Source organism: Lentinula edodes (assembly GCF_021015755.1).
Source record: "Lentinula edodes strain Le(Bin) 0899 ss11 chromosome Unknown C8R40scaffold_2, whole genome shotgun sequence".
Lineage (NCBI taxonomy): Eukaryota > Fungi > Basidiomycota > Agaricomycetes > Agaricales > Omphalotaceae > Lentinula > Lentinula edodes.
In genome coordinates, this window is record NW_025764308.1 from 208,458 (window position 1) to 276,980 (window position 68,523).

A 68,523-nucleotide genomic window follows, 5' to 3' on the forward strand; every position below is an offset into this window, starting at 1 on the left:
CGGCAGGGGTAATGTGAGCGGTGTGTGCGGGAGCGTGTCCGGTGTTTCGGCCGGTCATGGTGGGATCATGCAGGTAGACATCCACCGATATGGCTCGTTTGATTGCCTCTTTCAAAGTCGGAGCGATTCCTTGGGCGATGTTTACGATGATAAGGTGTTGTCGGATCTCCGGAAGTAAGGCGGTGAAGAAGCGTTCCCGTAAATCAATATCAGACATTTCAGTCCGATCTCCGATATCCTTGAACTTCTGGGCAAATTCTGCAACTGTCTGCCCTTTACTTTGTCTGAGGTTCTTGATCTCGCTACGGGCTTCCATACCTGGGTCCATTGGTTCAAACCGCTGGCTAAATTCCTTCAAGAACGTATCCCAGTTCCCTCCGAAAGGGGGATTCTCTGCACTGAAGTGTAACAGATGGGGAGTTGCCCAATCTCCAGCACTTTCTGTGAAGAAGCCCAGGGCGGACTTGATAAGTTTAACTTGGCTCTTGGCGAGATCCGGTTGTTCTGACGCCCAATTTTGGAACTGAGCCATGAAGCGACGAGCTTCAGCACCATCTTTACCCTTGAAGACCTCGGGTTTGTTCATGCTTGACTTGGAGGATGAGCGTTCCTCCATGGCTGTAGCAAGGCTGGCTACTTGTCTGATGAGCTGAGCCATGAGATCCTCAGCAGAGGTATTTGGGGCAGGCGGAACAGGAGTCGACATGATGGGAGTAGGCAATCGGGGTTGGGGAATTGGCAGGAAGGTTATATTGCTCACAGTGAGTGGCTCTCGGATCGAGTTCGAAAGGGCGTTGGGGCAAGGTTGAGACTGGCAATCACGCCAAGTATCGTTGTTGTTGTGGGCGTGAGCTTGGTCTCTGGGGTCAAGTGCGTGCGGGAGTGTGGAGCAGTCTATACTGGCAGCAGGTGTTTCAGAATCGGGCGGGACTGGGGAAGACGTGGTGTCTACGGATCCTGCAAGGACAACCTTATCGGTAGGCTGTCAGTGCAGTAATGGATCTTGACCTAATGTCACGAAGCGGCAGAGGCGGAGTGACTAGCGGAGCAGGAAGCAGGGTGACTAAGCCAGGCAGTAAGGCGGAGCGACTAAGCGGGTGAGTGAGGCGGAGCGACTAAGCGGAGTGGAGGCGAACTGGTCCCAGATAATGACAGAGAGGTCAAGATAAGGGACCAGGCTGTGGAGGGTTGGCTATATATACATAATCCGGTCTGCGAGAAACAACGATGTAATACTGTACAGTTTAGGAACAAGGAAGGTGGCGGAAGCCAGTAGAAGGAGAAGATGGGTCAGGTGAATCAGTAATCGATGGGGGTTTGACAGTGATGGGATGATGTATCGTACAAGTAAAGGCGTCAAGATGGTGAGAAAAGGAAAATGATAGGGGCTGCGTACTTTATGACATGAATAGTCTAATTTACTTTGAGTGTTGCATGATGAAGGGTCGTTTTGTCAACCAAAAATTGTTTTGCAATGGCTTGAAGTGATAGGTGTTCATTTTCAGGCAGTTCTGACTGAGATTCATAGAGCACAAGAGCTGTGTTAAGTCTTTTCGTATGGTCTTTGTGTTTCAATTGGGCTGTAAGATCATTGGACTGTGATTTCCCGACCATTCTGACAAGTGCGCACGCGCACAGAAATCTTTGTTTTGGTGTGCAATGAGTGTGAGAGAGTTAAATCATTCCATACCGCAACATGCATTATTATTTCATGTCACGCAAAATTGTTTTGCACATTTTGACTGTATCTGTACCTGTATAGTGGAAATTATTATTGGAGGTGATAGAGGACAAGCTCAAGTATATGCTGCAGTATGGTTTTAAATTGTAATTTATCTGTTTGTATCTTTCGCTACTTTGTTAGAAGTTTTCGACCTCTGATGGGCCTTAAAATCCAATATATTTGATTCATATCTCTATAACCATTACTGGAAATACTTAGGGACTTTGGCCAAGCATACATCATATATGCTTTATTGTTTTGAGATACTTAAGATGAAAGGATATGTCCTGAGAAAAAAAAATACCGTAAGTGTATCAAGGACTCCAAGATCACTGTACTAAGTCATTCCTGTCCTTGGTCGTGGTTCCCGTTGCTCCTCGACACCTTTACTTGTACGATTACATCACTATCAAATCCCATTGATTACTGATCCACCTGACCCACCTTCTCCTTCTACTGACTTCCGCCACCTTCCTTGTTCCTAAACTGTACAGTATTACATTGTCATTTCTTGCAGATCGGATTATGTATAAATAGCCAAACCTCCACAGCCTGGTGCCTTATCTTGACCTCTCTGTTATTATCTTGGGACCAGGTATGTGTTACTTATTATTATCTATAACTACAATACTCAATATATCTCTGTCATTATCTTGGGACCAGTCCATCTCTGCTCTGCTCTGCTTAGTCACTCCACATTACCACTCCGCTCAGTCGCTCCGCATTACTGCTCTGCTGCTGCCGCTTTGTGTTAAGATCATGTACACCATGTAACCATGCCACAGGCCACAAGGTGTCTAAGGGCTGAGGTTCGAATGGGACAGTAGTGAAGTTATTAACAACACCGCCGTTACGCTGCTAGTCACCAGAGATCGAGAGTAGAGAAGGAGAAAGTCAGAAGCAGCCAAGTTGGAGCAGCGGTATCACCGGTGACAAGGAGCAAACCAAAGAACTTATAAGTCCTAAGGCTAGAGTAAGAAGTACTTCAAGGCGATGAGCCTGAAGACTAGAGAGTGACAAGAGTACAGGGGAAGTCTCAAGTCGAGGATGTTAAGAGGATAATCTAAGTTGATAATTAAACTGAGGAACTACAGTATCGTACAGGCAGTATTTATATCTATGGATCGGTGTATCAGTGCGGGGCACCAGACTAACTACTAGGGGCTATACATGTACTACCTGCAGGGTAAGGAATAAGACAATAGAGGAAAGGATAAAAAAATAAAGGAGAGGCTAAGTTGAAAGGGAATGTGTAGCGAGAAAGAACAATAAAGATGAGATTACAATAAATGGTAGATCTCGGGATGGCGAGCGGCGGAATGAGGCCCCAAGGCATGGACTTGACACTTTGTGACAGTGGCATACTGCATTGGGTGAGGTCCTGAGCCTGTAAGGTGGTAAGTATCCGGTGTCATGGATGCTTTGGTTTGAGTAGGTAGCATGTGGAGGATGAGAAGGAGAGTTTTCTCAGGAGAAAGGGTGGTCCCAGTATGTGAAAGGGTCAGGGCATGACAACTATTCACCCAAGTGAACAAATGGTTGTACAACTGTCCACCAGTACTGGATTGACAACTTTCAAAATTAAGGTATGCTCAACCATATGTTCAATATGAATTGTCTTACAATCCTTGTACTTAGAACTGGTTTCATGTAAGAGGCCCTTGCATCTTGATTTTGTCAGATAAATCAAAACTGGCATAGAATCAAAGATATAAACTACATTGGAATGAATTGAAAAACCAAGAATTGATGGAAGATGAGATATCTGTTGATCCCTGCTACAAGCAATTGTGTAATCATTTAGGCCAAAACATCAAACAGGACAGTGGTGCGTATCCTCGTCCATTCCTATTTACCACTGCAACATTGATTTGTAGACAAGACCAGGACTACCTTACCACTGCTTTTGACAATGTTTCCTGATATTTCTAACAATGATTACAATTATTCTCTTCCATTGAATATTTGTCCTATTCAATGACCTATAGGATTATAATTATTTGAATGCATATCAACTTTGCAAATGTCATATGTGGAAGACAATTCAAATTTCAATTTTAGCTGACTAGGTTTATGACATTCTATGTATAACGTTGTATAAAGATCACCTCAGATTGATGTCTGAATACTTCATATGATTGTTATATATACATCTGACAAGGGTTTTTAATTGAATAGTGAATATGCTTGTTATTTTTGAGCAAAAGAACAAGAGAGCAAAAAAAAGATAAAACCATCAGTTAGGCTACGAAGCAAGTACGACTCAATTGTGCCAAAACTTGACAAAGTGTCGAGCTGTTTGAAGAGGAATGTGTAAGTGATAAGCTGTGAAAAACTACATTGACTTTGTCCAATGACACTAGTATATTCGACGAGCTATTTGGCGCAACAGGCTGTTGCATTGTCAGAGCGTACTACAAAAGACAAAGCATTGGTGAACACAAGTGAGGTACACGTCAAGTTGAATGAATCTTACAATGTTTCTACGAGAGAAGATTAGATTTAGAAAGCTAGCTTGAACGACACAGAATTCACGAACTTTTAGTACATCTGACCTACTAAAAGTCTTCTTACATCCGTGGCAAATATTTGATTGAGGTTCGTCAGTATGGAGTGCTTGGTGACGTCTTAAAAGTGTACCGTTAATAGGATGCAGGAAGAAATAGTAGCCATGGATAACAAACTTGCAGTCATGCTTTCGAGCAAAAGTTTTATTGCAGCCTGTCCATTGACAAACAAATGGCCGCTCTTTCGTGTGTGATCGAAGATGACCTGTATAACAGCATTGATTAGAACCAGTGTCGAGCGAATCGAATATCAAAAAAAGTGGACTGGCCGTTTAAATTATCTCGACGCGTAAAGGTGGTGTCGCATCCTGGAACTGGGCAAAAAAACTTCGCTTCCTTCTTTCGCCTGCTCGCACTAGCCAATTTGACGGCAGATGTAGTGACTAGCTGCTTTTCGAGTGGCAAAATTCGCGGTAATCGAAGGACACCAGCTGAGTGACTTGTGTCTCCAGCGGGGCTGAAGTTTCTCTCGTGGTTGCAAGCGGTGTCAATGATGGTGTTATCGTGCGATTGCTGCATAAAATCTTGCCGTTGCTCCGTAGGCGGAAGATATGATTTCAAAATGCAGAGAGCAGGAAGAAATGCTGAAGGACGACCATCTCCGATTGTCTCAGTCACTGGACTGGTGGCCCGAATGAACAGTTGAGTAGAATTAGTAGAAGAATTATCGAGAACCATTCCTTAATGACGAAAGGTCGACGTAGACTTGAAATCAGCAGTGCACACTACGTTCTTATATTTTAGCAACCTGAATTTCAGTTGTCGGAGCAATTTCAGTTGTCGGAGCCCAATATAGGTATGCCGCCGCACTGGATCCACACCAATTATATACATGTACGAAGTTAGAATTATATTGCTGCAACTTCTTTTACCCGTTCGTTTTTGGGATATCGTGGGTTTGTTTGGTACACCTAACAGGAGGCGGTCTTCCTACTTGTTTTTTTCTTCCATCACTTTACAATCTTTTCCAATCCCTGTGACCTTTCGTCTTATTCGTTTGAAGGCGACGACGATGGCAACGCCGAAAGAGACGTGAGCAGTTATCTCCCATGTGTCTGACTAATACCAAAGCTCTTTTTCAAGCATTGTAGTAGCTTTGTTCAGTCTATCGATGGCTGGTTTTTTGTTAGGATGTTTGTATCGATTTCTAGAACGTCTACGGATTTTTTTTTTCATAAAGTGTAGCGTGTTTCTTCCAAGCATTGGCATACTTCGTTGGTCGGACTGATAGCGGGATCGTTCGCTGCCTGGTATGTACCATAATGACTATCAAGTCACTTTCAATTTGCTCAAAATTTTCCTAGGTCGTGCTGGTATTATTGCTGAATTTCGTTCATCAAACGCTTATCAGCTACAGTGGTATTGAAAACCATTGCGGATACTGATTCTGTTATTGACATTCTTCAAGTGTTTCACAATCTGGTACTCAACGGTTCGGTAATGTTACCATATACGACATGGTGCGTTCGTTGTATGAGTCGAAGAGAGTTGTAATTGATGCGATAGGTGATTCTTTCATTCTAGGAGTTCGGTGGTAGTTTCAATCATCAGATATTGTAGAGAATTTATTAACTTTGACGTTGTAAGATCGAAGTACTGGTCAACGTACGTCATCACAGTTCATCCCGGACGTAGATCTTACTAGGATGTACAGGGCTCGATAGCGTTTTGTGTTCAAAGGTACATGGATTTGTAGACTGCTTGATGCGGTCTCATGAATGTTGTCTTTGGATAGCTTTTGGACTTGGCGCATATGGCGACGTGAGTGATTCCTTTTATGGAACACGATCTCTCAATCGTTACGGAAACTGTACAGTCACCGATAGAAATTTCTTGTGCACAGCGACAGTGGTATATCTCAAAATCTGATTTTCCGTCATATTCAATCGAAGTAACGAAGTCTACAGACGTTGTTTGTCTTGGCAGAGTTTGGTGCGATCATTTACTTCCTATCATATATTGAGTATGCAATTGAACTTCTTTGCCAAAGTAGGCTGCAGTATCGGTAATTATCTCATATAGAAATCTGGTAGAAATACTCTGTCTCTTCCACGATGATTTACAATTGCATAGCATTTGTAGCAATTGCGTACGTATCTTCGGCGGTGAGATTTGTTTCGTGGTACTGATGCATTCACCAGATTGATACCATCCAGGCCGTTGTTTGAACTAAGAGCTTATCTCAAAGTACGAGTGTTTACAAATTCGGCGCAACGTACTGATCTTCTTGAACTATGATATATCGATAGACATTTGCGGTTGTGGTGAATGCCATATCAGCTACAACCAACGTCGCGATTGCGGTCGTATTTTCGCTCTATTTCCAGAAATTCAAGAATGGATTTCCGAGGTATGCAATTACGATTTTGTGTAAACTTCGATAGTAAAACATCTGAAGAATGGACACTATGCTCAACAAACTGGTCAGTATTATGCTGTTCAATTCAGACAGTATCGAAGTTAATTATGTGATGGCACGGTACCTGCAGATGTTACTTGCCATAAATACTGGATGTATCACCACGTTCGTACTCCTTGCGAACCAATCATACAACATCAGTATATTCATACGTTGCTCCCTGTTGCTCCCCAGTTTATGCTCAATATCTTCTCTTGTCTCTGTGGGTCAAATCTATATAATTTCCGATGTGAAAACTAACAGCGTTCCAGATTTTGGCCGCTCCAGATACCCTGATATATGTCGCGTTCTTTTTTTCTATCGGTCGTTGTATGTTGTGATTTATCTTGTGTACAGTTTAACATCCTATATTGCTTTCAGTGCATGCGATAACATTGCTCACGACTCTAAATGCTCGAGAAATGATTCGTCAATCGGATAACGATGCCGGTACGAAGCCTGGTCGGACGTCGCCACTTGTATTTCGACCGCAAGCTACTGGGAAATCGTCTATACGTGATGGTGTAAAGGTCGCGGTTCAAATTTTGGAACAACTCGAAGCTTACGATTCAATGTCAACAGAAACGATGTCGAAGCGTGTCCCTTACAAGGACGAAACATCAATTGAACATGGATCTGAATGGATTGGCTCACACAATGGGTGATGAAGGCGAAGCATATGAACTACAGAATCTACCTGCGGGGAAGTATCACTCGACCGTGCGTATGATCATTGTGCATTCGACTGATATCATTTGACTAACTTCAGGTAGTATATTAACTCTACTTCTGCTGTGGGTACATCTACCGTGCCGTCTCAGGCGCAGCTTCATGATGCATTTTGAGCAACAGGAGGACGAGGAAGGTAGAGAAGAAAGAGGAGTAGCGAGGATGTGAAAGATATAGGAAGACAGACACGGTAGACGAGGACGCGCGAGAGCACGAAGAACATCGTCGTACTTCATTACCATCTGATATCTCGATTTTTTTGGTGAACAGCACTCACAGATCAAGAACGAATTCCGACATTTTATTCGCTTGTAGGTATTTGTAATAGCAGGCGTCGTTATATCATATCGCTTCGATGTGCATGGATGCATCTTTCGCCATCATACATACACTTCTGTTGATCGACTTGAATTCCACTCAAAGATGGACAAATATTAGTTCGTCCGTTGAAGGCCTGGTCGATTTCCAAATCAAAAGCGTCGATATCTGAGAGTATTTGAGACGAGTAAACACCTACTGAAGCGCTACACGTGATGTACTAAAAAGGAAAAACCCCAGCTACGAACTAGACGGTACCTTCAACACTCATCTGGTGAAAATTTCCTCTAATGCATTTTGTGCGTTCAATACTGACTTTCCTGCCTCTCATATACAGAATCATTAACATTGCCGCTCTTCGTACACGTGCTTTGCAATCACCATTGGTGGTCGCAGGTCAACAGCATCGTATGCGCCTGCTAAGCCTGCGAACAGTGCAGGCAATGTCATGCTCGCCAATAGCGGGGCGCCTAATAACTCGGATGGATATGTCGAGCGGCTGGGTATGACTTTAGCCGGAGGTTCGTGTTTGATATCTGCCTTCTGACTTGTCTCTGACGATAATGTAGAAGGCAATTATGGAAAATGTTAACCCCGGACAGGTACTCGACGTCGACGCCGGTGTAATTGCGACAAACAGTAGGTGTAGTTTGTTTGTGGTTAGAACAGGTTGTGATATCGTCGACGATGCAGGTGCTGTGATCGATGAAGGACGTATTGTGATCTCAATGATGTGCGCCCGCCAAGGTCAAGTGAGTTTGGTCCCACCAAGTAACGAGTGGCATTTGTATTAACCTGAGTTGCAGCTTCTGCCACGAGCGCATTGATGGTGGATAGTACGTCTACGGAGTCGTTGGATAACAACTCGAAAATACCTGCAGCCACATCCGACTTCACTTTTGGCACAGAACCTCACAGCGCGGAAGGTATGTACGGGTAATCGGTTTTTGGCACGCCTTACGCTAATGCGATGTACGTGAGAGGTGACCGGAATTCCTGGCTTGAACGCCAACGGTAAACGCCCAGGGACGACTGCGAATGGTCCACCTGCCAAAGTAACGAAGAGGAAGAAGGAGTTCGGCTGCAACAGTTACGGTTCTTGCCCGTATAACATTACTTTCAACAAGTAACACACAGACCTCGTAGTAATTGGTAACTTATAAGTCGACGAATGTCTCGGATGTATGAATCATTACATGTGCTCATATGAGAACGAAGGCCCGCTACAACTTTGGAAAGAAAGACCTAAGTAAGGTGTGTCCCCCCAGGGCGGCAATTTATTTAACTTTAACTTTAATTTCAGGCTCATGTATTGGCGCTCAGGTTACGTTGATTCTTTCCTCCCCTCCGTACTTCCACGACGATCCATATGCTAAAAATGCGCAATCCCGCACCCCATTCGGTTGCCACTTGGGAAGAACTGAGCAAAGCGGAAAAAAAAAGATGTATGCGAAACTTTGTAATACCAGATGCCTTACGAAACTACCTTGTCCCGAATGCGAACACTACGCTGTTACAATTTGCTCGTTTTAAATTCCCCTCCCTCTCTAGCGATGAGCGGAACATCGAAGATCGCAGGTTCTTTTCTTCGGAGCAGCCGATCATGGTGGACATCCTCCACCGACAGAGACTACAAAGGTTCTCCATCCCTTCAGAGAAAACTGTTGCGAGGTTACGGTCGATTGCTCCCGACATGGTGGCGCAAGGAGCTAGGTCTATCCGCTACGCACATTTGCCTGGGGAGAGTACAAATTACCCAATGTGGGTTGTGGACCTCTGGAACCAATTTATTATTGTCAGAAAGCACCATGCCCCTTGGATTGGGCTCGAAGAGTGGCTTAACATCCAACAGCAGACTATCCACGACAAGACAGAAATTGAATCTTTTCTGGCAGCGATGGACAGTGTTCCATACTTACGAAAAGCGGACATGCGCCCAGTTCATGAGTTGTGGAGAGTTCTCGGGAATAATTGGACGTCCGGCACCGACATTGACGCAATGCTCCACGCAATGCAGTGGAAAATCGACGCTCTTGGAAACCTGAAAGATTTTCTTGTCCTTCCGGTCCATTTCACCCAGAAATTGGCCGAGCTGATTGTTGATGGTGGTCATCGATACCGCGATCCCGATGATAGAACATTTAGATGGTTGAGGAGAATTGGGGAGCAGGTATTTCGGGACGGGAGAGTGCTATTGACCGTTGTCCATCTCGGACCTTCGACTGGCGTACCGCACTGGGTCCCTGTGGTATTGGATGGAACGCAGAACCTCCTTCTTTATGGAGATTCTCTTGATGCGGAAGCGACGATCCCGACGGAAATTCATCGAGCTTACTTTGCTTGGGCTGCAATGTATTCGCAAGAACCTCTCATCACGGAAAGGTTCCAGATAGCACCGCAAATGGACTCCCACTCATGTGGTCCTTTGGCAATCAATGCGCTTTCGAACTTTGCCCTCGACCTTCCACTTGTCGATTCGAGCAGAGTAAGATTCGAAAGAATGGCTATCTTTCAAGAAATCCTTTTTCATTGCTCTTGTCAGGTATACACAATTATTGGCAATGATGTTCGCACTAATTAACAAAGGAATTAGGGTATACAATCTGAGTGTCCGAGTAATGGGGATAGTGAGGAATTCGGCTCTCACGCTACAGGTGAAAAACGAGTAAGCTGTGTTGAACTTTGTAAAAAACCATATTGCTCAACATACTTTTCAGAAGCAAGGAGAGGGGGCACCAAATTGTGTTTCAGATGTCGAGGTTTGTGCTGACTTTCGATATGCTGGGTTTGTGTGCTCATATATCTGTAGCACAACCTAATAGTTGATGAAGAGGAAGATTTGTATGGCAACGACGAGGAAGACGATGGCAATGACGAGGAAGACGATGGCAATGACGAGGAAGACGATTATGATGAAGATGAGGAAGAAGGGGTAATCGATGGGATCAACGGGGATGTCGCGGTGGAGGAGGTCATCCGATATGTGGACGAACTCGAAATTACAACTAAGTCATCCAACCCGCATGGAAATGACGAAGAACTGAAGGAGATTGGCGAAAATCTCAAAGACATCAAGAAAGAGATAAAGAAGGAGAGGATCATACAGGTCGCAGAAGCAGACGACTCAGATTTAGATTCGGACGATGGCCATGGGAACGATGGAGAGGACTCCGATGGCTACGACATCGATGATGGAGAACATTTAATTGACGAACTAAGTCCAAGCACGCGGAGTTCATATCGAAGGTGCTTACCTTTGTTCTCAAACTATGCATTCAGATCCTGGATGAGCATTTTCCTCGATACGACCATGCTTGCCTTTCTTTCATGAAACATATCTGATCAACAAATGACAGGAAAATGAAACGTTTCGAAAATTACCTCAGAATTAATAACCTGTACAAGAATCAGAAAAGCATTTTTGAGTTAGAAGAGGTGCCACAAGACACGGCGGTTTGGATAAGAACTTGGATCGGCAGCTCGTGCGTATTTCCAACATCTGACATATCAATACGCATTCCGAATGAAATATATACAGATGCGATCCATTCTACATCGCCAAATCCAGTGATCCTACCCGCAAACCACGAGCTTATGCTTCGGCTAGTCAGATGCGTGCCGCAGTGAACTATGGCTTTGCTCGAGACACCCGTCGAACACCCACGTGGTCCTATAACTCTTCGACAAAAAAATGGTGCGGGAATCCAGCTCAGTGTGTTCGATTGTCTCGATACTTGGGGGCTTCATATACGAAAGGTTCGCAATTTCAAATGTTGCTTCACATGTAATATTAATACCACTCAATTGGTGTTAGACCAGGGACGGTGAGTGCGCGACCAGCTCCAGAGCTGCAAATGCATCAATCATGAAGAGAATGCATGACTCGATGCTCTCTTGGCTCAAAGAGCACCAGAACGATCCGCCTCATATGAATCATCGTGATCCTAAGGATTGGGGGGGTCGCCTAAAAAGATTTTCGACTTGGTTGATCAGTCTTATAGCTTTCCGATGTCTTCTCCGTTCCTGTGATGTTGTAAACTTGACTGTTAACAACCTTACTACACTTCCTCTCTCCGGCAATGACACACACATCGGCATAAAGCCTTGGGCTTCAAAGACTCAGCAAGCGGGAGGTGAGTGCATGTCTTTTCCTTGGAATATCCACATCATCCTTTCCACTTAGATGTTGAACCCTTTGATTTCTATGCCGAGAAGAGGCACGATCTCATTGACTTTTGCATCGTCAGAGGTATCCGAGCTTGGCTGCGCATGTCTGGTATCCGAAACGGTTATCTTTTCCCGAGGATATACGGATATGACCAATTGCAAAGCTCGAGTAAACACTTGGTAAAGTTGAATTATTCCGTTACATACATGCTGATGATTTCTTAGTCGACGCGGAACTTTCTGAAGAATTTTCGGAAGTCGCTTGCCGACATTGGTGAACCTCCGATGTTATACACCGTCCATGCATTCCGAAGAGGAGGTACACAATTTCTACATGAGGATAAAGGTTTCAAGCTTTCAAAAATCCTTCGTTGGGGGAAATGGTCGACCAACCTCACATATGCTACAATCCTTAGGTATCTCATTGCAGACACTGACCTCATGAGAACACCAAGGAGTCAGATTATGCTGCCAGATAATGATGAATATGATACCTGCCGATATTGTAGGAGGTCTTGTACACACTGATTCCAATTTACCACTTTTAAGGTATATACATCTGTCTTCACTAGCGGACTCCTGCAGGGCACAATGAATTTTGCTTAATTTCAATTTTTTACCGTGTATTCAATAAACCTAGTCAGTAGCGTGAAAAATGAAATAGAATGAAATAAAATCCCACGCGGGGATCGATCCGTTTTCTCACCTAAGAAGATCCAAGAATCATGTGCTGCAAACGTGATACACTGGATTGAGAACATTACCACCATCATCTCTCGGGCGCTTAACGTTTTTTTTGGTCGCCCTCGACTAGATCTTAGACCACACTCTCCCATTTTCCTACGTTGAAGTCGTCTACCACACGGTACGAGCCTGGACACATCACCACGCCCTTGGCTGCACGACCAAACCTTCGGCTGTACGACCAAGGCTCAAGCCCTCGACTAGGCCCCTTTTCCTGCGCCCCCTTAACCCAAACATCTTCTTCGTCCCCACTCAACATAGCAAATTCTCCCACCTCCAGACAACATTTGCGACTACCCACTATCTCTTCACCACATATCTTGACCATGCACAATGACAGCTGGCCCGAGGACCCCCTAGCCCCCTTCTATCAGGTCGACTCTGTGGACATGGAAGACGCTGACGGGGTCAGCCTTGGCTCGCCCTCGAGCACACCGGAACCAGTCGCTGAGGAGTCCTATACTCACGATGACACCACGCCCAACCAAGGCGGCACCGAATACCTAGTCGATGTCAGTGTGGATGACTCCCCAGCTCTGGCCTCCCCCCCTGCTGCCCACCACCTCGAAACCAATGTCAGCCGCGAGCGACAGCTCAAATCTGCCATCCGGTCCCGTGCCACCTCTACTCCCTCGCCTGCAATCGTCCGTCGCAACGACTCCAATGGCGCGATCCACTTCCACAACGCCTTACGTTCTCCGGCCCTCCCGCTCCTAAACCCCTCTTCCTCCCGACCGTTCACCTCTCAATCCCGCGACAGCTTCGCAGAAGCAGGTGGCCTTGTGGTGTCAAAACCCAGCCCTTGCGGTCGGTTGTCCTCTAAGCACTCTCCCAACTTGCCGGTACGACCCGCAGGTCATGACGGTCGCTTCACCTCAGCTCAGAAAGGGAAGAAAAAGGTACCTGCAACTGTTCAGAAGGAGTCCTCCTTCCCAGATCTACTCTACCCTGCCAACTTCAACTTAGACAAACGTCCTCCCAAAGAAAAAGCAGGCGAACGAGACATCCGGATCGAACGAAACTTTATTCGCATTCACCAGCTCCTTACCGAAGACCAATCGGTGTCAAACCAGCTTCCAACGGCCCTGAACAAGCTCCAGTCGGACTTCACCAACTTCATCAACAGGTCCAATCTCAAACCTGAGGCTCTCCCCCAACCACCTCGTCGTCCCTCTCCCATCCCACAGCCTCTTGCCGAACCACCTCGCCTTCCCTCTCCCACTCCTATTCCACAGATCCTCTCCTCATCCCCTGATGTTCCTCTTCCTCTAACGTTCCGCGACCTTCTGTCTCGCATCACGGATGCCCCGTCTCATGGAGCTACTGCCCCTCTGAAACGCCCTCCTCTGGATCATGACATTGCCCTGCGTGCCTCAAAGCGTCCGCGAATAGTCACACCTCACCAACTAGGTCACTCTCCATCGGCTATCATGGTAGCCCCAGCTCGCTGGTCTCTTCCCACCTCCTCTTTTTCGATTATCGCTGCGATTAATCGTTGGCGTGCCTTCTTCGAAGCGCGGGGTGCTTCCCTCCCTGTTCCAGATTTTGCAGAACATCTTGAGCCAACAGACTGTGGCTCGTACGTGGTCCGTCTGTCTTTCACAGAGTCATCGCTCAACACCTTTATGCGATCCTGGAAGACCCACCAACCCAACATACCGGAGATCTTCGATGTCTCCATGACCCGAAGTTCAGTTTACTGACGTTTACTTCAGAAGAGGACACCATTAATTAGTTCGAGCGTACCTCTTCCCATCCCTTGCCCTCTGCTACCCACTTCCCACTCCTCCCCCCCTGTACTTTTACATACATCTTCTCATAAACTCTGTACTCCTAATGCTGCACCCCCTTTGAATATACATCACTGTTCTCTCAAAATCATGAGCTGGAACATAAATGGCCGCTATCTGCTTAATTTCCTTTCCTCCGATTTCCTCAACGTTCTACAATCTGCCGACATCATCCTTCTACAAGAAATGCGGCTTCAATCAGAATCATCCATGAAGACCCCTCCTGGCTTCATTTCCTTCGTCCGTAACCGCCGTCGACTGGATAATGACATAGAGAACCCCTGGGGTGGTGTCGCCACTCTTGTGCGTGATAATCTCGACTGCCTCCTACGCCAGGACCTCTCCAGCCCTGACTTACTAGTGGTCGAGGTCAACGGCTCCCTGATTCGTAATGTTTATATCCCTCCCGAGTCCTCTCGCACTAACTGGCAGGACTGGTCCGACATTAACCCCTGGGATGCCTTCGTCGAAAATACCCACCTCCTCATGCAGCTCGACATGCCCTCGGTTACCGGCGGTGACATCAATGCTCGTATTGGTAACCTATTACCTCACGCCGGCCATCCTGACCGCGTATCTTCCGACCTTACCGTATCAACACGAGGCAGACTCCTGCTTGATCTCTGCAACGACCACCTACTAACCATTCTCAATGGCTCCTCCTCTCTGCCTGGCTCACATTCCTCCCCAACATCCTTCCAACGTCGCCGTGATGCCCAGGGTCACTCGATTACCTTAAAAACTGTAATAGATTACTTTATAATCACTCCTTTTCTGTTTCCCTTCGTGACCGACTTAAATGTGAGCCCCGAAACTGACTGGTCGGACCACTCTCCTATCACGGTTACCATGATCGCTCCTGGCACACCCGCTCGCAGTACTTCTCTCAAACCTCCCTTTCGCAGATCCACTGTTCACACTCCGTTACTCACTGAGACTGACTTTTTTCAGGACAGTATTCTCCACTCCGAACCCCCTTCTCTCACCTCACAATTACTCACACTATATGGCCATGCATCATCAACATTGGTCCCACTGCCTCCCCTCAAAATCTACACTGACGGATCCTGTACAAATGTGGGCCAACCGAACGCCTCCGCTGGCTCTGGCGTATTCTTTGGCAATTCTTCGCATCCGCTCAATACTGCCGCACGTGTTACCGGAACCCAAACAAACAACCGTGGCGAACTTCTGGCAGTACTCATTGCCATCCAGAAGTCCCACTCGAAACGTCGCATTGAAATCTACTCCGACTCCGAATACACCATTCGCTCCATCGTATACCGCGCTCCAAAGGAAGCACAATCCAACTGGACCTGCGCTAACGGCGACATTCTGCGCGCTATCGCACTATGGATTGCCTCCAGGGAATCAACAATTGTGTTCCACCATGTCCGTGCTCACTCAAATAACGCACACAACGACGCCGCCGATACATTGGCGAAACTGGGGTCTACTCTCCCATTACCCCCACCTTCCTCTCCCCTACATTTCTTGTCCTCCCGTGCTCCACCCATCTTCACACCTGCTATGCTCTCCACCATCCCTAAGATCTCCACCTCCCTACCAGAACTACCCCCCCAACCTGCTTCTCACATACCCAGCCCTTCCCCTCATCTCCCATCCTCACATCGAGGGCGTTACCATAAACGCGCGCATCAGGACCTAATCCGCACCAGACTGTCGGCTGCTGCTTCCGCTGGTAGCTCAACTTTCTGGCGCTATTACAAGGATATCCGCCGTGCACACCCGCCCGTCTCCAGAGTCTCCCTACAACAGCTCACAGACACCTTCATCCCCCGTATGAACCCCCCTGACCCCCTACTTTCCTCCTTCGACCCTGCTCGCATTGTTGCGGAGGACGCTCGTGCCAACGCTATCCCATCGCCGTCACCACCTGCCTCTCATCCTGCCTTCAATGAACCTTTATCTCTTGATGACATCTCCACCGTTAAGGCTTACCTCAAACGAACCACCCACTCAAACTCCACTGGCGTCGACTTGGCCACTTATGACCTCCTCTTAGACATCGACAACAAACAGCTCCTGCCTCTGTTTCAACGTGCCATCGAATGCAGGGACATACCGTCCTCATGGCTCACCTCGACTATCATTGCCCTCGCCAAACCTGGCAAAGACTCAACCAAAACTTCCAGCTACCGCGCCATCGCCCTCGAGAGCTGCGTGCTCAAATTTGCCTCACTACTGGTCCACCACAAATTATGTCTGGCCCTACAACAATCCAACACCATCCCGCCCTCTCAAAACGGCTTCCGTGAGGGGTTTCGCACCAATAACAACGCCTTCATCCTTCGCACTATCATTGACAAAGCTCGCTCCCGAAAGGAAACCATCTACGCTGCCTTTGTTGACATTTCGAATGCGTTCCCCTCCACTAACCAAAGCTCTTTATGGAACAAACTTTCAGATGCTGGCCTCACGGGAAAGTACTTCGACTGGCTTCGGTCGCTATACAGCCAGATGTCTTACACTATCTCCCATAACGGTCAACTCTCCGAAAAGTTCCACGCATTTAGCGGTGTCCTCATGGGCGATCCCTCCTCTCCCACACTTTGGAATATCTTCCTTTCGACCTTCCATCTTGCCCTGGACCCCGAGGATATGGAGCTACTTACTATAGCAATATCTCATCTCGAGCACGCAGATGATATAGTTCTCATTTCTCGGGGCCCCTTGGGCCTTCAACAACATCTCAATACATTTTTCAGCTGGTGTCGAGATAACGCCCTGCAGATCAGTGCCGACAAATCCTGGGTGATGGTGTTCGGTCCCCTCCCTGATACCCTCCCCCACTTCACCCTCTCGGGTGAGACTCTCAAATTCCGGGACGTCGTCCGATATGTCGGCGTCTTCTTCCAATCAACCCACCGTAACATCTTTGCCTCGCACTACACCGAGAAACGCAACTGTGCTGTTGGTACGGCACGTGCAATCACTGGTTGTGACCTCCTGGTTGGGAACCGTCGCATGCCTCCCTCCATCACGAAACAACTCTACACCGCTTTAGTGGACTGTCACCTCACCAACGGCTGCGAAATCATGCCTGACTCCGATCCCAGTCTCCTTCGGATCCTGGAAGACGTTCAATTACGCTTCCTGCGCCGCATGCTGGGCCTTTCCACCAACTCAGTAATCACCCCTCTATACACAGAGACTGGCATCATGCCGATCCGCACCCGCCGTGTATCCCTCACCCTCCGCTACCTCAAATATCTCATTGAACTGCCCAACACTCACTATGCCTCACTTGCTCTAGCCGAGAATGTTAACCTCCGTAACTCACTCTGCCCCTGCTGGCTCACCGATCTTGACTACGCCATCAACCAACTGCCAGGTAATCACCGTCTGCCTGACCTCCGTGGCCTCGATGGAGCCCTCATAGACAAACTGATCAAGGCGATTGAATTCTCCACCAAAACCAACCTACAGTCCCACATAGACACGTGGTCTAAACTTTCTCTCCTACGTCACCGCCTAGAACCAAAGGAAGAAGGCCCAGCGAAACCTCAGTTGATTGGACTTCGACATTACCTCACCCAAATTCCGAACCACTCTCATCGCCGCACCGTCACCAAGCTACTCTGCGGTGACTTTATCCCCCATGTATTTCACGCATCTCCCTCCCCCCTCCGCCAACTGACTGCGACGGAACACCGCGACCGTCTCTGCCGCGCTTGCAACCGTCACCCCGAGACCCCTCAACACATCCTGCTTCAGTGCCCATCTCTGACCAGCATATGTTCTTTACGCACTGACTTCATTACCTACATCCGTCAGTTCCGACCTGTCCCCTTCGATGCATTCTTTTCCGACCCGACCGCCCTTCACTACCTCAAATCGTTCATCTTTGACTGGTCCCTGATTACTGCGAGTGCAAAATTTATCCACAACGTCATTGACCGCTGGCAGTCCTTCTTAGACACGGGAACTGATTCAGAACAGGTCGGAGAAAGTGAAAGTGAAGACTCCGATTTTGAATAATTTCCCTCTCCGGTACCACTACGTCTTAGGTACCGTAATATGTATTTTACCCCCTCCATTCTCACTGCAGTCTACCGTCCCTCGTTGGATGAGCATTCGCTGTAACTGAGATGGTTGGGCCCGGCTGTTCCCTAGTGGGACCCCGTCTTAGACGGAGCCGCGTATCTATCTATCTATCTATCTGCGTCGGGGGCGATAAATCCCTGCTGAGAAAGTGGCTGAAATTTTTTATGGGAAAACTTTCCTTTCTCGGTATCTTTTCTACCTAAAAAAGTACATAAATATCGAGGCAGAAATACACTGCGAATTATTTCCTTTCCCAGTAAATATCCTCCCTGAGATTGATAGTGGGATTAATTCCCTTTTACGACGAAGAAACGTCTCATTTTCCACCTTTTATCCAAAGGGAGAAAGGAACTGGGATTGTTCTCCCTTCCCGGACCATTTCCCTTTCAAACAACATTGCCTTTTCCGGGTCAGAAATATACTAGAATCCATTTGCTTTTACCTTTGTTATTAATCTACTTTCCCGGCCAAGAAACAAATTGGGCGAAGAGCGGACGATGTCTACCCGATGGAAACCCTGTAGACGGAAGCTGAGGGGTCGGCACTGACTCTCAGGTAACCTTCGGCAGATTTTATTCCATAAAGCCGGCGATGGGCAATGTTATCTACAGCGTACGAGTAGTTGATTTTACCTTAATACCATATTGAAAGTTCAAGGAAGACGGTACCAGGAGCAGTGACTTCAGCATACTCTAGCTGGCAGATCGGCCCGGGACAAGCGTGGGACTGATTCGACGCCAGTGTCGACGGTTCCTGCCTGGTTCCTGCTTTCATATTCATCTTCGAAAACAATGGACGGGCCAAGTTCTCAGAGTCATCGTAAGAAACGGCGCCATCCTACCAGCATGATGGATATTGACACGTTGCAGAGCACTAGCACTGTGCGTATCTATATTCTTGCTCTCTAGTCTTTGGATCTGAAATTCCTACCATAGTCCGATGTCTTGATGCATGGATCAAGTTCAACAATTACCGGTGGATCGTCAATGCGTATCGATGTAAGTGGTCTTGTTCCTGACATGCAAAACATATTAAACCACTAGTCAATAATAGGAGCCTGAAATCGACGTGTGTTTCCTTTGTTTATCACCCGCAAACTTGCCAAGAGATGGACTTTTCAGGGAACTACCTCGAGAGGAGAAAAGATACGATTCTTGTCTACCTTTGAAATGGATCCTCAGTATAGACAGAGGATCCATGATTTAGAGAACACAATCAGCTCCAGGAATCGGGAGATACAGTCACTTGCTTCAAAAGTTGAATCAAAGGAAACTGCTGTCGCAGCTCTGGAATTAGAACTCATGGATATACGAGCAGATTACGATGATGCTCAGAAGCAATTTGAAGTGCAGAATGAAGGAGTATGGGCGAAGGCGAAAGATTTGGACAGCCAATATAAGGAGGTTCGGACTGTGCTATATCTTTCGTGACACCTGGCTGATTAGTACATTGGGTCGTAGCTTTTGCAGAAGAATATTGAGTTGATCAATCGTGTTTTCGACAAGGACCATAAGATAGAAGATTTGCAAGAACATTTGTCTACTCAGAAGACTGAGCTTGAGAAGATACGAAACTCTTCTCAGGTAATTTTCGGTATCCTCTCTGAAAAAGTCTACAGCTCCTGAAATTTTGAACTCAAACAGACTTCGAATGTTGAAACTCTAGAGGTAGATCGAGGGCCGCTCAAATTATCGCAGAAGCTCAACTTTCCATAGCTGGAATGTCATAATCTCAAGCTGCAGATGGAAGCCTTAGTGCAATCCAACACCGTACTTTCGACCGCAAATACGGATTTGCAGGTATGATATTTTATGTTACGTTGCGAGGTTATGTGCCTCTTTAACTAACACTGTCACTAAGAACACCAAGGAAACTCTCAAAAATCTAACGCACAAATTGAAGAATGAAGATATCACTCAGCTGAAGGTAATTTGACGTTCCGATGTGTAGATTTTTAGCTGAAGTCCATGCAAGGCGTCTCTGGATGTTAGTCTTAGTAATTGCAAAGATTTGGAAAGTTCGATTCAAGTTGTGCTGGTATATCACATATATCTTTGGGTATAACATGATAATGCTTACAAGAAATCTCGCAGGCTGACAAGCAAGCCCTCCAAGAATCCTTAGAAACTTCGGGTGTAAGTCATACACCATTGCGATTATAACAATATTTCTGCTTATGATATAAATATAGAGTGACTTGTCGGGTCTTCGAACTGAAACCACTCAATTACGCGACGATATACGAACCTTGACGCAGCAGAACACAGATGTAGGCGAGAAGCTTTCGAGGGCATCGGAAAAGATCAAAACGTTGATGGAGGATAATCGCAAGCTGAGCACCAATGCTTCCAACGCACAATCGAAGCTTTCTGAAGCCGAGAGGGAAAGAAACACCGTCGAGGAAGATAATCAACAGCTAGAGAATGATTTCAATATTCTAAAGGAGGATCACGAGGCTTTGAAGGTACTAGTGAAGCTTTTGCTCATTGCGATTTTTATACTTATATATGATAGTCCTCCATTGCAAACCTCAACAATGAGAACGAAAGTCAAGCAAAGAAGATTCAAGAACTTCAAGATGTCTGTAAACAGAACGATGCCTGTCAGGTAATGAATATAATCGTTTCGTGTCAGCTATTGTATATGACCATATATCTTCTAGCAATCGGAGAAGCATTCTTCTCAAATGGATCGCGAGGATTTGACTCGCCAGTTACAGAAAGCTTGCATGGACAATGCTGAACTCAATCAGAAGGTCCAGGAGCTTGAGGAAAAATCGGTGAACGATACAATATCATCCAGTCGAACGATTCAAGTTCTTGTTGACGGAAAAGCAGAGTTGGTCCGAAACTCCGAGGAGGCGGCAGCAGTATTGAGGCAGACCATCGAGGAGCTCGAGACCAGATCGATGAACGATGCAACTGCAGCTAATCAAGCGATTCAGAGTCTCGTCGATGGAAAGGCGGAGCTAGAGCGGCAGTCAAAGGATATGGCGGCCGTGGCGCATCGAAAGATTAAGGATCTTGAAGAAAAGCTAGCAACTGACACGGCAGCGACCAAAGGACTGATCCAAGCCCTGGTCGATGGGAAAGCTGAGGTGGTCCGACAGTCAGAGGTGACGGCGTTGGTGACTGGTCGGAAGATACAGGAGCTTGAGGCAAAGTTGACCAACGACGTGGCCGCAGCTACTCAAACACTGCAAGGTCTTGTCGATGAAAAAACGGAACTCGTCCGACGATTGGGGGAGGCTGCAACGGTGGCCCATGGGAAAATACAGGAGCTTGAAACAAAACTGATGAACGATGCAACAAAGACTAGCCAAACGATTCAAAACCTTGTCGACGAGAAAGCAGAACTTGTCCAACAATCAGGCGACGCGGCAGCGGTGGCCAGTCGGAAGATACAGGAACTAGGTGAAGCGGCAGTAACAGCCAAACAGAAGATACAGGAACTGGAGAGAAAATCGAAGGATGATGCGGTTGCAACTAATCAAAGGATCCAAGATATTGACCATGACAAGGCAAAGTTGGTCGATGAGTCCGCAGCGGCCAGGCAGAAGATACAAGATCTCGAGGCAAAGATGGTGGAGGACCAGGCCGCAGGTGCTCAGAAAATCCAACAATACATCGACGAGAAGGCGATATTGGTCCAACAGGTGGAGCAGCATAATCTCGAACTTCAAAGCCTCAAGGTGAGAATAAAATCATCATTGCTTTCACCCTGATATATCGAGAATCCTGTTTAGAATAAGGAAAAGCATAATGAAGATTTCTGGATCCCGAGGGTATGCACTTGCCCATTAGATGTTGGTATCGTCTTACTCTTTCTCCCGCAGCCCCGCTTCGATATTCTGACTGGCCAGTTGGATAAAGCAAAGGTGTGTTATCAGATACCATTGCCATACCAAATAGTTGAAACAGTCATTTATTTTCAGTTAGCGCATCAAAAAGTGCAAGGACAACTTGAAGCTGCACTACAACAGAGGACCGAGGTCATAGCGGAATCAAAAAATCTGCGCGATCAGATTGCTGCAAAAGATCAAAACGTCGAAAGTCTGAACACGAAAAATGCTCGTCTACAAGCTATGATTGAGAACTTGGAGGTGAACAGTGCGCAGGTATTCTTGAGAATGTTGTCCATGTCTGTTTAGTACTGACGAGCCATTACAAGGCAACCATGGTTACTACATTGCCGGACGAAGTTACTGTTCTTCAACAAGATAATCTGGCAAAGAGTCTTGAGATTCGAAAGCTCCAACGAGAGCTGCAGGTGTGTCGTTACGCTCTTTATTGTATACCTCTGAAACAATTGAACAATACCCTAGTCATTAGTCTCAGGTGGCCAGCGCCTATTCTCTCCTGGATCAAGTTCGGCATCTCCGACTGGTGTATCAAGTCATCACGCAACTACGGTTCCTCCTCCAGTGCCAATTGTCCGTATATCAACCCCCTCTCACAGCTCCGCAATTCCAAGAGCGGAACCAATGAACGGAACCATCATACATGATATTCGCGCTTTAGGTGGACTAGGAAGAACATTAGCAAATGCCCCGGTACAAGCCGAACTGCATCGAATTCACAGTGACTATCCACGTTGGGCACTGCCTAAATCTTCGGTAATTGCTGATTGGACTGTCTGCGAAAAACCTCTCTGATATTTTGCCAAGAAAATGACTCTGCTCACCAAAAATGCTAGTCCGCAAAAGAAGCCCTGGCAGAACCCTAGACCATCACCTTACCTCAAGTCGGTAGGTTCATCTGCAACTTTTCCTGTTTAAAGTTAAAGGTTGACAAATACAACCTTTCAGAAGCGCAGTGAACGACGACGAACCTCCTATCTTGATGATGAATTCGATGAGGATGCTAACGACGAGCAACAGCCGAATGTCTTTTCCGAAAGCTCAAGCTCGGTCAGTGGATTTCTACTGCAAAATTATGTCCTTACAATTGGTACCTCTCTAGTCCGCTGACAAAGGCAAACAAAGGGAATTCTCTTCGGGCTCTGTATGTGGACTGTTATATCAAGCCTTGCCTTCAACCATGACCTGTGTATCTAGTCCGCTCATACAGACAAACCAAGCGATACGCCAACACCCTCCGGAAGCAGAAATACAACCCAACCCAACGAGATGAACATCGACGATGGGGACGACAACGGTAAATCGGACGAGGAACAGGGGTATCCTCTAGATAAGGAAGATGCACATGAGACAGATGAGAGCAGGGTTCAGGATTTGTGGGAGAAGAAGGGTTTCGTGGAATACGATCCAGCGAAAGTGAAAGTCCATGTCAATGTAAGATCTACACAAACCTCAAGCAATTTATAATTAATGCCTCCACTAGATGCTTGCCCGAGACCTGTTGTATGAAGGCTTCAATGTTCGGCGGATCTGGGCCATATTTGCTAGAGATGGAATTTCTCAGGAAAGGCAGGAACTACACATCAGGGATCCTGTCAAGTACGGGCCCAAGCTACGCAACACCCGCATAGATAAATTTGCACCCGACACAAAGACGATGAAGAAGTCTCCCTGGAATCGTGCATTGATTCACAAATTCGCAGCCAAGGCAGAAGAAATTGTTATGAACTGTAAAGACAACCGGTTTGGGCCAGAGGCTATCGATTGGGTTGACCTATTTTCGGATCGATTCTATGATATCTTCAAGCAGGTTATAAAAGCTCGACTTCTGCCAGGAGAAACTCATGAATCTCGTGTTTTGCGCCTTGTTCTGGCTGACAATGACCGTAAAGCACGCAACGCCAAAGTCAGCCTTCGTCATGCAGTACGTGGTTTTTACGATTTTGTTGATATTACTGATAACGGTTCTTAGAAACGGACCTCTCGCTCAGACGTTGCAACGCTCATGATTAAGGCATGCCGAAAGCGCGGTGATCAACCAGGTGTTGCGTTCTGGTCCCATGCTCTCTTGGTTACTGAGACACTCAAGGATGCGGGTCAGTCTGAAGAGGAAGATGGAACAGTTGATTTGGAGGTCGAGGGTGTCATGATGAAACAAAATGTCAAAAAGGTATCTAGGCTTTATTGGAGGGAACCAAATATCGAGAACCTGTACAAGATTGCGGACAGTGCTCCTGGGGTGGAAACATCACTCTTCCACCGAGCGGGTGCCGCTCGCATTCCACGAATACGAACCAACAAAGTCGACCACCGGGCTCCGCCTATTGGACTTCCTCGATGTTTCTATCGTGAGGAATATTTGTCTGCTCTTATGCCACATGATTTGTTGGAGCTCAAGCTTGCGGATTATAATATTGAGATGTATGACTTTAGCGGATATGAACCTAATGCACCCGAAGATCAGGCGATGGACACGAGCTAGGCTCAGGATAATGTACTTAATGTTTCTATGTATTGCTCTGTACTGGTAATAGAGCCTATAGATTATCATTCAAGTCGATGACGATGGTATTAGAAGGCAAAAGTCGGGACATTGGTGTTTTGTACACACCCCAGGAGCACCTTGATTGTCATAATAAACACTGCTCGTAATGTCCTAGCGCTAAATCCAGCGATCCAGTATATGTATGCTGTTTCTAATATAACAAAATACATTATGTCTCATAGATTATAAGTAGCACCTCGTAGTAAAATGGTTACCGTATAGTAAGTAGCTTTTCAAGATCGCAGTATGTATGATAATAATACATGGAGTGTGAATACGAAGTATACGCAAATGCAAGTTATGTGAAGGGTATACAAATCTTTGAAAGTATTAAACTAAAGGGATGAATGCACGATTATTCGAAGGAGAGGGTGGAAGGGAACCGACGCCGGGTTCCGATTGGATCCAGCGCTTCCGCAAGTCTAATGAGGCCGATCAGTCCAGTTGATATTCGACCGTCATCATCAACTACTCACCTTTTAATGGCTTTATCAGCCGCTCGCACCTCCAATCGATTTCGCAAGTTTCTAACCGATACCTTCTTACCACAAGCAACTAGTAGAACATCGCCATTTATGTGTCCTCCTTGCAAGTTCTGAATGCATTGGTTCGGCGGAAGCAACTTGTGCCTCTTAAAGAACACCAAGTATTTGAAGGATGTACCACGATGACGGACAGTCACCACGATGTCATGGATGTAAGGCTGAAGTCTCGAGCCTGAAAGAAGATCTCCGGAAAAGACAAATCGATCTTTGGTGGGTAGACGAGTATTTTCTCTAAGGTGGGCTGTGACGGTTTTGGGAGACAAGCTGTTGGCGGGATACAATCGAGCGCGAATGCCCTTGACGCTGGTCTACGTGGTTATGCAATGGTCAGTGTTCGAACTCTATTGTATGATGTTTGTACTTACATGTCTGTCAGGGGTCGTAACATGATGCATGCCCATTTCGCTGTCGACGGTGGGTGAAGAAAGTGGAGGATCCAGACGAAAGTATGAAGTCTGCCTAAAAAGACCATTTTATATGTGCTCAAACGACTGAATTCCCTTTATCCCTTTGTTACATCAACCTTTGTATCGGGTACGTTGTCCGGCTCTTGACCAATTTCCTCTTCCATTCACCTTCTTTCTTCACTCATCTTTCCTTCGAACTCCCTTGTCTCATGTTTAAACGAAGTGCCTCTCAAGTCCACAGCATGTCTATCAGCAATGGACGGTACCCGGTAAGTCATTTGCTATTTGAACCAGTTTTTATTGATGATCCCAAAACTAGAAAGTACGACTGGTCGAACAACCCTCTAGAAAGGCACGAGAACTGGAGGAGCAGCTACTCAACAAAGATCGTTTGTTGGAAGAGGCGGAGGTCGAATTGGATGAATTGATGGTGAGTTCGGATATTCTTCCATGAACACTTTGAATACACTTTTTTTTGTAGAACTGCGACTCTGAACAAATACAACTTCTTGAAGACGAAAGGAGACTGCTATTCCAACAGAAGACTGCCGCAGAAATCAGAGCAGAGAGATTGCAACGCCGCATCAACGAGCTCGAAGGAGAGCTGCACACTCTGAAATCATCGAAGCCCATCGACAGAGGCGTTGATCGTACCATGGTGTCGCCTACAAATGCCGTTGACATCAAAGAGGCTCCTTCGGATGACCAGGTTAGAACTTATCTGTCGTTGATGTCATTTTTCATTCAATATCAGTCGCAGTCTATCCTGCCTGCTTTCCCCCCGAATGATTGCGGAAGTTCATCCCTCAACAACGAGGGCCCAAAAAGAGACCAGCAGGTATGTGGTGTATTTCAGTCTGTTCACGGAGGCTGAGCGCGCTTTGCATTCCAAGAATCCCACTGCTCCAGTTCGGAACGATGCAAGTTTGGTCATGCAGGGTCTTGGCCTCAACATAGAGGGTGCGTACGCTGTTGATGCGGTTCCGATAAGCGTCCAATCCACATCCGATGTATGCTCGTTTCAACCTCAATCTCCTTTCCATCTTAAATGAACTCTTCCCAGCTTATGACCTACCCCGAAGATGCGTTGAAATCGAAAAACGCTCAGAAATGGTTTCCGGCTGCATTTGAATACCTCAATCGAAATCTAGGTGAAGGATATGCCAACCTTTTCAAGAAATGGGTCGAGTTCGAATGTTCCAGAGGCTGGGCATCTTCAACCAGAGGTCTGGCACGCCAAAATAGGCCCGAGGAACTTAGCAAATGGATACTCAACTGTAGGTATGACAGGCGGGGTAACGAACCCGAACTGAAGACGGACGACGCTCTTATTCGGTTTCGCGAGTGTTTTGTGCGCTGGTGGAAACAGCTTCAACAAGCTCCTGATGCCGGAGAGCTGGCCAGTAACCTGGAGGGATGGCGAAATCTCGATAGGAGCGGGAAGAACGGCTGGCTCAGTGTGCTTGCTTGCCTCAAATGGTGGGGGACGGCATTGGGAGATCAAACAGATAGGGAAGGCGCGAAGGGACACGAATGGCGTACCATCGTTACAGATGCTTCACTTGTGTTGACCAATCTTATTGATGCAGCTCAAGAGAACGTCTAATATTCTTCGAAATTTGTATATATGTTCAATCGAGTCGAGAGAAATCGATCTATGAATTCATGATAAGGTCACTGTATTACTTGCTTTGTCCCAGGCTAGAGGTTAGAGGCGAGAATTTGCGGGACAGCCAATGCCAAAGAAGATAACGACAATGGGGATTATCATTACAAGGCCTTCAGTAAATAGACGCCGCCGCATTCATTCTGGCGCTTTGTCATACAAAGGCTTCAAAGGCGATTATATGGACACTCAACGCTTATTGACCGATTCTGATGCTTTCTACTTTGAAGACAAAGCATCCATGTCACTACGCCTTTGTGATTTGAGCAATGAGCGAACTATTTGAAGAACAGCTCAAATCTCTGGTGGTATCATTCCTCCTCACTCAATCTCCTGTCAGGTCAGCGTCTTTTCTGCTTCGTCTTCACCTGTGCTTACTCAATTCCTTAGCATGCGTACCAACTCCCCGGCAGTCACTAAAAAGTCCGTCCCCTCGACCCCCAATCGTTCTTCAAGGTCTCAGCTTTTTGGACCTTCCTCCCCTCCTCCTCCTGTCCGAACTTATGGAAGAAGATCGAGGAATCGTTCGCAGCCCAGTACACCCTCCCAAATCTGCACTACTTCATCTTCGAGTACGCCTTCACGCCGTAATGCTCCGGCCTCATCTACTTCGACTGCACCCAGTCTTCATCTTCCCAGCTTAGCGTTAGACTATGAAGAACCAGTTCTCCTTCCGGCTACACCTCCGCATTCTCTCAACTCTGCCGCATCTTTCTCGGGCTCTTCAGGTGCAATTGCTCACAATGTCGTACGTTCCCCCCTTGCAGCCCCTTTCAACTGAGTATTAACATCCAACTTCTATGCTTGCAGGTTGATGCGCTTGTGTTGGAATCCAACGAAGAGGATGATGTGGTATTCGTTTCAATGGTGAGTGAACCATTTATTTATCCCGCTCATGCAGTAATCATTATTTAGAAGTCTTCTCAGTCGCAGTCCTCCCAGGATATTGGTTTGAGTGACGAATCTCACCAGAATGACGCCGATCTAGCAAATGCTCTCAAGGTACGTTGCTCCTGTATCTATGCACTTTTCTTCCATGACCAATTTTGCAGGTGGCAAAGAAGAACATCCAATCTTTCAACGATGCTGCGAAAGTTCGCAATGAATGCACATGTTGCCTTGAAGTAATGTATCAGCCTTTTATGTACGCGGTCGTCGTTCCTTCTTAGTATATAAGACACTTACTTCATCCTCGACGCAGCCTTTCCTGTGGCCACACTTTCTGCAAAAATTGTCTCCTTAGGTTGTCCGACATCTATTTCAAAGCCAGGTATAATTTTGCCTGCCCCGATTGCCGCACGATTCAAGGCCGTTTCACACCTATCCCCAACTATTCCTGTCAACGCAGTGTCGACGACATGCTGGAGATGAAAGGCATTCCAACTCCTTTGCGTGAGCCGCTGCAATGGCCGCGTGCATTCCAATCCAGGCCTCCATCACTTCCTTTTGTTTCTCGTACTGGAACATATCCCGTTTCTCCTCCCGTCTTTGCGCCTGCTCCGTTTCCCATTTTCGTCGATGATGATTAGGTGTCAGTCAGCCGATGTAATAATGGAATATTCCCCTTTCATCTTTTCGCGTGTTTGTCAGTCCGTCTTGTTCTTCATACTCAGTAGATATCAGTATCGGTACATCTCAATTTAATCAACTTGTATAAACTTCAATGTATTGCGATCACAAACTTATAATCAGTCAATTCGCAGTTTTACCATAAGTGTACATCAAGTGTATGTGCAAATAAATCAAGACAGTCGAATGAGCGTGAGCATAGAGCAATCCTCGAGTCAAAAGTTAATCCTATGGACACGTTAACAATCTTAACCAGGGTACAACAGCCAAACTTACTGCACAGAGATTGACAGCTACAACCAAATCATCAGAGATAGCCCATCTAGCAGTGTGTGCCGCAACCTGTTTTATGTCTATCACCTCGAGAGTGCCTCCGAACTTCGAAGAAACCAACTTGGCTTCAAAACCATTGTCCCAAAAATCGGAGAACGGATCGAGTCGGAAAACGGACTGACTACGAAGAACTGCAAGTTGAATGGGACCGTTGTTCTGTTGCCTGAAAATATGCTGAATCTGACCGGCCACCCACTTCCGTCCAGGTTGATAGTCATCTTCTGGCTGGAAACAGATGTAGCTATTTCCTGAAGCACCCTCAGCCGGGATTGTGTAATCACCCTTAGATGCAGGAATGCGGTTGAAATACTCAACAGGCTCTTTACCAAGTAATTTGGTGAGTTCTGGAGCACTTGTGAAGGTGGTCTTTCGGATCGACCGCGATGCCACATCAGGATGTTCACTAACATCGTCGTCGTCGGAATGAGTAGAGGGCCTCCGATCATAGTTGTAGGCTTTATCTAGAAGTTTTTGGCAATACCAAAGGATGGGTGGAGCATTAGATCGCATTAACCACTGGCGAAAGAAAGAGCCTGTGCAGAAAGAATGGTGGATTGTACGTTCGAATTCACCTATGCTTTGAAATAAATGACTGATATCACGAATAGATTGGACAATACCTACCAGGTTTGTGATTTGTCGGAATGCGCTGAAGTTTTCCAATCAATTTCTCGAAGGGGAAGAGCCACCAGTGCCGAACACCGCTGAATAAGTCCATAAACTCGTGAATGTGGAATGCGAGATGGTGAGAGGGAAATATCCATCCAGGGAAGTTTTGTTTCAGCCCCAAGACATGCAGTCGTAGTAGATGACGGAACTGTTCATGGCGGTCCATGGTAAGTTTGCGCTTCGTCATAACCAGGGATGCACAAGTCAAATACAAGGTCGTGTCCACTACAGAAGCCATATCACGGGCATTTGCAGCGGCTACAGGCGACGCTTCTTTCCATAAGCTCAATATAGCTAACGGAAGGTGGATGGAAAATAAAGTTCTCCAGTGATCTGCTTTCAAGGTTCCTGCTTCGTACAATCCGACATTTGGAGGTGGGTTCGTCACCCAAGCAGGTGTAATAACTTCGCGTACTACTTGCTGCACTCTCCGCAATAGATCTCGAGAGTCAATTGAGGTCGATTTCATCTGTTCGATGGGTTTTGTCATTCTCTATATAATGAGGTGTTGAGAACACATCAATGAGCAGGAAATCTGATGCATACCCAGGCCATTAACTGCTTGACCATGTCATCTTTCGCAAATTTTCCTGCAGGAAGCCGTTTGAGGTCGGTGCAAACATAAGCCAACGAATCCCCGGAAAATTTCTTCAGAGCTTTCCGAAGCTCGTCTTCTGGCTCGTCTCGGGCTAACGGTTGTTGCAGAAGCCGATGAATGCCACCAACTCCCAATGCAGAAGAATAACTCATGGACTTGCCAAGCTCCCTCATCAGTTCCGCTTGTCCCTCAGGAGTTAATGTGCGAGTGGTAGCAGACGTGTCTCCAGTGGTACTTGAAGGATGCCCGGGAGCCCATGGAGCAGTAGGAGGTGGAGAATTTACTGGTGTGAAAAAGGGCCATACAAAATCCTCTGTCTCTTTGATGCCATCGACGCGCTTTGAATATATTTGAGAGTTTACAAGAAGCAGAGAAAATAAAAACGCACCCAATCAATTAGAATATTGGTCAGATTCTCCTTCGTCACATTACCTTTGACTATCTTTGAAGAGATTTGGAATTGAGGGAATTTGTGGTCAGGGAATATGGCCAGATTGTCGCAAACAAAGAGAATTGCGATCCACTTCTGCTTGTGGATTCTCCCGTATAATGATTTCTTCTTCGATGAGTTTTCAGGGGCCTTCTCTGACAAATCACTCAGTATTTCCAAGACAGCCTGATACGCACGGCTATCATTGGAAATTTCAGCTTTCAGAGACGCCAGTCTGGTCTCCCGATGGGCGCGGTGCTCGGAGGAGAGGTGACCCCAGTTAAGCAATGAGAGTCGGTTTTCGTCTATAGGTTGAGATACATAACCAATGACACTGCTCCATCGGCGCAATGGCACTTCGGTCTCCTCTACCAGCGATGACAATGGTGGAGGAGGCACAAAATCATGATAGAATGCGAACTTGAACCTAGGATTTTTTGGCTTTCGACTGATATCTTCAGGATTGTCTAAGCCCAAGATATCCCGAAACATCCTTTGAAGGAGAATGAGGAAGAGTGTGTGCATAGGATCGATACCAATTTGACGAAGACGCCAATATGGGAGCCGCAATAGCTCTGATAACCGGGTACCATAGAGATCCTCGATAGCCTTGCGCTCCTTGACCATGGCATCACGCCACATCTCAGCACCCTTTCTGATACGTTCATCATCTAATGCAGTCCAATTTTCGTAATCTGTTCTGCCCAGATGTGCCACATGCCAACAATCACAGAGGAAGCAAAAGTGGTGCGACGTAACATCTAATAAGCCACAAAATGGCCGTGCAGCTTTGAAATCCATGAGAGCTAAGGCCAGAGCAATACGAAAAACACGGCTGTAAGGTGATTTGGAACTGCGAGATTGAAATGTAGCATAGGGTCGAACCCCTCTTGTGTACCCCTTCACCAGGTCATCAACCAGTGGCTTCAGGTAATGGCGGTGTTCTGCATTACTCGCATTCGGTTCATGTGGACCCCGAATTATGCCAGGAATATAGAGGAATGCATGATCGTTCCTGATCTCGAGCGGAAGATTCAAACAGCTCATGGCTATCATACCAGTTGAAGACTTCTTTCCGCGAATGCGATTTCCTTCGACGTTGAAGAAATCAGCATTCAAGACGAAGAACCAGCGACCTTCAGATCCACGATTCGCAATGAATAATTGGCCATCATTGGCTCGAAATTCGTGGACAAACCGGCCATCTGTCTCGTCAACCTTGTCAATAGGAATGGAGTGGTGGCCATTGACAGTTTTGCAAAATCTGTCGCCGTATTCTTCAATGCCTGGGAGCGCGAGAAACCTTCCGAACCAGTCGAAGAAAGGATAATACTCATATATTTTCAAGGGCTTCCCATACGTCAGTAAAGATGCACCACAGATCTCTTCTAGCGGTGCCTTCCTTTCCGAGCAAACAGTAGGGTATACCGCATGTGAAGCATCATTTGGATAGGACGGAGGATGTGTGTAGCTGCAGCTAGGACAGACAGCATAGGGGATACAGTTGACATTCAGATTGAATTTTTGCTCTAGCGTCTGGATGGATTCAGGGATACTGGCGAGTGTAGCTTCTTGATCGGGATTAAGCTCCTGGCCAGCCAGTGTTGCAAACGAAAAACCGAACATTTTCAATAACTTCAAGATGAGGCTCGAGCCTCGTTGTGCTGTTCCTTCAAAGACCCGGGAGACAAGGGCGAGGCAGTATGCGATTACTGTAGCTGTGTTCTTGCCCTCACCAGGATCAAAGAAATGTTCCCCTTGACATAACATGAGACTAAAGATTGAGATTGAAATTAAACACGTACGGTTGTTGATTTTTACAGGAGATGAGTCTGGATACTCTAATCTCCACATGCGGACCACCTGATCCAACGACTCCAATATTGCTCTCACTTCTTTGACCTCCTCGGCAACGGCAGTCTGGGTCACAGAAGTGAGCTGATAACGAAGGGTTTCGGAGCTATCCTCTACGGTACATAAGATGTTCCGTATCTCTTCCGGAGTGTGGGATGACGAGATCGCTTGAATTTGGTTCTGTAGCGTGTGAGCTGCTTCAGTGAAACTTGAAATAGCATATAAACCACGGGTTGTGCGCTTGTTCCTTGTCTTTGGATCTCCAAACTGCAGACGACCTTGGGCATCTGGAACTAGGATTGATTCTAACGAGTCTGCTTCAATAGACGAACTACTCCTTGGGATGGCACTTTTGATCATATCCTTCACCTTGAGGATCATGCATTCAATGAGTATACGATAATCAGATTACAACCGGTACTTACAGTTTCTTTAGCAAGTTTTACTTGAAATTCAGCAAATGGGGATTCTAGTGACTGCTGTTGCGAAGAGTTGTCCTTGTCAAGATTTGAACATGCTCCAATCGCCATAATCCTCAGATCGTAGTCGGAGTCGGTAGAGGGAAGATTTTTATACTTTTGCATAGATGCTCGCGCTCGTGCTTCTGATGGAGAAGGAGAAATCGATACTGGCTGTCTAGAAATCGCGGGTTTGTCCTTCAAGCCAGCCAGAAGATCCTTGTACGAGCCCATCACTGTTGTCGTTGGGTGTAATCGTCCTCCCAGCGACCGAGCCGGATTCCCGATCATCAGATTAATCGGTTCCCACCCTATTTTCCTAATCCGGTCCTCCGACTTCATCACGATCCGCCGACGTTGAAGTCAACGGAATGTGGGTTTTCAATGATTATTGCAAGTTATATCTCTCATGAAATAACTTCTTGTACAGGCCATACCTAGAAAGTGAAATACGTCGCCACATCAATGTCTGTACATTTGCTAGGTGTACAATGTCTTTTACTCATCTACTTAAACAGAAACTTGCACGGAAAATCCTCGATGAATTCTTAGGTATCGATGACCCAGCTAACTGGAAAGCCTTCACTGTCTCGGCCGATGAGCTGGGATCATATCTAGCTGATCCTCCTGCTTACATTTTACCCGTTTCTCCAATGAGACTCAACACTTCTTTACATACTGCAGCCGGAATGCGAGACAGTCCGTGGAATCAGATGGTCGTTGGTCTCCTTGCAGGCCAAGCAGCAGAACATGCTTCTCCAAACCCTGACTACTATGGCACTCACGAACGAACAATTGATTGGACTGCGCTCTTTAATGAGCGTATTTATCGGATCTTTCTGGAAGTTGTCAAGGCCAGAGCTGGCGTAAAAGACTATGACTACGAGAGGAAGAAGATTGAAAGTCGAAGAAGAAGGGCACGTCAGTATGTATGTATATATTTCTTTCGATCTGTCCATAGCATGTGCTAACTTTTCTGGGCTAAGAAATTGGAACGGCGCCTTCAGACTGCAGCAGCAATGATCCATATTGCAGAGGTTCTGGGTAATGAAGAACAGTATAACTGTTGGTCTGAGATAGTTACTGCCCTTCATCGTCTTGGGATTGCAGGAACATCCGATGATGAAGAGGTTTTGGACAGTCAAGGGCAACAAGGGATCATTGTCTATGAGCCTGCATTCCGTCACCCTCATTTCAATGCAGTTTTTGACCAAGTCGATGCGACCCGTGAAACTGAAAAAGGTCTATTTGCTCAAGTAGGACGAAAACGACTCCCACGATTGCGTGGCCATCATCAGGTCGAGCGGTCTCCTCCTTCTCATCTTCCTTTGTCATACTACCACCCTGAATATTTGACTGCAATGCAGAAGGGCCTTGTCGTCAATGTTCCGACAGCAGCTGAGGAAGTCCCAATTCCGAGGTATGTGAACCTTATATCGAGTAGTCGTCAATTACATTCTTTCAATAGTGTTCCAGCCCTTTTGAATCATGAACCCTGATATTGTCAATCGCGTTCACCTTGGTAGAAATTTCAGCCTTCGGGTTTGGGCCAAACGTTTCCAATTGTCTAGTATCGAAATATCGGTTATCATCTATCACAAGAAATTTGTCCGCATTGAAAGCTCAATGAGATGTATTAATATTATCTAGTTAGGCGTGAATTTTGAATGTGTAGCACAACCAAGGCCATACGAACGACAAACGAATAGAAATAGGTTTAGGCAGGACATGAGTTAATTACGCGTGAATAACTTGCTAGATACTCTGAGATTAGGTTGATCTAGTATGACTACGCTCTACTCGCTTCTCAGCCGCGCGGCTGGCCTCTGCTGCAATTTTCTCCAGCTTCTCCTTCCTAAGCACGGATTTCTGGTATTTTAAATGGTTGCGAATGAAGTCGTCGACAGCCCAAAGCCCGCTGTATTCTTTCAAAAAGGGGTACTTTTCGACAGCCTGTGTTCAAGTTTAGAGTGTTTCGGGGTTCTTCGAGAAATGATTGTGCTCACCAGCTCTCGAACCTTTTTCACCTTTGCTGCCGTTTGTTCACTCATAGGAACCTCACAATCTAGATGATCATCAACAAGTTTGTTGATATATTTCTGGTAGGGTCAGTGATCATGAGTAATTGCACGCTCCAGAAGATGATGTATATGCACTTTAACTTGGTCATATTTTTTTCTTGGCCATGACAAAACATCAAAAAGTGAATAACCACCACGATTCGGCCTTCCAACCTCACCAGGAGGTTTCGGTATCAAGAAGTCGTCATCAGAATCGTTCTCGAAAACAAGTGCAGGCGGACCACGCCTCTTCGCAGGTACCGCGGAAACAGTTTTAGAGCTTCTATCAATCGCCTGTGCTAAATCATCCGCCATTGAGACAGAGGCAGGTGAATGAGAGGCAAGTGAATTGGTGGCAGATGTAGAGGAATCGGAAGAATGTTTAGGACTGTGCGGAGTGTGATGATTGTTGCCGTATACGTATGATCCTTGTCGAGCACGTTGCAAGTGTGCAAGTCGCTCTCGGTCAGATTCATATTCAAGCTCGCTGGACAAAGACTCGATGGATACTGAAGGGGATAAAGGCGAACGATGCTGCTGTAGCTGAGGATCTGGGGAAGGGCTGCTGTATGGCGAAGCTCTGTTCGATGTTTTCTGTGTCCGTGTTGGACCAGTCGATGGGGCAATAGTGGTGTGGTCGACGGCACTAAGTGTCTCAGAAGGTAGATTGATTTCCTTGTGATCAGCACATAGAGGACGATGGTCGAAATTGCTATAAGGATTCATGATGGTGCAGAAGGAGAATGTGGAAGTCCAGAGTAACCAGTGGCCTATTAAATATGGTGAGCATATCGGAGGCGACAAAGGCGCGAAAGTAGATGCAACTGCAAAGGGGTTTGAAAATGCATATCCGCTCCAAAGTGACTTCCGATTTTGCTTTGAGCATCCGATAAAAGGGCTTTGAGGAACAACAATGCTTTCCATACACGAGCATTGAAGAACGGGACCAAGCCTGATCAAGCAGGGACCAAGCGTCACCCAGTGGCACGGAAATTTACGTGATCCGGAACACGTTTCTTACCCAGATGCTAATTTGGCCTATATTTCTTCTTCAGATATAATCGTCATGGTCCCTCAGTATGAGCCACTCGCCACCTTGTCGGGTGCGCGCGACGCTGTCGTCTCTCTCGCCTTTTCGGCAAAGGCCAAGTTCCTCTCTGCTGCCGGTCATTCATTTCCTCTTGTTTGTATTTCCAGTCTTTGAATTTCCTGTGCAGGGTACAGCGGCGTATTCGTTTGGGATCTCTCGACTTCTGCTGCCATTACTTTGCCGCATATGCTATTTGCTCCTCAAAACCCGAAATATGTGATCACCTCTTCTTTCTGGGTCTATTTTCAAAAAAACAAATGCCACGTCCTACTGTTAGCCTCTATGCGGGGAGATTTGATACTTTGGGACTACAAGGACGACATCAAGGTGGGCCAGAAGGCCACCTCACTCATAGAAAAACTCTGATCCCGATTATAGTCCTTTCAGGTACTTTATCGGGTGCCTCCAATGGAAAATAAGGAAGAGGAGGTTCTCTCCATGGATGTTTATGAACAAGATATTGCCTCGGGCAGGATTGGAAGAGTCGTCGCTGCCACAGCTAACCGACACATTAGCGTCTGGTCTTTGTCTTCATCCGGGGAGTTTTCCAAAATCTTCTCCACTACGCTCGATGAAAACATCAATCCGAAAACGGTTCGAATGTGTAAGATTACTAGAGACATTTTCGTGTTTCCATTCTACGGAGGTGAAATGTGCGTATCTATACACCTCAATTCCTCTGTATCGACCCTCATTGAGTTGTTAGACTTTGCCTAGACTATAAAACTGGAGCGATAAAGTCCCGTAAATCTCATGGCCCCGGAATAATGTGCGGGCATGCGCCTTTGCCTTCTCTGTTATGAGTCTCACATTTTTTCAGGGGATCTGTCGCTTTGAGCAATACGAGCAATAAATTCGTTGCTTATACTGGGAAGAACTTCCATCTTTATCGTCTTGCCAGCCTAGAGCTCTTGAAGACCTACAGCGCCGAGACACCAGTTGTTATGTTTTCCAAAACAGTCGCATTTGGAGAATCCGAAAACATTATTGTCGGTGGAACTGATCGTGGCCATGCTCTGATATATGAAGTCAATACGGAAGAGCTACTACAAACCTTGACCTACCCTCGCGGAGGCCTGGTACAACCAGTTACAGTAAGTGCTGCAAAATGGTTCAACTTCTATCACTAATGTCACTCGAGTAGACCATCACACTTCCTGACCGTCACCTTATCGCAATTGCGGGATCAACTGCTCAGCAATCTGCAGATGTAATCCTTTTCGAGAAACGTATTCCGCTTGAAGATGTCTCTTCTCCCCAGCTGCCATCGAGTGCTTCCTGTACTGACGTTACACCAAATCATTCTTCGACCGATTCAGTTCTTATTGGTTTTCACCTGTCAAAGCAGATCTGGGATTGGGCACGTATTCTCGGGCTCATGGCATTGCTCACATTCGCTGGGTACTATACTGTCTATCAGGTCTGGGTTTTCTAGGCGAGACTTCCGTTCAACGCTGACGACCGTAACACAGAACTCTCCGTTTAGCCCCAGTAATATAAGCCAGAAGCTGGATCATGCCAAGAACAACATGCAGAATTATGCAAGGCATACCGACGGTGTCTATAGAACGAAGATTCGCAACCGGGAACGCAAAGACCATACAGATACCAGTGTTCATTTACAGAAAGCCGTCATAATCGTAGATTAAAGATACGTTGTACCTATGTTTGTATATGTGCTTATCACTTTTCTGTGTTTCAAACAAGCCTACCAGCTCATTCCACCCATCGAATACAGTCAGTGATGATCATACTCGGCGTAAGGAGCTAAGGATCTCAAAATTCTTGCTCGGTATTTGATATGTGATGCTTACCTTCTCACCATATACGGGACTACTCGGCACTTGTGGATCTCTTTGGATACCGATGTTCAATATTAGAAGGGTGTGTGACTGTGAATAGGAATCTTATCTGGTATTAGTGCTCTTTCTATAATCACATCATGGTTCGCCTCATGGATACTAAACCCATCGGACATTTCTTTGTCTTGCGGATATGGCTTACTTCTTTAAAGAGACTAACTTCAGTCGAAGAAGTCCCCACTACTTGTTACGTTCAAGACTCTCAAATCGATAACATGTTTCTCCCTCTCATTTGTGCCGAGTTGTTCAGTGAATGCCTGTCTCATATGAGGGAGGCGGATCTCTTAGCATGCACAGGAGTCTGTCGGTCATGGAGGGAGGAAGCGAAATCATTCATCTTCGAGACGGTGGACCTCAGGAGAGATGGAAGAAAACTTGCAGAATTACGGGACTATCCCCATCGTATCAAGTACATTCGACGACTTATTGGTGACCCCTACCACTCTTTCATTCATTCTGACATTGCCCCCGGGCCAGAGCGACTTCGCGTTCTTGAATTTCGTGGAGATCTCCTCCTGGACACACCGGTGCCTTCAAAATATATCAACGAAACCATCTGTACTTTCAGTCCTATCCTCGAGGTATTTATCTTCCACGATTCCATTCCGATGTTGTACAGTTCCTTCCGCACCATTCTCGAATCACTTGGTCAATGCAAATACCTCAGGATATTGTCGTTGCTGCCCGCCGCTAAGCCGGGCGGAGGTTCATGTCAAAGTCATGTCGATGATGCATATAATGCATTTCGACAATTGGCACACGAGTTGCCCAGAATCGAGGGCAGGCCCCAGCTTCAATACCTTCAGCTTGTCTCTGCGGAAGGACGAGACTCCCCTCAGTTGTCGACTACAGCCTGTGCGAAGGGCCCTCAGGAAATGGAATACAAATGGTTGGAGGAAACCCATTGTCCTTTCGATCTCCATGGCCTTCGAGTTCTTGTGGTCGGGTGTCCCTTCGCTGCCCAAATCGTGCTCCCGATTGTGTCGACTAGTCTATGCAGGCTTGAATTATGCCAAGCTTTTGACACGCGTTCATCTTGGTCACACTATGGTAGGCCGACTTATGCTCCATTTCAGTACCAATCCGATTCCTGATCCATGTCCACTGCAGAAGATTTCCGGGCATCCCCCATTCAGTTACCATCCCTGAAACATCTCATGCTGACTTTCTTAATATGCCCTTCGAGATGGCTACTGGATATAATTCATGCACCAGAGATTGAGACCATCACCTTCAAATGGACAACCAGTATGCCACATGCATTTTATGAGGCGAATTTCAGACTTATAGACCATCAAATATCGAGATTGGATCCTACTCGCGTGTTTCCTTCCCAGTTGACACATGTCGCCACAGTCACCACTTGTCGTTCGCACCCTGACAGGCAATGGGACTTGAATGTTTTTCCGATATCTTCTCAGTACGGTGTTACGGTCTCTCATCAGCGCTTTGCTTTTCCTGATTCTGATATGTAAACGTTGCATTGAAGACGCTTTTTCGGACTTTGTCTTGGGCTCTCCATCCCACCCCTGCGTTCTCATACCGATATTGTCGACTCCCCTCCACGCCCCAACTGCGGGTAGTCTCTGTCACTCGATTACGACGCCACCCCTTATTCACCTACACTATCATGAATGTTCTTCTCGTGTCTATTTATCACGCTGACCTCTAATCCTAACACGTACATAACCTTGCGTCATTACCTGAATATCGATCATCTTTGTATGCGTACGCTGTAGATAACATTGCCCATCGCCGGCTTTACAGAATAAAATCTGCCGAAGGTTACCTGAGAGTCGGTGCCGACCCCTCAGCTTCCGTCTACAGGGTTTCCATCGGGTAGACATCGTCCGCTCTTCGCCCAATTTGTTTCTTGGCCGGGAAAGTAGATTAATAACAAAGGTAAAAGCAAATGGATTCTAGTATATTTCTGACCCGGAAAAGGCAATGTTGTTTGAAAGGGAAATGGTCCGGGAAGGGAGAACAATCCCAGTTCCTTTCTCCCTTTGGATAAAAGGTGGAAAATGAGACGTTTCTTCGTCGTAAAAGGGAATTAATCCCACTATCAATCTCAGGGAGGATATTTACTGGGAAAGGAAATAATTCGCAGTGTATTTCTGCCTCGATATTTATGTACTTTTTTAGGTAGAAAAGATACCGAGAAAGGAAAGTTTTCCCATAAAAAATTTCAGCCACTTTCTCAGCAGGGATTTATCGCCCCCGACACAGTGATATGTGATATCTTGCCCCTCGACAAGCACTGCCATGTCGTCGACGATACAACCATCTCATACGTCTGCAACTGAGATTAAAAAGAAAAGAAAAGCCGAAACTCAAGCAGCGTATAGAGCACGGTTCGTCTTCTGAACAAAACTCATTTTTATCTTGCCAATCGGTATTTCATTAGGCATGCCAAGTACATTTCAGCTCTCGAAAAAACAGTCGCTCATCTTGAATCAATGTCCTCATTAGTCCGTATACTCACTCCTATCTGAAATGCTGGATCTGATTTATATAGCTTCAATATCGCTGGGAAAAAGCGGAAAACGAGGCTGAGGGATTTCAGCGAGAAAACTTCAAACTGAAAGAAGCCCTTGAGCTGAAGCAGCGAGTCTCATCCAAGAGAGGCCGTGGCCTTGAAACAAAGGTTCTATCTTACGTGCCGCCACCGTCACCGTCGTTCCTTACCCGCGATTTCACACGTCTTGCAAGTCCCCACTCCTCAGTTTCTCTGCCTTGCCCATTCGACCATAGTCACCCGGCCTGCTCGTTGACCCATCCTCGATCGGAGCTATCACCGACTCGAAGCATGAGCTGTCACCATTTGACATATGCTTCGTCCCTTGCCACTCCTTACGACGCACATCCTCTTCTTTCCTTCACCGACAAAGATATTCATATTCCTCAGGAATCATCGGACTGTAGACGTCGTTTCAATGACTGTGTTGCTAGGCTTGACATACACCGCGGCGTTTCCGATACCAAGGCTGGAAGTCTGCGATCTAATACTGATGCGAACCGGTCAACAGGTAAGACACCTGCTTCCGCATTATCCTCATATAACTGACAAAACCTTAGCAAGCGAATGTAGCTCCTGGCGTAGCAGTCATTCTTATAGCAACAAATATGAGACATTTCCGTTGCATACAGTAGCACCGACACCTCATGATCGAAGCCCTGAATCTGATATAGTCTTCTCCTCAGGATTGTTAGATGTGGGTACATGATGTATATCCTCTGGCCTTGATTGACAGACATGTATAGGTGATCAGAAACTCTGCATTTGGCTCCACTAAGAGAAGGAAGGTCGAAATTTTCAGAGCTGACAGTCCGAAACAACCAATGCAAGGAGATGACTGAAGATAACGAATCTCTCCTTCGTTCTCAACACAGCTGAATGGCTTCCGATGGTGGTTTTCCGTGTTGTTCCGCTTCAGTTTGGTTGTTTTGTGTCTTCGTTTTGTGTCTTCAGTAAGTTGTAAGTCGTTTTGAGATATTTGTAATTTTTTGGACGTATGCACATCATCTACAATATATTTTGGTGTCTTGGCTGCGCAATTCGCATGGACTAATTCGTGTACATGTAAAACTATACGCAATATCCCAACTATACCCTCATTTGGGGCGCCGCCCTTGTCTACGTTAAGCTGACGTTACCTTGTTTTCGCCTGAAAACATGAACTGTGGTTCGAACTTTGATAAAGCCCGTTCTTTCTCTTCTGTGCGGTCTGCATCTGATCATTCTACGTGGGTACGCGAGTGCTAGTACAAACCTTCAATAAGAGCTCCACACCCTTGGACACAGGATTTGGCTTGCTCATTTCTTTCACACCCAAACAATCATTCAACTTCGATATGCTCTGTCCATCTCAAATTTTTCAGAGTCCTGTGCCATCTCCCACCATCTCTCCGCCGAAACCTCTCGACACTTCAATTTGAAACACACAGATCATCGTCTTATTCTCTGATATTCCACGAAAACATTACCGAACAACTCTTGAGACCTTTCACGCGCTCGAGCTCCCTTTTTTTCGCCTCTGTAAGAGTCTAACCCAAAGCTCGTTACATCACAAGATAATGGGTGTAATACAGCTGACAGTAACCTGTTGCGACGAAGGACTTCATCGAGGAGAATGTCATATTTGAGACCCATCTTCGGGAGCATGGGATGGAAACGCTGGTACTAACCGACGTCTCCGGATCTCTTCAGATCCAGCAAAATCGAAGACGTCTGTTTATTGCATTCCTCGAGTGAGAAGGTGCAGATTACTCGACCGTGGTGTCTACATGTTACAACGGTGACTTTCTGTTTGATTTCATAACATGAGAAACACTCACAGTGCAATCATTCCCAGGTTGAGTGGGCTCACTTCGTCCAACAACATATGTAGGTGCTCCAGCGTGTAACCACTTACCACCAACCACCGGGGGTAGGGGAACTGGAAATAAGGACGGTCAAGGTAAGGGCGGTGTTCGTCTTAGGACTCGACTGGAGAAGAAAGGTGTCGTAGTAGAGATAATGAGGAACCAAGATTCCTCAGGAATGAATTTAAAGGTCCCACCGGAGATCGGGCGTGATAAAGAGCTCGAGAGAAGGGTTATCGTTGCATCGTCTCCCGACGCTATGCAAAAGACGGCGGTGTAGAAAGAGAGGAAGTGATGACGGTCTAGGTCCGCGAGAGACACGAGTAGTAGCGCTTTCATTTTAGCTTCGTGGTCACGTTGAAAGAACTACATTCTTCAACATTGAGCGTTTCGTTGCTTGCTATTCGTTCTCCAAATGTTCGTTCAAGGGCAGCTCGTCTTAGTGAGAGATGGGCAACATCCACTCTGGCCCGCAATTGTATGTCATTCCAAATGTTTAGTTTTGATTATTGCAATTGAATCCTCACCGATGTCTGATAATTTCTAGGTGAAAAGAATCGCATCAGATGGTCAAGTCTCAGCGGAAATCATCTGGGGTAAAGATAATTGTAGGTGTCAATGATTTGAATATCATTGTCTCTGATAGATCGACAGATGAGTATACTTTCGCGCCAACTAGAGATAATCTCAAGACGTTAACGGAGGAAAAGATCGAGAAAATGCTTAAGGCTAAGGCCACGACGAACAAGGCCCGCGACAAAAAACGTGACCTCATCACAGCTAGGAAATATCTTCATGAAACAAGTGGTACAGTTAACGCTACTGGAGAGGTAAAGGCCAGCCTCAAGGTGAATACGAAAGTCAACGGCGGTGGAGATATCGAAGCAGACGGTTTCAAGTATACCAAAGGGGTAGATGAAGCCAACAGTTACGAACTCAAAAATGTTGCTACTGGCCTTTCGAAGAAGGGCCGTACTGAGCTCTCTACTGGTCACGCGGCCCAGTCGAATGTAGGTAGGGTCGTAGAAGAGAACGGTCACAGACAAGAAGATATTGTCACTGGCATTTCGACGAAGGGCGGTACTGAGCTCTCCACTGTTCATGCGACCAAGTTGGATGCGGGTAGGGACAACAATGTCAAGGAGTCTAACAAGGCATGAACGTTGCGAGAGCTCTACATACTCTGTGCTGATTGTGTTTCAGGATATATCTCCGGTCGTAGAAGAGGCCAACAGCCACGGACTCGAAGATATTGCCACTGGCCTTTCGACGAAGGGCCGTGCTGACCTCTCCACTACTCACGCGGGCCAGTCAAATGTAGGTAGGGTCGTAGAAGAGAACGGTCATGAACTCGAAGATGTTGTCACTGGCTTTTCGACGAAGGGCGGTACTGAGCTTTCCACTGTTCGTGCGTCCGAGTTGGATGCGGGCAGGGACAACAATGTCAAGGAGTCTAACAAGGCATGAACGTTGCGAGAGCTCTACATACTCTGTGCTGATTTTGTTTCAGGATATATCTCCGGTCGTAGAAGAGGCCAACAGCCATGGACTCGAAGATATTGCCACTGGCCTTTCGACGAAGGGCCGTGCTGACCTCTCCACTACTCACGCGGGCCAGTCAAATGTAGGTAGGGTCGTAGAAGAGAACGGTCATGAACTCGAAGATGTTGTCACTGGCCTTTCGACGAAGGGCGGTACTGAGCTCTCCACTGTTCGTGCGACCGAGTTGGATGCGGGTAGGGACAACAATGTCAAGGAGTCTAACAAGGCATGAACGTTGCGAGAGCTCTATGTAACTTGCTAATCTTGCATTCAGAATGTTTCTCTGATCCGACCCCCTCTATCTCAAATCGCAGAGAATTCTCGCGGTTTATCTGATTCCGATCTTCGAAATGACCCCGCGCAAAAGAATAAACGGCGCAAGCTCGAATCAAGAGTCAAAGATGAACCTGTAATCGAGCTCCATCGCGCCACCCGGAGGTGTAATGCGCCTAGAGAAATCGAACCGCCATTACAAAGATACAAATCGACACCAGAACTTGATCTCTCGATACCACATGTCAAGTTTTTCTACGATGAAATCAAGCAACGAGGAGATCTAGCTGAATTCCTGAGATGCCGGACTTACGATTCTCACAATCAATCACTGGAGGAGGCCCTAGTTGTCGACAGATTTTTAATGGAAGTCGTTCGACGCACGGAGGAGGTGTTATACCTGGTCAGTACTGTCCGAATTATAATTATCACATGGGCTTTCATAAAACTCCTGATAGGGCCGCAAAATTCATGCTGATGAACGCAATATTCTAATCGGACACTCCTCAAGTTGGGTGTTCAGGGCAAGGGAGCGCCTCAGCACTGAAAACGGAGGAAACAAATCAGCCCCTGGAACGAGAAGGAAACGGCGTGACATAGGAATCAGAAGGATTGGGGAGGAAAAGGACACGGAATATGACAACGAGGATGTCAATCAATCCTAGGGGTGCGGCCAGGGCACCCGCACGTATATCTTGTCACTTTACCTGCTAAGCTCTTCCAACGCAATTTGCTGCTTTCTTTGTTCTTGCTTTCTTACGCCCTTTTATGCATCTCATTTCATTGATATACCGTCACCCTCAGTCTCTGGTTTCAGGCTTCCTCTTCTGTCGTACTCTTATTGAACCTTTTTTTGGTAGTAGATATTGTCCGTAGTACATGGCGCTTATCGTGCCTTGTGTTTCCATTTTCTCTTTCCGGTGTGTTTACTGCTACAATTTCCGAAGCTTTCTTGCTTGACCTTAGGGAAATTAACCGCGCGTTTTGGTGCCATTTAAGCATGTGACTCCGTTTCTTCACAGGCGTTAACGCCTCTTATTCTTCTTCTTGTAGCCAACAGTCCCTCAATATTTACGGTAAATGGATACAGGAAGTTTGGCTGGTAAATGATATTCACTTTCCTCCTCAACTAGGGATCTTAGTAGGGAGACTCGCCTCTCTAAGCCTCTAAAGGCCAGGAGTCCGGCAGGCGTCTCCCGCGAAGATATCTCAATTTGCTCGCGTTGGCTTCGTTCCTGGGGAGAACATTCACGCCGTCAAGCCCCTCCACAGGCCAGACGCGTGAACGGACTTAACTCGACTTGATCCACGCGTTCATTTTGGAGTTTTTAGTCGAATCCGTTCGGGCGCTAACGTGGTTTGGGTTCTTTGACTTCTACTACGCGGTTCTTAAATTCGACCATCTCGATCTCGGTGCCGCATTGAAGGGTGACAACAGGGCCCGAGTAAAGGTAGAGGATCTGGCTCTTGTTTCGGAGGACGGGGGGATTGAATTTGAGGACACCGAAGAACAGTCTACTGTTCGTTCTGCCCCCTCTTCACCGTCTATCACTTCCCTCAAACCCAGCGCTTACCCTTCCAACGTTCCTCCAGTAATGTGCGTATTCCTGGCCTCTGAGGTATCATGTTGCTTAATATATTTGCAGCTCTGTTTAACTCTTGTTCGCCCAAAACTTGCGTGAAGTACCAATTCACCAACGAGCAACTTTTTGAGCGAACTTTCCTGGCATCCCGTATGCGGCGTTAACTATCGATGCGGGCACGCAATTGTTCTCTCCGCCTCACCAAGACCCTGACAACACTGTTCACGGCTGGTGCGCCGACACTCCCCTTGCCAAGTACGACCCCGGCGTAGGCGGTCATCTAGTGCTCTGGGAGCTCCGTCTTGCAATTCGCTTCTCACCAGGTTCCACCATCCTATTCCCTTCGACGCTCGTCACTCATTCAACTGTTCCAATTCAAAAGGGGGAAACTCGCTTCGCTATATTTCAATATTCATCTGGCGGTCTATCTCGATGGAGGGCGAACGGGTTCCAATTTGACCAATCGTTCCTGTCAAAAGCAACCTAAGCTATGCGAAGTTGCCCAGGACGAATATTTATAATTGGCCGCCGCGGTATATAGATTTCGGTCCCTCCAGTCTGGAACGCTGTGATCATCGTAATGCTATTTATCGACCACGCACAACACCTTCATCTTAATTAAGATGCTGACGGACACGGAATACCTTATGCCCCTCGTTCTGGACTAATCCGACTGGCAACAATGCATCATTCTTTCCACTTAGTGTCCGAATTGAACGCCGTATATCTTTCTTTCAAGTTGCTTCCTCGCATACTGCCACAATTTCTGAGCCATTTTCTGTCGATGCCATGCCCACGTTCACCGCTCTCGTTCCTCGTTATTTCGGAAAGATTCTCCTCGACTTTCGGGCAATGATCCACGAGGGGGATCAAAATACTCGCAATTGCAGGCATTTGGATGAGATCATTTAGTGAGGGCTCTAGGCACGCAGCCCGACTCACAGACGGCACACCTCGATGATGAGCTCGGACCCAAGGGGAATTACACAAGGTTGTTCTCAGGTCTAATCCATGGCCATCAGGGGGGTCATCACGAGCGAGCGAATACTTATCTTATCACAAATCGGGATTCATGGGAATAGTACACATTTACTTTGAACCTTCTATCGCCATCCTCTATCTTCGAACCCAAACGGGCAACTGTAGGAACTGTATTCTTCGTATGTTTCCCGCTGGCAGTGACGACTGTGTCTCGCGGTCGAACTTAAAGAGTTACTCGTTAGACCGTGATATCTTCGAGTAACGCAGAAATTTCAGAACCTAAATTTGTCATTCATGAACGCGACCTTCGCAAAAATATCTGAAAATCCAGTTAAAAATGTGAACACGGACCTTGGCAACGTTATTTGTATGTCCACCGAGTCTTCACCAAATTCTGCCTTCCATTCTTGTGCCGTTTTCAAAGACCTTTTTAACCTTTCGGCCATGGCCCTTAGCCTCCCTGAGCGCCGATTTCCCGACTTTTGACATTCTTCCTCCCAGCTCTCGATTCAAGAATTTACTTGTGGTTTCTGTGCTAGGATCTCCAACTGCGGCGCGCGACTTCCATCTCATCTAGCCTTCAAGCAGCGCAGTTCTGTCTTTTTGGACATCAAATACTGATGGTCTTATCCGCGTTACTTTACGTCTGTTACGAGGTTTCTTACGAGTTCATGGCCTTTCTCCAAGCTCACCGTATAGACTTTTCATCTAGGCCCTGTCATCAACTCAATTATCCACGTCTTCTTAGGAGTTTAATGACATCTTGCACGAGTCAACAGGGATATCTAAGGTAGTATACGTGCTTAATTGATCTAAACATGTTGCAGGCCACAGGTGGCCACAAGGTGGTACAAGCATCTTTGAAACTGCTTCCTGAGATATTTATCTTGTATGTTTGTGGGTGCCGATGTCTTGCTTCAGAAGGTTGGATATGGGTTGAAGTTTGCTATAGCTCCGCTTTGGTAAAATTAATCATCGTCATGAAGGTATATAATGGTGCACTTCATGGATCCTGCAGCGGCTCCTTAAGCCATGGTCCGATCCCGGAAGAACCGCGAAAGAGAACTCCAAATCTCGAGCGTCTCATCTCAAGATGTTGAAAATTGGGTGAGTTCATCATGTAGGAAAAGCGTGGCCCTTACAATATCCTAGCTTCTGCGTGTCGAGGAGTATAACGCTTATGAAGAAGACCGTTATCTTGTCGGGATGCCGTGTTACAAGCCAGCAAGACTGCGACCGAGTACTTCATGTGCTGCCATTGAGATAGTCCCTCAAGCATGTAAGCGATTCAGTGCTGTCCTCAGGCATAAATTAAAGTCTTACAAATAACAGTGCCCTCGCATTGCAGCAAGATCTCTCCGTCTCTGCCTGACGAAACACACGAAACACCTTCTAACGAATCCATTATTCGTGAGATACGCAGCGTGCAATCGCAGATGTTGTTAAACATGCAAGCGTTTTCGAATGCGTTAAGTCAATCCCGAGACTGCATACAGCCCTCAGGAAATCCGGCCGTTACCCCTGTCTTTAACTTCTGCCACTACCATCCGCCATATCAACACTCTCCTGCTCCTCCTTTCTATCATCCTCTCGCTTCTCAGATGTCCCTGACGCATTTTCCTCCTTTTTCTCCACCATACCCAAGGCATCTTCCTCCTTTTCACCCACCAGACCCAAACCAGCTTTTTCCTTTTTTTCAACTGCACCCAACACATCTACTTCCTCCTCCTCCCCCGTCGTACCTGCCACCCGATCATTTCGCTTCTTCTACACCTTTTACTTCACCTACCCATGCAAGGCTTACTCAATCTGAAGCATGTCTGAGTCTCTCGCGTTTTTCGCATCCCACTGTACCGGAACCCCTTGCTCCTCAAGATGACCTCATGTCTGAGCACAAACTTCAGCTTGGAAATGGGCACCTTCTCAGATTTACTGATGCTGATCGATCCTATCCACCTGAAGAGAAATGGCTTGGGATGACCACCAGAGAATATCTAGAAAAGCTTAGGGCTGTATGGAGTGACAGGACTCCTCACTGGAATCCAACGTTATGCCGATGCCGTATCAAAGACCACCCGATCGCGATGCAGTACTGGGGACCATGGGTAATTGACCCCTGGAAACACTCTACTGTCCAACAGTGGTGGTTCCATAAGGTCCAGCTCTGCTTCTTCTGTCTGTTTTATATTCACATTCTTTGTAGACTCTCATGGACAAACTGAAAAAACACTCTTCGATAGATTCATTCTTAAGCAAATATGAGTCCGACGGTAAAGCAATCTCAGTCTCAGCACTCGCGAAGAAGGTTGTCACTCAGCGGCCCAAAGGTCGAAGACAAGCTCAAAATCCTCTTGAACCATCACAGGGTCTAGCAAAGAGACGGAAGAAGGTGCACAAAGAATGATAGAAGCTTCATCCGTATGTTGTAATCTCCATGCCCTACCGCGAAATTAGTTGCGAAGTGCAGATTCAGTGTCCTTATCAGCGGGTAGCTTGTGGGAAGTTATTTAGGAGGAGCAGAGGAACCAACGTGCCCGTGAAACAGTTCTGGGAGGTAGCCTGAAGTACGCTAATTCGGATAGGGTCTGGTAGGAGCTTCCGGGGTCCTGGTAGTACCTGTCTGTGTGGGGTGGTGTAGCTGTGGGTCATGGGCAACATGAGCAATCATTGACCTATTGGAAGGATGTTAGGATTTCAATTGTCCTTAGGCGGGACTGTAGTCCGCAGATATCTGGCTGTTTTTTTTTGTTTTGTAACCTCTTTTATTCTCCTTGGTATTCTACTCTTGATACTCTTTACACACATCATAATGCCAATCAGTTTGTGAGTTGTATTAGTCCCGGTCTCCTCTGACCTTCCCTCTCTGACCTTTTCCTTTCCCTCTCTGGCCTTTCCCTCTCACTCTCTGGCCTTTCCCTCTCACTCTCTGGCCTTTCCCTCTCACTCTCTGGCCTTTCCCTCTCACTCTCTGGCCTTTCCCTTTCTCATCCCACACGCACTCTCTGGTCAACGAAGAATTGGGAAGCAAATCTAAATGCCGTCGATTGCCCGCTCGTTCTCCAGAGCGCGTGGATCTGTCGGGTCGATGGAATCGTTCCGAGATGTGACCTGATGTAATGCAGTGTCCGTTATTCAATGTGACCTTCATGATCTTTTCCGTTAGTCTCAATTCTTCTCAATCGCACTTCTAGACGAACGGCGGTTTTGATTGAGCCGTTTTCTTTGTCCATCAGCATCATCAAACGTTTAATGAAGATCTGCGTAGAAGTCGGGAAAAGTATCAATGTCAGTGATGCATCTTGTAATTGCGACACTGACGAGTTGTTCTTATAGAATATCTTCAACGCGAACTAAGATTTATGCCTCACCACGGCTTTGAGCCTTATCCTATGTCGTCATATGTGTTTTTTCTCAAAAAGTTTGAAAGAGTTTACATGTCCTCACCAGCCCCCGGCACCTCGAAAGCCATCCGTCACCACCCAACGCGCCGCTCATCGCTACTTTGTCATCTAAAAATTTGCCTACAACGTCGGTTTCTTCTTTGGATCGCTCTTTTGTTTCCACTCCTCCAATCAGACGTTCATCGCCCCATTCTAATGCGGCGCCACAATATTACAATTCGCATCCTCAACCTCCTCACCCTCCACTAGTCCATCATCATCGTCATTACAAAGGGTATGATTCACATAAAGGATCTTATCCTGTACCCAACACGTCTCAGCCCTTGGGTGTAATGGGTATGACCGTTCGGGGTTTGAATAGTATGCCATCTGGACGTGAGCGGTACGGTCTACAAATGCCTGGTATGCCAGACCCCGGCGGTCCTGTAAACAACGATTTCCCTGTGGTATATACCGAGGATGCGGCCACAAAATTGAGCGATCTTGTGCAGAGAAGGTGCTTCAATTGCCGTACTACTGGCACATGTACCTGGAGGAGAAGTAAACTCAGTCCGGGAAAATTGGTATGTTACTGTGAATTTGACAATCCATGATAATCCATGCAGGAAAACTGATGACCATCCATTGCTTCTAGCTATGTAATAAATGTGGCCTCTTTGAGCGCACACATTCTAGGCCTCGCCCTGCACAGCTCCCGAATAAACTTGGTCCACGTGCTTCTATAAAGTTACACACTCGTTCTCCACCTGTACCTCGTTCCCTACCATCGCCATTGATGCATAGCCAGTCCACCGGTTATGGTTCGCATCCTCAAGAATCACCTACGATGCATAGGCATAATACACTTCCTCCGATTCACCTCACTTACTCTCATTCTCATCCACTAGCTCCCCTGAGCTTGGTTGCCGCTCCAACATCTAATGGTATTCAACACGAATTGAAGAGAGACAAGGATCACAAAAAATCATTGTCTAGACCTTTGCAGGACCGAGGGTCCCCACTAATTTCAAAACGCTCACCCCCAAGTGAACAGGCCTCCCCAGTTTCTCCGCCAATGAGCTCTGTTTCAGAATCGCGTCATGAGCGTGATGAAAATTAACGACCCTCCTATTCATGTACATGTATCTGCTGTTTCTTGCTATGTTGCTGCTTTTGTGAAAAGGATTTGACTACATTCCCCATTGGCTCAAGGACAGTTCTGCAATTCTTGATACTTTTTTTTTCTCTTTCTCTCTGTGTAACTGCTTGCTAGGTGTCAGTGCCTATTGTTTGTTTATAATTCCGGAAAATCTAAAACTTGACTGATTTTGTACCATGACATAGTGGTGTAGTTTGTTCAAGAGACGTGATACTTGTAACGCAGATACTTGACAACTTTTGTAAGTTGGAATAAACATGGATTCTAGATTGTTAATATATTAACACCAGCGGGGCATGATGAACCTTGCATGATGTATGTTTTTTTATGTCAAAACAATTTTGTTGACTCATAAGGTAATTAGCAAGAGCTGTAAATGAATCAAAATACAGAGGAAGACAAGTGAAGAATATGATCAGTTGATGAGAGCAACCCAGGACACCGAGATCAAGGGGGAAAAAGCTGTATAAGGAGTAAAAAGAAACAATGACAAGCTAGTTCCAGGTGAAAACAAGTGTTATGAAATATAGAAAGGTTCAGTAGATACGAAGAAAAGGAGAATGAGTATAGTGTTGTTGAAGTGCAATGATTGACAACATTCACTGAAGTTTCTCCGATAAAGGAAACAAACACAATTTGGGAGATGAGCCATGAATACAGTCATAAGCAAGCAACCAATGGTGATAGACATACTGATCAAAAACTGGTTGTTAATATGTGAGATGTTAGGAAACAGATCCACAGCATTGACACAGTATGCAGCTACATGTGTGCACCGGCATACAAATACATATTCAAAACTGTTGAGTTAAAAGACATTGTGGATTTTGGGCAAGCAGTGATGGCATGGTCAGAAGTAGGAGTAAGAGTGCTACCACTTATAGAAGAGCTGAAATTGGGTGGTGACATTGAAAAGAGACAGGATGGAGCATGCAAACATTGTAACAATTGACATGAAGCACATTTGAATGAAAAAGCAATGATACATATACAAAGGATGGAAAGCTTGACACAACTTGCCATTAGCAGAATGGTAATTGGCTCAAAACTGATTTCAGCCATATCAGTACTGCAACATCTATGCATACTTTAGTTAGAAAACATATGTGTTGTCATGAAGTACGCAGCCCCTATCATTTTCCTTTTCTCACCGTTTCGACGCCTTTGCTTGTACGGTTAGTCCAACTCAATTAAGAGTTTTTTTTTGAGTGAAATTTCGAGACTAATATTGGCTAGCATGCCGCAAGCCCATTTGGGAAATCCATCAATCGGATCCGTAAGCCATTGAGCTGAGCGAAGTGCCACTTATCGACAAACGTGTTCTACCTCTAATGATCATCTATGGCACGCTGCCGCCGCCGACAGCCACGTAGATCTCTGGAACATCTTGCTCGTGCAGCTGCTGACCTCGAAACTCTTGCCATTTTATTGCTCAGTGATGCCAACAACAGCAAAGAAGAACTCGTAGCTCTTGCTATTTTGAAGATAGCACTTTCCAAAGATAAGGATGCTCAATGTAGCTCAAGATATGGCAGTCGTGGATCTTATAGTTGGAAGAAATGCAAAGAATTCTTTGATTATTGCTTCATTCATTCCCTGTTCGCTGGTTTAAAGCATGGCTACGGTGAGTGTTAATGTAAGGCTAAAATTTTCACTAAATATTGTTTCAGAATGGGTCGTGATGCCTTCTGGCACCTGCATGACCTTATTGCTGCTGATGCAGCTTTCCAATCCACAGCGAATCGTCCTCAACGCCCTGTCCACTATCAGCTGGCCACATTCCTATGCAGAGTTGGGGCTGAAACGGCGTTGAAGACAGCTAGTGTAATGGCAGTTGCTGAGGGATCTGTATACAACTATGTACAGCATGTCATTGGTGCAATACATCATTTATGGTCCAATTACCTTGCATGGCCTGGAGAAGCTCGAAGACACTTCATTTCCGAGAAGTTTGCTGAGCAAGGATTTCCAGGCTGTCTCGGGACAACAGATGGTTCAGACTCATGAACCAACCACTTGTCAACCCATATGCATATTGGTGTAGGAAAAAGTTTTACGCAGTGAGTGATTGTTGATTCGTTCTTGGCTCATTTCTTATGTCTCAAATAGTTGATCATCGTGGCGTGTTCACATCGCATGAACTGGGATGGCCAGGTTCTGTTCAGGACAGTCGGGTTTTTCGAAATTCACATTTATGGTTGCACTGCGAGAAATATTTTTGTGCACATGAATACATATTGGTTGATAAAGGTTCGTCAATATAGTCCTCTGCCTCATTCCTCAACTGAAGCTCCCGTACTGCAGGATATCCATTGACAAAGTTTACAATCCGCCCATTCAATGACTATGATCTCACATCGAATCCAGTTGAAGCACGTCGCCGCAAAAAGTGGAACTGTCAGCTCTCTTGCATGCACATTTTTGTTGAGCATGAATTCGGTCGTCTAAAAGGCCGATTCCCTATACTACGCTGCATTCCCAGCCGTCACTTGGGCGAGGCCTATAAGATTATTGAGTCATTAATGATTGTCCATAATATACTTGAGGTAATCGGAGATGATCCTTATACAATCACTGGTTTCACAGGCAGCGGTGGAGAGCAAGAAGTCACTGATTCTACTGTTGAGGTTGCAGAACGAGATACTGATCTTGAAGGGGATGACTTCTATCGCACTGGCCTTCTTTGTCGTAAATTACTTATGGATAAATATTCAATGGTTTAACTGCATTAAGCCAATTGTTATTATATCAATCCGAGAACAAAATTTTGAAGATAATTTCAGCTCATATCCATTACAAGCCCTCCTCAGAACATAGCCTTTCTGCGAGTGCTTCCCCCATCTGTCAAATCTTTGCAATAGGTGATTCCATCATCTTAGTTGCACGTTCCCATTCGACGTTCCTTTGCTGTGCAACTGCCAGCTTCAGCTCTTCCTGTTTTACTTTTTCCTCTCGTTTGTCCCTCTTTAAAGCAAGCTCATAGTTCTTATACTCCATCTCTCTCACCACCTTGTTTTTGTCCTGGATTGCTCCAACAGCATCTGCGACTTGCAGGACAAACAGTGAATACTTGTTATTGCTGTTTTCACAAAAGTTGGCACCTTGGTCACACACTTTACTTTTTGGCTTCAAAACAATATCGAACAAAAACATCAATATCTCACTCATTCCTCTACCAATTACTGTAAAATTTAGTGTGTTGATAAGCTGTAGTATATGCTCAGAACGCCCCATGGTTATTTTTTCAAGAATATATAATTTTACAAATCTCAGCTATGAAATGGTGCCAAACAAAAACACAGATATCGAGCTCAATTCTCCACCAATTACTGTAACTTTTAGTGTGTTCACAAGCCATAAGGTATCCTCAGAACGCCCCTTAGTCTTATCTTGAATGGTGTGACCCAGGCAGTAGAAGTTGAGGAATTTCACGTATGGCCGGAAAATGACCCTGAACTATTAGGCAACTCATAATGATCCTTGCTGTTTCTCTTTTCACTGTCTTCATGGGCAATAAGAATAATTCTAGAAGCAAGCAGTCTGTATGCCGCAAGAACAAAAATCCAACTCAGGAAATAGAAGAGGATCAACTGAGCAGTGGTGAAGCACTCACTCCCAATGCTTCCCTTCGACCACCTTGCCCCACTCCAAGACCTTACCACAGGGGCATACCAGCTTACGACAATGCATGTCACAGCAATTCAGGTGCTGAAATTGATGATACTGCTGCCACTAGACTGATGATGTTATTTTCCAGAGTCTCTCCATCCAAAAGTCAGGCAACTCCAGCGTGTACTCATCCAATGTCAGAACTTCATGCTCCATTCACTCGTCATAAGGGTAGCATGCCTGGGGACAAATCTCGAACCATTCGGACTCTTAGCCATCCTCAGTCTGCTTGTCAAACCTCCAGACTCCTGACCCCCATTATTGATTACCAATCCACCTGTTATCCTTCTCCTTCTACTTACAGTTGTAAGACCTGGGTCAGAGTAGGTCTTAGGGTAGGTTTTGGTATAAGGAGTTTATGTTGTAGTGTGCTAGGAGCAGGCTGGAGCTCGAAGGGAGCTATGGAAACCGCGACTGAGGACAGGAATGACCTAGTAGGGGCTGGGATAGAGAGATATGACCCTTGAAGGGGTTCCTGTAAGGTCCAGGGAGGTCCCTAAGGCGTAGGTAGAGAAGATAGAGATACAGGACCTAGTAGCGTTGCGTAGAAGGAGTTGTACTCGCTAGAACGTCAACGTGAGATCGAATAGGTCATAGAGGGACTGAGTCTTGAGTGCGTAAGCTCCTGAGAAGATATACGCCCGGGAGGGGAGGTCCCGGGAACTGGGGTTTAGAGGTGGACGTCCTCGAGTGTTGGAGGTGGTAACGGAGAAGCGGCACGTAGTTCGACGTTACCTAGATTGAGGTCCCAGAGCTTATGGAGCAATTGGGGAGCTTGGGGAGGTTAGCTCACCAAGGCATTAGGCGTTGGGGAGCTTTAGTATTGTTCGAGGGAGCTTGGAGACTCACTCGGATCTCTTAGACGTGAAGTAAAAGCGTGTATTGGATCGTATAGACAATCGTAGAGACAGTAGACAAGAGTAGAGAGAAATTGAGATGGAGAAACAGAGAGTAAGATAAATCCATATAGTTAGCAGGTACAAAGGGACAGGGACTGGACCTATGTAAAGGGTGTGTGTTCAAAATATACCAAGCTGGGGCTTGGGGACATTGCGGAACTACTTAAATAGGTACGGGAAGTGAACAAGGGAACATCAGGGGATCTAACGGACATGAGGCAAGTAATCGAGATTGCTACTTAATGGAGTTGATTGTAGGAGGTCCGTAGGCGTGTCGGGGGAGCTACGCGTGTCAGGAAAGTTGTCGGACATTCAGGAAATGGGGAGGTGGGAAGGTTCCAGGGGGATGGTGGTACTGTCTTAAGGGGGAGCAGAGCTAGGTAAGAGGTAGGGGAACGTATGGTTGGTGCTGTGGCGGGCCTGGTTGTGGTCAGGGCATGACAACAGTATTACATCGTCATTTCTCGCAGATCGGATTATGTATAAATAGCCAAACCCCCGCAGCCTGGTCCCTTATCTTGACCTCTCTGTCATTATCTTGGGACCAGGTATGTGTCACTTATTATTACCTATGACTACGATACTCAATATATCTCTGTCATTTTCTTGAGCCCAGTCCATCTCTGCTCCGCTTAGTCGCTCCGCATTACCACTCTGCTCAGTCGCTCCACCTCCCTGCTCTGTTTAGTCACTCTGCTGCTGCCCTTTGTGACAATATTTGGCTGCCAAAAGTTGACGCAGATGCAGAGCGAGGGAAACATAATGGTAATTATACACAATACATCAATATTCTCAAGGCCCGTGGTTTGTTTGACCTGAAGGATTTGTCTGGACTGAATGAAGAGACATTGAAAGAATTGACAAGGATGGAATACAGATTTGCAAACCATCTTATTGGCTGGGCTAAAGATGATCTAGGATCAACTAAACAAATTTGTACTAGATAAATACTTTTATTCATCTATATACCCACAATAATTAAAAAACCCTTGTGCATCATTGCTCGTTATGTGATATGTAGTCTGAATTAAATGTGTATATACATACTGATCATTAGCATCTGGATTGAGGTCTTCTCAAGCGAGTTCTCCACTTTGCTGAACATGAGCCTTGATTGCAGAAAACCCAAGCTCAATTGGATTGTAGTCAGGAGAGTATGGTAGAAGGAAGAAGTAGCACATTCCACTATAATTGTAATGGGTATGGATTTATATAAATAAGTGTACCAAAAACATACCATGATGCAATGAGATCAAGGACACAAGGATTCTTATGAATGCGGGCATTGTCCATGACAATGACTGAGTTGGGGGCAGGAAATGGTTGCATGCAGGTCAAAAGAGCTGAGATAAAATCATAAAATTCGAGGGTGGTGAAATCCTTCAACAACTTTTGCATAGAGTATCCCTTGGATAGAAAGTGCAGGGAGAAGGGAGTAGCTAAAGAGTAGAGTTCAGTACAATGAACAGCTACAAAGTAATAAAGAATGTACCAGCGATCTCACATAAAGAAAGTGGTTTTGTAAACCCATCTTCCATGAACAGCCCAACCACTGTCTGTCTATCAAATGAGCTCTTATCTACAAAGACAAGTTGTGCAGCATGATATAAGCGTGAATATGCTAAGTTGAACTGTGCTCGTTTGAATTCATCTTGCTCAATGTAAGACCTGGGTCAGAATAGGTCTTGGGTAGGTTTTGGTATAAGGGATTTACATTGTAGCGTGCTAAGAGCAAGCTGGGGCTCGAAGGGAGCTACGGGAACTGCGACCGAGGATGGGAATGACCTACGAGTAGTTCAGATTGAAAGGATTGACCTTTGAAGAGGTTCCTAGGAGGTCCTGGGAGGTCCCTAGGACGTTAACGGGGCTAGAGGTTGCTAGAGGTTGCTAGGAGCTAGGGAACGTCAGGCGGCTACATAGTACGAGTTGTAGTAGATAGGGTTGACAGTACAGGATTGTGATAGATCGTAGATGTAGGGATTTCCGGACGTAAGAACTCCCGATGGAGTGTAAGCCCAGGAGGGAGGTCCCAGGAAGTGGAGGTAAAGGCGGACATCCTCAAGCATTGGAGGTAGTAACAGAGAAGCAATACATAGTTCAACATAGAGGATAGCTTTGACATTAGCTAGATCAAGGTCCTTGGGCTCATGGAGCACTTGGGGAGCTTAAGGAGGTTTGGGGAAGGTTGGCACACCAAGGCAGTAGGCGTTGGGGAGCTTTAGTATTGTTCGAGGAAGCTTGGGGACTCACTTGGATTGCTTAGACGTGAAGTAAAAGCGTATATTGGATTGTATAGACAATCGTAGAGACAAAGACAAGAGTGGAGAGACAGAGATAGAGAAACTGAGAGTAAGAGAAATCTGTATAGTTAGCAGATACAAAGGGACAGGGACTGGACCTATGCAAAAGGGTGTGTGTTCAAAATATACCAAGCTGGGGCTTGGGACGTTGCAGCACTACTTCAATAGGTACGGGAAGTGAATAAAACAACATCTGGAGAACATGAGGCAGCTAATCGAGGGAGGAAGGTAATTGAAATTAGTACTTAATGGGGTTGGCGGTGAGGAGGGTTTTGTATGCATGTCGGGGTGATTGTCAGGACCTTTGGGTAGGTATATCAGGGAATTGGTGGTACTGTCTTGGGGAGGTGCGTGGTGGTACTTGGGGAGGTGCTGTTAAGATCATGTACACCGTGAAACCGTGCCAGGGCCACAAGGTGTCTAAGTGCGGAAGACGAGTGGGACAGTAGTGAAGTTATTAACAACACCGCCATTACGCCGTTAGTCCCCGGAGATCGAGAGTATAGAGAGAGGAGCTAAGTAGCAGCCAAGTCGGAGCGGCAGTATCGCCGATGACGAGGAGCGAACTAAAGGACGTCTAAGTCCTAAGGTTATAGTAGAGAGTACTTCAAGGCGATGAGCCTGAAGACTTAGAGGAACACAGAGTTAAGGAGGGAATCTAAGTCGATCTAAGTTGATAATTAAACTGAGGAACTACAGTAGCGTACAGGCAGTATTTATATCTACAGATCAGCGCATTGGTGCGGAGCGCCAGACTAACTACTAGGAGCTATATGAGTAGTACCTGCAGGGTAAAGTAAAAGACAATAAGGAGAGACTAGAACGAAAGGGTATGTGTAGCGAGAAAGAACAATAAGAAGAGATTACAATAAAGGACAGATCTTCGGAATACCGAGCGGCGGGATAGAGGCCCGAGGCATGGACTTGACAGGTGCAGAGGTAGATAAGTGTGACAACATTGACACGCCTAAATTTTGGCTAGACGTCTATGCTGTGAATTGTGACATTTTCACGTATAGATCCGTATCAAGAGGACTGTAATTGAGACCCAGATTGACAGTCAAAGTCAATACTGAATCAGTCTAATAAGTTGAAGGGACCATATACCCCTACTACTACACGCTGGTTAGTTTACCCATCCCCGATACTACCTTCGGATAGCAGTCTACCTGTTTGTTAAGCAGGATTATACCAGACTCAGACTACATCCAAAGGATGACCATTCATGTATGACATACCAAGGGTATTCTTATTGGACCTTACACTGGCAGGAGTTTGGAAGAACTTACTCAAGTGACCATGAGCCGAGGATTGACTCGAAATGACTTTCTAGAACTCAGGAATTGTCAAATACTCCTTCTAGAACAAGATCATGCATTAATCTAAAAGACTGCAATTTAGTTTAATAGACCAATCAGGTTGCATGGTTGAGGAAAATGACTAGAAGAACAATCAAAGTACTACAAGGCTCCGAGGACATATCAAATGAATGTCAAAGAAGTCCTGACGTAGAGAATATTGAAGAATGCAATTAAATGAATACTATGTGTAACTCCCTTGATAGAGTATAGACACAATGGGTGTCTATTGAAAGAGAGAAGCAATTAGTTTAATCCAGATGAATCAGATTAATAGGATTAGAATTGAGGAGAGCTGATTTGCCTCTGGACAAGGTGACAAATGATCGAAGTAAGTGTTGAACAGCAATGACAGCTGAACACAATTCGAGTCATTCTCCAAAACAATTAAATTAAATGAACATCAGAGTACCTACCTATGTTTGGAGGTATACTAGAATCTTGGAACCATTATGAACCAAATAAGGACATGTAGATTCAAATTAAATGGAATCTGACCAATTGTAGAAGTTTCCTTGCGGTTCCGAACATTTATTGTATTGAATTGATTGTACTGTGTGACTCTATATTCTGTATGTATAAATAGCAATCTGATGTATCTGGAATACAAGTGATTTTGGGACGACGTTGCAGCGCTAATCCGTAAAAAGGAAAGACACACTCCCGCCAGACTGAAACCTCTTCGCTAGCAGCCATTCGGGCCCGGCACTTGTGAGTATAGGAATGTCATGTTCTGCTCCTTGTGACTGCGAGAAGTCTATCCAGCTGTTGGGTATTCTTCGAACTTAGGATCAGTTGTTGGTCTTAAGGGCAAATCATGCTGTGTGGTTGTGCCAGCACATAGTTCTAGCCCTCCGTAGGGGTCTGTGTTTTTTGGTTTCAATTTACTTTGATTCAAACCCCCAATTCTTAATATACCCATATCAATACAATCAAAGCACAAATTGTGCTGAATCTACCTTAATCAAAGGAATATACCGAATCCTTAGAACAATTCAAATTGATTGATTGAAGCTTCTTACTTAGTTCTCAAAGCTTTGCGGAACCTTTGCCAACACTACCCCTTGCTATTAAATAAATGTGATAGCAGTGAACTCGCATATTGTGTATTAGATTGGTTGGTTGGAGTGCCCATTTGATTCCTTCCTTTCTCTTTCACACAAAAACGAGGCAAGCTCGTTAACGTGTGGCTGGTACTGGAGCTAGTCTGGTTGTAGCCAGGGCATGACAGAATTGTCCTTTAAGCTCTATGGGCACACGGAAATGGGATATATCATTGAATTCTAGTGCGCTGATAGTACAGGAGGTAATAAAGGCATATACAGATGATGGAAACCTTGAGTACAACTTGGGGAATGACGCTGCAGTGGTGGTGGGTTCACACTTTAAAAATTCTTGTGTAATTTGGCAATTTGCCCAGCAAGAACTTGCTGGTTGGCTGCAAGTTCCTTTAGTAGCGCAGCAAGATCTGGTGTAGCTGCAATGATGGTACCCGGAGCAGTAGACTGAGTCATGTCAGGAATGCTGGTAGCACTAATGGTAGTAGCCTTCCTTGGAGTCCTAAGAACTTGCGACGGCACACAGCCTCTACATGGCCATTGAGGCCGCAGTGACGGCAGATGTCCCACTCATGGTGGCCATCAGCCTTGCAATGTTCCTTAGATCCACATCCATAGCATCGGCGTATTATGAAGTGATAAAAGGCATCAGGAGATCAAGTGGTGGTGGCATCAATGTCTATAGCATTTGGGTCTTGAGTAGGCGCAGAGAATGGAGTCGCAACACTGGAGGGCCTAAAGTTGGTCAGGATTCTGTCATCGACCAGTTTCTTTCCTTGCTCCCATGCTCAGGTAATTTGTCAGTTGTCTACATTGATGGCTGCTTCAATCAGTTCCTGAAGGGAGCCAGTGGGGCAGGTTGTGAACACAAGACCGTCTTTTACACAATCTGCAAGGTGTCAGCGACTGGTTCTAGTAATGGGTGTCACCAGGTGTCACACTCAAGAAAACCTCAGGTAGCGGAGCGATAAAGGAAGTAAGCAAAGTTCTGGACTAAACCAGGTAGAATAGACGAGATCAAAGCTAAGGAAATACAGCAAGTAACTACAGCTTATATACGAGTAAGTAACCCTCTGCCCTAGTAATGTCCAATACTCTGGGTCAGTGGCAAGCATGAGTAAAACATGTGTGAAACAAATAAAACCTAAGTAAAGCAATGTGTAAGTAATAAAGACTCGATCGACATGCTGTATGCATGTTGTATCAGTAAGCATGAATAATAGGTCAGGTGACAATGTAAGACAAGATAAGACAAGATATGAGATAAAGGAGATAAAAGATAAGACAAGATAAGGAAAAGATAAGATGAAAAGAAGTGATCGTAACATTACCCCCCTCTTAAGGCGCGAATTCCATGACGCGCAAGTCGGTTGACAAGTGCTTCAGATGGCATGTTACTTGGAACCGGTTCTATGTCTGGTGTAGGGACTGGTCGGAACAATTCAGTGGGAAACTGAGCAATCAGAATCTCAATCTGTTTAAGGACTCAAGGCCTGGGCTTGTTAGGATACTTCTTGTGGAAGTCCTGAACAGCTTCCTTGGCATTCGTCATGTTAGCTGCAGGTTCCCACGTCATTTCATGTGGTCCATAACCTTTCTATTTTACCTTGTACTGGATGCCATTCCGATACTTGCGTGAATCGACTACTTCCTCTACCTCATATTGTTCTTCTTCTCCTACTACTTCTGGAGGTGGTTCAGTGTTTCGGGGTTGTGTTGGGAATTGGGGTTCATGGTACGGGGATAGGTGTGTTTCATTGAAGACATTATGGATTCTTTTCCATGTGCGAGGGATGTCGAGTTTGTATGAGCTGGGTCCAATCTTTTCAAGAACTTTAAACAGTTCAAATCGTTCATCCCCGAGTTTCTTCATTGGGTGATCTGTTGTTATGTTGGTTCCTTCAAGCCAAACTTTATCACCAGCCTTATACTCTATTGCTCCATTCCGGTGTTTGTCATATTGGCGCTTCATGTCCTCAGCGGCTTTTTTCAGTGCCGATCCTACTTCTTCCCTGATCCATTTCATACTATCGGCAAACTTCTGTGCTGTTGGGTTTTGTGATGTCATCTTCGGTGTGGTTCCTTTGTATGGGTGTCTGCCATTGTCTGCGTAGAAGGGCGAAACCTTCGTAGCTGAGTGTACTCGACCGTTATATGCAAACTCCATCATAGGAAGCCATTTGTGCCATTCACTCTGATGATGATTCACAAAAAGACGGATGTAATGTTCAATTTCTTGATTTATCTGTTCCGTCTGGCCATTAGTCTGAGGATGGTATGCAGTTGTATAGTTGCTTTCGATTCCTAGCAACTTGTACTGTTCCTTCATGAAGCGGGCATGGTACTGAGGGCCGTGATCATGGACAATCTTCTGGGGCATTCCATGGATCGGGAATACTTTGTCACGATAGACACGTGCCATTCCTTCAGATGTTATCGTAGTATGCATAGCAAAGAGCCGTAACCTCTTCGTGAAGTGATCAACAAACACACTGATGGCATTATACCCTCCAGATGTAAGACCTGGGTCAAAATAGGTCATAGGGTAGGTTTGGTATATGGAGGTTTATGTTGTAGCGTGCTAGGAGCAGGCTGGAGCTCGAAGGGAGCTACGAGAACCGCGACCGAGGACGGGAATGACCTAGTAGTGGCTGGAACGACGGGATGGTGACCCTTGAGGGGTTCCTAGGAGGTCCAGGGAGGTCCCTAAGGCATAGGGAGGTTAAGGAAGAGTGCGGGACCGTACGATATTGCGTAGTAGGAGTTGTACTCGCTAGAATGTCAATATAGGATCGAGTAGGTCGTATATGCAACTGGGTCTCGAGAGTGTAAGCTCCCGAGAAGGGATATGCCAGGGAGGGTAGGTCCCTGGGGGCTGGGCTTGAGGATGGACGTCCTCGAGTGTGGGAGGTGGTAACGGAGAAGCAGTACGTAGTTCGACGTGAGGGGTAGCTTCGACGTTACCTAGATCGAGGTCCTGAAGCTTACGAAGTAGCTAGGGAGCTCTGGGAGGTTTGGGGAAGGGTAGCTCACCAAAGCAGGTAGGCGTTGGGGAGCTTTAGTAATGTTCGAGGGAGCTCGGAGACTCACTCGGAAGGCTTAGACTTGAAGTGAAAGTGTATATTCGATCGTATAGACGATCAGAGAGACAATAGACAGGAGTAGAGAGAAACAGAGGTAGAGAAACAGAGAGTAAAGAGAATTCCGTATAGGTAGCAGGTACAAAGGGACAGGGACTGGACCTATGTAAAGGGTGTGTGTTCAAAATATACCAAGCTGGGGCTTGGGGACATTGCGGTACTACTTAAATAGGTACGGGAAGTGGACATGGGAGCATTTGGGGAATCTGGTATGTGTGAGGTAACTGATCGAGATTAGGGCTAAATGAGGTTTGTTGCGGCGGAAGGTCTAAGCAATGATGTATCATGGGAACTCGGGGTGTATTGTCAAGGCTGGGTTGAGGCGGGGAGGCTTATGGAGGACCCGGGAGGTCCTGGGATGAGTGAAGCAGTTCCATGGGGAGTTAAGGTAAAGGGAGGGAGGTCCCTCAGAGTCGGTCGGGGCTATGGGAGGTAGGTCAGGGCATGACACCAGACTCCGGTAACTCGCCAATCATATCTGTTCCTATGATTTCCCAAGGCTCAGATGGTACGTCATGTGGATGTAATGGTCCTATGGGTTTTGTATGATGTGTCTTTGTGGCCTGACATTTTTCACAGCCTTCCACGTAGATCCTGATGTCTCGACTGATTCCTGGCCACCAGTAGTTGCGTGTAATCAACTCGATAGTCTTATAGCAGCCTGGGCGTCCTGCTGTCTGGGCGTCATGATGTACCTGTATGATCCGTCCTCTGAGCTCTTTGTCCTTGGGGACACAGATACGTCCTTGCCAAACTGCTAGTCCATCCTCAGTTTCAAGCCATTTCTTGTCTTTAGACTCGAGGGCAACCTGTACTAGCTTGTCTCGCTGGTTCTTCTTTCTTTGGATGAGATTAAGCAGATCGTCTTCAGGGGCAGATGTCTGATCCGTTATTTGAGAAATGAAAAATTCTGGTTTTAGCAGTGTGACATCGGTATTGTCATTCTCCCCTTTCTCAAGGCCTGACATCCTTGACAGAGCATCGGCTTTTCTCATCGATTTTACAGGCTTATGGAAGAGCTCAATATGGTATTCAGCAATTTCAACTACCTATCTGGCTTGTTGTCGATTCAACTTCTGAGGTTTCCAGAAATACTGGAGATTCTGGTGATCGGTAAAGACTTCAACAGGTTTTTTTTCGCCCAGCAAATACTGTCTCCAGTCCGATAGAGAATCCATGATGGCCATCATCTCCTTGTCATAAATTTCATAATTCCGTTCAACCTCGTTAAGTGACCTGGACCTGAAGGCTACTGGTCTCCACTTTCCATCGACGTTTTGTGACAAGACTGCACCATTTGCGTAATCGGAAGAATCAGCTTTGACCCGGAACCTTCCAGCTTCTCTTGGGATAATAAGAGTGACATCTTCGATGATCTGGTCCTTCAGTTGATTGAATGCATCTTGTTCAAGAAATGTCCATTCCCAAGTCGCATTCCCTGTGAGCCGTGTTAGGGGTTTGGCAATTTTACTGAAATCTTGGATGAACCGGCGGAAGAAGTTGCAAAACCCTAAGAACGATTGCAGTTCACACTTTCTCTGTAGTGGCTGCCAGGTTCGAACTGCTTCAACCTTTTTTGGGTCCATCCGGATTTGTCCATTGCCTACAATGATTCCAAGATATTCGACTTTCCTAGCCTCAAAGGTACACTTTTCAGGTTTCAAGTACAGTTTGTTGGCTTTTAGGATGTCAAGAACCTTTCTGACAATGACTCGGTGTTCCTCAATATTGTCCGTGAAGATAAGGATATCATCCATGTAGACAATGACGTGTCCTTGATCAATGAGTTCTCGAAGGATGTGATTCATGAATGCCTGGAATGTGGCGGGTGAGTTTGTAAGTCCGAAAAACATGACTGTAGGCTCAAACAAGCCTCTGTTTGTCCGGAACGCTGCCTTCCATTCGTCTCCTTCTTTGATCCAGATGTTATTGAATCCCCATCGGACGTCCATCTTGGTGAAGATTTTGGAATTCTTCAGCTTATCAATGAGTTCCTGTATTAATGGGAGTGGGTATCGATTTTTGACAGTCATGTCATTTAGTTTTTGATAATCCTGTACAGGCCATAGTGTTCCATCTTTCTTTATGACAAAGAAGAAAGGTGAAGCCATGGGTGAAGAACGTGATGGCCGTATTCGTCCCGATCTAAGGTTTTCCTCTAGGAATTCATCTAAAGCCTTCTGTTCCGGTGGGCTGAGGGGATAGACTTTACAATTGACTGGCTTGGAACCTGGTGTTAGTTCTATGGCATGATCCCATGGGCGTCTTTCTGGCATTTGGTCAAAGTCCTTTTTACTAAATACATCAGCATACTCAGCAAGGTATGGAGCAGCGGCATCTGTAGTAGCAGTTTGTACTTTGATATGACTTTGGTCGGAAAGATACCCATTCCAATCGAACCAGAAGATCCGTTCACCATCAATAAGCTTTTCCCCTGTACCATCATCCTCAGGTGATTCATAGTGTGGCAGATATCCGCATTTGTCAGGACAACGTTCAAACATCAATGTGGATTCCTTCCAATCAATGCTGGGATTATGGTAACGTAGCCAATCTATGCCTAGGAAGATATCTGTCTTGCCTAAATTGGTAACTGCCATATCTATTCGTTCGGCATGATCTCCTATCACCATTTGGACTTGTACATAGCCTTCTATGGAACCATTTTTGTTCAGAGTGCCATCGGCATTATAGACCGGCATTTTGACTGGTAACTCCTTAACAGTGAGCTGGTGCTGTTCTACAAAATCCTTATTGATACAGGACCTTGTGGCTCCGCTGTCTAGGAGGGCTTCCGTTTTGATCTGCACACCATTGTCAATATTCTCAATAGTGGTTCGCAACTTTAGCTCACGTCCTTGGGTACCTCGGACAAATCTCTTACAACTTTTGAGATTGGTAACTGCTTCAGTTGCGGTTGCATGACTCAGATTTCGTATAGCCAATACTGTTTCTTCCGATGCTTCTCTGACACGACTTTCAGGCATCCAGGCTCTAAGGATTCCTATAGCCATAGGGAGTTTGTCCATTTGTAACCGCTGTGCCACCCATTCAGGTGTGTTTGGTTCATATCTCACAGGTTTTCCCTCAGTTTGGGTCGTCATTGTAGACAGGTTATTTTTATTGGATGTACCAGTACTACCAAATTCAAAACTAAATTGACTGTCTACATATGACAATGATGAAAAGTCCGATACTGATTCTGAGATTGGCCCCGGCAGACCTGCGTCTACTGCTGGGGCAGGACAAAACCCAATTCTTTGGCCATAGCCTCCTGATCCTCCTGTGTCATCCAGCTCCACATGCCTCTGACGAACTGCGGCTTCGGTGCTTTTTCTGGACAGAACTTCGCAATGTGGCCTTGCTTGCCACAATGGAAACATTCCTTGCTGCGATGCACAGCGTTGATGTCCATTGGTCTGCCTGCACCTTTGAAAGTCGTTCCAGTACCGTCTTTCCTATCCTGGGTAGGTACCACAGGGGTTGGAGCCTTAGTTACGGGAGCCTGTGTCATTTGTGGTTGCCATCTCTGGTTACTAGGTCCTTGCCCAGCATTCCACTGGTATCTGCTTGACCAGTTGTGTCGCATTTCCTCACGATGCCACCACATGTCATCAATGCTGATAATCTTCTGTTTGAGTTCATCAAATTTCTCAATTCGCTCATTGCTGGTGCCGTATACTTGGTCGATCAGTTTCGGCTTTATGTTCATTTCAATCAGCCTGATGACGTAGGGGGCATCCTTAGCATATCCGGCATCTCGCATGATGACTTCAAATTCCTTGAAGAAATCCTCTGCCCTCTCATTGGGGCCCTGACGGAGATGTTCTAGCTTCTCCTGAGCATTCTCTGTGAGTCCTTTGTCTAGGAAGGACGCATTCAATGCGTCCTTGAATCCTTTCCAGGTGACTTTCCATTCCCTCCTCGTCATCATTGAAATTATCATCCATATAATTCTGGACCCAGCTACTGACTTTGGGACCTTGCATATATGAGACCGCAATGTCGATTCTTTCACTGTCTGTAACGATCCTATTCCTTGGATCACGAATGTAGGCAAAGAGGGTACAGCGCCACTCTTTGAACTGAGCTTTGTTGCCATCAAAGATGCTAGGCTCTCTGAGCAACGACTTGCCATGAATATTGGAGGTAGTGGTGGTGGGAGCGGGAGTAGGGTTAGACATGCTGAAGTTGGGTGGTATGTAGGCGGGTATGAATGAGGTGATATTTCATTCGATAGAGGATGAAGTGGATGGAGCAGATGAATCAGGGGTACGGTAATGATCGGTTTGTACCGAAAGTCTAGGTCGTCCTAGTCTTGAAGTAAAATCCGTTGTAAGGAAGACGAGTTACTAATGCAACTCGGT

General features: G+C 46.0%; 21 protein-coding genes across 21 annotated transcripts; 17 read left to right on the forward strand and 4 right to left on the reverse strand.

The window, feature by feature from the left end:
* Window positions 1-4,512: 4,512 nt before the first annotated feature.
* C8R40DRAFT_1165158 (uncharacterized protein) lies at window positions 4,513-4,968 on the reverse strand (the record flags this gene model as incomplete). Its single annotated transcript, XM_046230648.1, has 1 exon — window positions 4,513-4,968. The coding sequence occupies one exon, from the start codon at window positions 4,966-4,968 to the stop codon at window positions 4,513-4,515; it is 456 nt and encodes a 151-aa protein (XP_046091341.1).
* A 1,376-nt stretch (window positions 4,969-6,344) lies between these two features.
* On the forward strand, window positions 6,345-8,865 carry C8R40DRAFT_1165159 (uncharacterized protein; the record flags this gene model as incomplete). Its single annotated transcript, XM_046230649.1, has 12 exons — window positions 6,345-6,379; window positions 6,432-6,477; window positions 6,540-6,640; window positions 6,719-6,814; window positions 6,884-6,911; window positions 6,961-7,018; window positions 7,070-7,349; window positions 8,073-8,238; window positions 8,305-8,374; window positions 8,429-8,491; window positions 8,542-8,661; window positions 8,717-8,865. The coding sequence occupies 12 exons, from the start codon at window positions 6,345-6,347 to the stop codon at window positions 8,863-8,865; spliced, it is 1,212 nt and encodes a 403-aa protein (XP_046091342.1).
* A 248-nt stretch (window positions 8,866-9,113) lies between these two features.
* C8R40DRAFT_1165160 (uncharacterized protein) lies at window positions 9,114-11,066 on the forward strand (the record flags this gene model as incomplete). The annotated part of the gene is made up of 4 exons (XM_046230650.1): window positions 9,114-10,220; window positions 10,329-10,400; window positions 10,453-10,494; window positions 10,545-11,066. The coding sequence occupies 4 exons, from the start codon at window positions 9,114-9,116 to the stop codon at window positions 11,064-11,066; spliced, it is 1,743 nt and encodes a 580-aa protein (XP_046091343.1).
* A 905-nt stretch (window positions 11,067-11,971) lies between these two features.
* C8R40DRAFT_1032676 (uncharacterized protein) lies at window positions 11,972-12,430 on the forward strand (the record flags this gene model as incomplete). The annotated part of the gene is made up of 2 exons (XM_046223279.1): window positions 11,972-12,082; window positions 12,128-12,430. Coding segments are annotated over 2 exons (414 nt in total), but the record flags the coding sequence as incomplete, so codon positions are not given.
* A 542-nt stretch (window positions 12,431-12,972) lies between these two features.
* C8R40DRAFT_1065344 (uncharacterized protein) lies at window positions 12,973-14,349 on the forward strand (the record flags this gene model as incomplete). Its single annotated transcript, XM_046225659.1, has 1 exon — window positions 12,973-14,349. One exon carries the CDS (start codon window positions 12,973-12,975, stop codon window positions 14,347-14,349), a length of 1,377 nt encoding a protein of 458 aa, XP_046091345.1.
* Window positions 14,350-15,285: 936 nt separating this feature from the next.
* On the forward strand, window positions 15,286-15,897 carry C8R40DRAFT_1032979 (ribonuclease H-like domain-containing protein; the record flags this gene model as incomplete). Its single annotated transcript, XM_046223304.1, has 1 exon — window positions 15,286-15,897. A coding segment is annotated over one exon (612 nt), but the record flags the coding sequence as incomplete, so codon positions are not given.
* Window positions 15,898-23,903: 8,006 nt separating this feature from the next.
* C8R40DRAFT_1012445 (uncharacterized protein) lies at window positions 23,904-24,185 on the forward strand (the record flags this gene model as incomplete). Its single annotated transcript, XM_046222877.1, has 1 exon — window positions 23,904-24,185. A coding segment is annotated over one exon (282 nt), but the record flags the coding sequence as incomplete, so codon positions are not given.
* A 183-nt stretch (window positions 24,186-24,368) lies between these two features.
* C8R40DRAFT_1033609 (uncharacterized protein) lies at window positions 24,369-24,845 on the forward strand (the record flags this gene model as incomplete). The annotated part of the gene is made up of 1 exon (XM_046223354.1): window positions 24,369-24,845. The coding sequence occupies one exon, from the start codon at window positions 24,369-24,371 to the stop codon at window positions 24,843-24,845; it is 477 nt and encodes a 158-aa protein (XP_046091348.1).
* Window positions 24,846-25,380: 535 nt separating this feature from the next.
* C8R40DRAFT_1033976 (uncharacterized protein) lies at window positions 25,381-25,752 on the reverse strand (the record flags this gene model as incomplete). Its single annotated transcript, XM_046223380.1, has 1 exon — window positions 25,381-25,752. A coding segment is annotated over one exon (372 nt), but the record flags the coding sequence as incomplete, so codon positions are not given.
* Window positions 25,753-26,102: 350 nt separating this feature from the next.
* Window positions 26,103-27,466, forward strand: C8R40DRAFT_1165165 (uncharacterized protein; the record flags this gene model as incomplete). Its single annotated transcript, XM_046230651.1, has 6 exons — window positions 26,103-26,129; window positions 26,180-26,290; window positions 26,342-26,569; window positions 26,621-26,698; window positions 26,754-26,870; window positions 26,924-27,466. 6 exons carry the CDS (start codon window positions 26,103-26,105, stop codon window positions 27,464-27,466), a joined length of 1,104 nt encoding a protein of 367 aa, XP_046091350.1.
* A 329-nt stretch (window positions 27,467-27,795) lies between these two features.
* Window positions 27,796-29,055, forward strand: C8R40DRAFT_1165166 (uncharacterized protein; the record flags this gene model as incomplete). Its single annotated transcript, XM_046230652.1, has 6 exons — window positions 27,796-27,866; window positions 27,917-28,274; window positions 28,337-28,393; window positions 28,442-28,528; window positions 28,579-28,670; window positions 28,770-29,055. 6 exons carry the CDS (start codon window positions 27,796-27,798, stop codon window positions 29,053-29,055), a joined length of 951 nt encoding a protein of 316 aa, XP_046091351.1.
* A 262-nt stretch (window positions 29,056-29,317) lies between these two features.
* C8R40DRAFT_1065348 (uncharacterized protein) lies at window positions 29,318-33,779 on the reverse strand (the record flags this gene model as incomplete). The annotated part of the gene is made up of 9 exons (XM_046225660.1): window positions 29,318-29,323; window positions 29,372-30,000; window positions 30,049-30,077; window positions 30,457-30,590; window positions 30,644-31,033; window positions 31,084-32,069; window positions 32,745-32,882; window positions 32,931-33,348; window positions 33,405-33,779. The coding sequence occupies 9 exons, from the start codon at window positions 33,777-33,779 to the stop codon at window positions 29,318-29,320; spliced, it is 3,105 nt and encodes a 1,034-aa protein (XP_046091352.1).
* Window positions 33,780-34,417: 638 nt separating this feature from the next.
* Window positions 34,418-34,936, forward strand: C8R40DRAFT_1032813 (uncharacterized protein; the record flags this gene model as incomplete). The annotated part of the gene is made up of 1 exon (XM_046223286.1): window positions 34,418-34,936. A coding segment is annotated over one exon (519 nt), but the record flags the coding sequence as incomplete, so codon positions are not given.
* Window positions 34,937-35,207: 271 nt separating this feature from the next.
* On the reverse strand, window positions 35,208-36,223 carry C8R40DRAFT_1165169 (uncharacterized protein; the record flags this gene model as incomplete). The annotated part of the gene is made up of 3 exons (XM_046230653.1): window positions 35,208-35,390; window positions 35,444-35,536; window positions 35,594-36,223. The coding sequence occupies 3 exons, from the start codon at window positions 36,221-36,223 to the stop codon at window positions 35,208-35,210; spliced, it is 906 nt and encodes a 301-aa protein (XP_046091354.1).
* Window positions 36,224-36,563: 340 nt separating this feature from the next.
* Window positions 36,564-38,022, forward strand: C8R40DRAFT_1032945 (WD40-repeat-containing domain protein; the record flags this gene model as incomplete). The annotated part of the gene is made up of 6 exons (XM_046223297.1): window positions 36,564-36,663; window positions 36,715-36,914; window positions 36,966-37,240; window positions 37,294-37,356; window positions 37,408-37,681; window positions 37,732-38,022. 6 exons carry the CDS (start codon window positions 36,564-36,566, stop codon window positions 38,020-38,022), a joined length of 1,203 nt encoding a protein of 400 aa, XP_046091355.1.
* A 507-nt stretch (window positions 38,023-38,529) lies between these two features.
* C8R40DRAFT_1165171 (uncharacterized protein) lies at window positions 38,530-39,924 on the forward strand (the record flags this gene model as incomplete). Its single annotated transcript, XM_046230654.1, has 2 exons — window positions 38,530-39,499; window positions 39,560-39,924. The coding sequence occupies 2 exons, from the start codon at window positions 38,530-38,532 to the stop codon at window positions 39,922-39,924; spliced, it is 1,335 nt and encodes a 444-aa protein (XP_046091356.1).
* Window positions 39,925-40,714: 790 nt separating this feature from the next.
* On the forward strand, window positions 40,715-41,809 carry C8R40DRAFT_1165172 (uncharacterized protein; the record flags this gene model as incomplete). The annotated part of the gene is made up of 5 exons (XM_046230655.1): window positions 40,715-40,803; window positions 40,857-40,920; window positions 40,968-41,478; window positions 41,528-41,664; window positions 41,714-41,809. 5 exons carry the CDS (start codon window positions 40,715-40,717, stop codon window positions 41,807-41,809), a joined length of 897 nt encoding a protein of 298 aa, XP_046091357.1.
* A 1,420-nt stretch (window positions 41,810-43,229) lies between these two features.
* On the forward strand, window positions 43,230-45,294 carry C8R40DRAFT_1065353 (uncharacterized protein; the record flags this gene model as incomplete). The annotated part of the gene is made up of 7 exons (XM_046225661.1): window positions 43,230-43,292; window positions 43,362-43,422; window positions 43,469-43,950; window positions 44,018-44,257; window positions 44,325-44,564; window positions 44,631-45,032; window positions 45,088-45,294. 7 exons carry the CDS (start codon window positions 43,230-43,232, stop codon window positions 45,292-45,294), a joined length of 1,695 nt encoding a protein of 564 aa, XP_046091358.1.
* A 1,069-nt stretch (window positions 45,295-46,363) lies between these two features.
* C8R40DRAFT_1033552 (uncharacterized protein) lies at window positions 46,364-46,699 on the forward strand (the record flags this gene model as incomplete). The annotated part of the gene is made up of 1 exon (XM_046223348.1): window positions 46,364-46,699. A coding segment is annotated over one exon (336 nt), but the record flags the coding sequence as incomplete, so codon positions are not given.
* Window positions 46,700-51,010: 4,311 nt separating this feature from the next.
* C8R40DRAFT_1020937 (uncharacterized protein) lies at window positions 51,011-51,306 on the forward strand (the record flags this gene model as incomplete). Its single annotated transcript, XM_046223004.1, has 2 exons — window positions 51,011-51,157; window positions 51,229-51,306. Coding segments are annotated over 2 exons (225 nt in total), but the record flags the coding sequence as incomplete, so codon positions are not given.
* A 2,097-nt stretch (window positions 51,307-53,403) lies between these two features.
* On the forward strand, window positions 53,404-53,739 carry C8R40DRAFT_1034123 (uncharacterized protein; the record flags this gene model as incomplete). The annotated part of the gene is made up of 1 exon (XM_046223399.1): window positions 53,404-53,739. One exon carries the CDS (start codon window positions 53,404-53,406, stop codon window positions 53,737-53,739), a length of 336 nt encoding a protein of 111 aa, XP_046091361.1.
* Window positions 53,740-68,523: the final 14,784 nt, after the last annotated feature.